Here is a 72,089-nt window from a genome sequence, read left to right as displayed (position 1 = left end):
CCGGTGAAGGCAACCCAAAAGGACCATGCTACTATCGGGTCAAGTACATACCAATTACTGTTATGGGCTTAGACACCTAATACAACAGTCTCCCACTTGGATAAGTCTAATAACTATAATTGCCAATGCAACTTTAAAATTTGATTAGCAATCACAGCTCTCAAAAGCTGTTTTCGAACTCTGACCTAGTCAGTGATGCGTCCTTTAGATAAGGGATCATATAATCCTCTGTTCTTCAAGATATCATGCGGACAAATACATGGACCATAGTCATACTTATTGTCCTGCAGTTTGTTTACCGATTTCTGATTTGCTTGACATAGAACTTAATTGAACACATCAATTAAGTCCTGACCGGGTCCGACACATAAGCCAAAACAAAATCATCGAGGGGCCCAAGATATCGCTTTTAATCCTCTTAGGATAAAAGGAATAGATAAACTTCGACTTATATGCTTGTATTATCTACTCGTTAAATCATACACAACAATATGTTTATAACATCAAGATCCTGATGCGTTTTCATACCATCAATGCACAACCAACTCGTAGTCAACAACTCATATATCTTGGTTTAGAGATTATATGATATTATTGTCTCATAATCACTCGTGATAAATTCCATAACGTGATTCATGTGAGCGTGGGTTTAATCCAATACTCAAATATTATTTCAAGAGTACTCATGAATGTTGTAGCATACTTTTGCTATGCCTAACACCTCAGAAAAACTACAAGCCAATTCATGACAGTCTAACCTCATAAACTACTCCCAAAGTATGATCAACTGTGGATAGTTTGAATAATCTTATTATTCCGGAGGTCAAAACATGCAAAAGTGAAACAATAGTAAACAATTGACTCAAGATAGTAACTTTACATATAAATAAAACTCCTTTTATTTAATCATCAAATGTCAATTACATTTTAGCTATTATAAATTTCTAAATATTTATCTAACCACTAAAACTAATATCGTCCTTCAGCCCGATACTCTTAGCATGCTGCAAGTGCTTGACCCTACTCAGTCCCTTCGTAAGGGGATCTGCTGGGTTATCCTCTGACGATACCCTCTTTACAATGAGGAGTCCTTCTTCTACTCGATGTCTTATGAAGTGGTATTTTCTTTCGATATGTCTGGATCTTCCATGATCTCTCGGTTCCTTGGTCAAGGCGACCGCTCATTCATTATCGTAGAAAATCTCCACAGGCTCCTTTATGGATGGTACAACTCCAAGGTCATCGATGAAGTTTTTTAACCATATCGCTTCCTTCGATGCTTCGCTCGCTGCTATGTACTCTGATTCGCATATTGAATCAGCTACAGTCTCCTGCCTGGAACTTTTCCATGTTACAGCTCCTCCATTTAGGGTAAACACCGAGCCCGACTGAGAGCGCAAATTAACTCTGTCGGTCTGAAAATCGGCGTCACAATACCCTGTCACTCTCAAGTCATCACTCCCACCGAGGGTAAGGACCCAGTCCTTAGTCCTCCGTAGGTACTTAAGAATGTTCTTTACTGCAGTGCAGTGAGCTCTACCAGGGTTCCCTTAATATCGAATAACCATGCTCAAAGCAAAAGCCACATCAGGACGAGTACATGTCATAGCGTACATGATTGAGCCGACAACGGAGTCATATGGCACTTGACTCATATCCGCTATCTTTTCATCAGTTCTCGGACTATGAGCCTTTCTCAGTTTGGTATTGCTCTGGATATGTAAGTCACCTTTCTTGTAATTCTCCATCTTGAAACGCTTCAACACCTTGTCCAAGTAGGTACTTTGACTAAGTCCTATTAGTCTTTTACTCCTGTTTCTCAATATCCTTATCCCTAGAATGTAAGCAGCTTCCCAAGGTCCTTCATAGCGAAACACTTCCCAAGCAGGACTTAACCTCCTACGGGTTTGGGATTTCGTTTCCTATGAGCAGTATTTCATCTACATACAATACCAGAAAGATAAATATACTCCCATTAGCTTTGACATATACACAGGACTCGTCCTCACTTCTCGAAAATCCAAACTCTTTGACTTTCTCATAAAAAAAAGATTCCATCTGCGAGATGCTTGTTTTAATCCATATATGGTTTTCTCAAGCTTACACACTCTATTAGGGTACTTTGCATTGACAAAACCCTCTGGCTAACACATGTAAACATCTTCAGCCAACTTTCCATTAAGGAAAGCGGTTTTGACATCCATTTGCCATATTTCATAATCATGAAATGCGGCTATGGATAACATAACCCTTATAGATTTAATCTTCGCTACTGGTGAGAAGGTCTCATCATAGTCAACTCCATGAGTTTGAGTTAAGCCCTTCGTAACCAGTTGCACCTTATATGTGTGTGCTTTCCCATCCATGTCGGTCTTCTTCTTGAAGATCCATTTGCACCCGACTGTCTTGCGACCTGGCATATTGTCAACCAAGTTCCACACTTTATTGTCATACATGGATTGAATCTCGTTGTCCATAACCTCTTTCCATTTTGTAGACTCAGGGCCTGCCATGGCTTCCTTGTAGTTATTACGTTCATCCAAATTTATCAATGTACTATCACTGATAAACGTATCACCTTCAGTTGTTATATGAAAACCATATAACACAGGTGGAACACTAACCCTACTGGAACGTCTTAGAGGTACAAACTCGTCAGTTGGTTCAACAAGAGTTTCTGTTGGATAAGGTGTCTAAGTCCATAACTATTTCTGGTATGTACTTGACCCGACCCGGCATGGTCCATTTGGGTTGCATGGCATCATGCAATTGGATAGACTAAATGAGAGAAATAACACTTGTGGTTTATTAATATATTATAAGTTCAAATATATTAATAATATTATTTAATTAGTATTGATCAAGAATTAATCTAGAATTAATTAAGTGATCAAAAAGGAGACTAATTAAATATATGGGTTGATTGTGTAAATCATCCATACTTGTATAGTGGGCTAGATGCTCCATGGATTATCTAGTTGGGCTAAGGTCCATAGGATGCTCCATGGATGCTTCATGGGAGTTACAAACCCATGGGTCATGGAAATGAAGAGCCATGTTACATTAGGGTTTACATGGTGTAACCCAAATGCAACACACTATATAAAGAACATGTTATCTACCAAAATCGGTTACACTGGTGAGACAAGAGGGCTAGGCCGATTTCAAGTGTTAGCAAATTCTCTCAAGTTTATTCCAAGAGCATTTGGTGTTGTGTGAAACATTTGAGGCATCACACTTGGGGTGCTAGGCTCTCAAGATTTTTCAAGGAATCAAAACAACAACAAGGTATGTAATTCTAGCCATCTTTATGTTTAAAGTTCCCCATGTATGCTAGATAGGATTATGAACCTTGGAAAAAAGTATTTTGCATGTATTTTAGACAAACATAGATCCAAGGTTTTCTAGGGTTGCATGTACACTTAGGAGTGTTAGAATGCTCAAAACCCATCAGTGGTATCAGAGCCTAGGCTTGTTTGTTTGATACTTGATGCAAAATTGTGAAAAAAAACTCGTTTTTATGCATTTTGAAGCATGAACTCGCCGAGTCCATGGGGGGACTCGACGAGTCCATGAGTAAACTCATCCTACTCGTCGAGTAGGTTGGCGCACTCGACGAGTCGGAGCCCCTGAGTGTAGTTTTTCGAGTTTTGCTGCTGGAAATGGACTAGAAACATTACCCTAAACTGTTTTGGTGTTTTAAAACCGGTTTTAGATGGCGTAATGGTTGTTCTAATCCATTTACAATGGCTAATATCAAAATTACATGATTATATGCGTTCATATGTTCTTGAAATTTTGATATGATTATTCATGTTCTTATGAGTTCTTGTTAGATCATAGGAATTACTAGTTTAATGCTGAATTCATGATCTCTATGTGTTTTAATGGAGTCCATAACTTGTCCTCAAGTTATGGATTACCAAAAGTCTCTTTGTTTTAATTCCATTAAAAGAGCACACAAGTTACAAAATGAAGAGTCTTCATTTTAATAACTCATAAGTTATGAATTGAAAGGTTTTGTAAAGTTACAAAACTTGCCCTCAAGTTTTGGAACATGTAAAGTCATCTTAATAAACTTTAGTTCCAACCCCTAGAATTTTAAAAGTTAAAATTCAACCCTTATACTTTATAATATTATAAGTCTAATAACATATATATATATATATATATATATATATATATATATATATATATATATATATATATATATATATAAGATCAAGTCGTTTTACCGTTAGTAGGCCTCATTCACGAAGCCGGTCTATAAGGGGGTATAAGGTTGTTGCCTATAAAATGGCAGCTTAATGGATGTCCACTCTCACCCACCGCTTCCTTGACTGGTGGAGGGTCGTTAGCCGAACGGGTAGGACAATGACTTAAAATTCTCATTAAAAGTATAATGATTATTATAAAGTAACCAAATCTTTTATAAATTTCCAATCTTAGTTACTTTAGGAAAATGTGAATAAGGTGCTAACCCATGAAATTACACTTTACACTTTGATTAAGTCGTTAGTGGAGCGTGTGTGGTTAACCGGCACACTAACTTGGACTTATCAAGGTAGGCAAAGGGTTACTTAAGGTTTTTCATAGGTCGGTGGAGCGCGTGTAGTTAACCGGCACATCGATTAAGTGAAAAACATTAAGGGTACCAAGTAATTCGCATGGTTACTTCACACCTTGTTTTGTGATCCTCGGTATCCCAGTTACAAAACATGAAGGGCACACTCGAGATTGAAACATGCCATTGAAAAGTTCAATGAATCTCAAAAAGAAACTAGGAGTTTCTAAAAGCCAAATAAAACATAATAATTTATATTTCGTTTTCATGGTGGAAATTGGTGAATCGTCATTCACCTACCTTTCAAATATGTTTAGCTTAGATTACGACATCCCTCTTCTAAGTTATAATATATTGTGATTGGATCCTAGCCTTAATATTACATTTGGGTGTTTTATTAAGGACTATCTTTATATCTAAACTAAACTTGTCTTTTCTTCAGATGTCTACTAACAATGTTGCTCCTGGCTCAAACCTTACTGGCTCCTTCTCTCTCATGAACCTTTGTGGGAGAGTCATCTTTGATGGATCCAACTTTACAGATTGGATCAGGAACATCAGGATGGTCACTCGGTATGAGAACAAAGAATATGTTCTCGACAAGGAGCTTAAGGTACCTGAGCCGACTGCTACTCCTGAGGAGTTTGCTGAATATGAGGCACATAAGAGATGCTACCAAAGTGGCATGCATCATGATGGCCACTATGACAACCGAGCTCCAAAAGTCCTATGAGGACTACTATCCTTTTGAGATGCACCAGGATTTGATGGAGCGCTACCATCAGAGTGCTCATCAAGAGCGATATGAAATCATCTCCTCCATGATAACAACCCGAATGAAAGATGGTGAACCCATCACGGGCCACATGCAGAAAATGTAGAGGTATGTGGACCGTTTGATGAAGCTGAATGTGAACTTCCCAGAGGAGTTAGCAATAGATATCATTTTGCACTCCTTACCATCGTGTTATGATCAATTCCGCATGACATACCACATGAACAAGGAAGAAGTCACCCTCAGAAAACTTCATGGACTCCTAAAGACCGCAGAATCAGGTCTTAAAGGTAAGTCGGTTGTTACCACTCCTACTCCTACTCCAAACTCCACACCTGTCCTGGTAATTGGGAAAGGTAGAGGGAAGAATAGGAAGAACCCTTCGAAGGTTACCAAGGGTAAGACCCTTGATGGCTCCTCTTCAAGAGGAACCAAGAAAGGTTTCATCACTCCTTCTGCTGACCCAAAAGAGGTTGAATGATTCTATTGCGATGAAAAGGCACACTGGAAGCGAAACTGCCCGAAGTACCAGCAAGATTTGAAGGATGGGAAAGTGAAACCCAACCATGCAGGTATTTACACCATCTTATCTAATAACTCACCTTATTCTAACTCTTGAGTCCTTGATACCGGTTGTGGTATTCATATTTGTTCTGATTTGCAGGGACTAAGAAGAAGTGAGAATGTGGAGCATGGAAAGTTAAAGTTGATCATGGGGAATAGGAAAGTTTCACCTGTCACCAAGATTGGAGTTTATACTTTGTTGCTAAGTAGTGGGTTTACTTTAGATTTGAATAAATGATGTTATTCGCCTGAAATGGCAAGAAATGTTATTTCCTTTCATGCTTTGCACAAACAAGGTTTTACCTTTTCTTTTGATAATGAAGTTGGTGGAATAAATGCTTTCTTTAATAATGTGTTTTATTTTAAAGCATTACCTTGTGATGGTGTGTATGAAGTTGTGTCTGTTGTAGATAATTTAGGAAATAATGTGTTGTGTATTGATTCTACTAATGATAATAACATTGATAAAGCATCATTATGGCATTGTCGTCTTGGACATGTAAGCAAGAAACGCATAGGCCAACTCCAAAAGGATGGAGTCTTGAATTCATTTGACCTAAAGTCAGATGATAGTTGTGAATCATGTTTACTTGGAAAAATAACAAAGTCACCCTTCACAGGTTCGTGTGCTAGGGGTGAAGGTTTGTTGGATCTAGTGCACACGGATGTGTGTGGACCCTTCAAAACTGCCACAAGGGATGCTAATCGTTATTATGTGACTTTTACAGATGATTATAGTAAATATGGATATGTCTACTTAATCAAGCATAATTCAGAGACTTTCGATAGGTTTAAAGAGTTTAAACAAGAAGTAGATAATCAATTGGGCAGGAACATTAAGATGCTTCGATCCGATCATGGTGGTGAGTATCTTAGTACAGAGTTCCTCGACTATCTTAGGGAATGTGGGGTTGTCTCACAATTGACACCTCCCAGGACACCACAGTTGAATGGTGTAGCTGAGAGGCGTAATCGAACCTTGTTGGACATGGTTCGTTCCATGATGAGTCGAGCTACGCTACCAATCTCATTCTGGGGGTATGCGTTAGAGACTGCCGCCCATATCCTTAATCTGGTCCCTACAAAGAAGGTTGCCAAAACACCTCACGAAATGTGGACTAGAAAAGTTCCTAGTCTATCCCACGTCAAGATTTGGGGTTGCGAAGCTTTCGTGAGACGCGAGACTCACGATAAGCTCGAACCTCGCAATGAGAGGTGTATTTTCATAGGCTACCCACAAAAATCCTTTGGTTACGTCTTCTACAGACCTAGTGAGAATGTGGTCTTTGTAGCAAGGAGGGGTGTCTTTCGAGAGAGAGAGTTTATAAGCCAAGGAAACAGTGGGAGGCAAATTGACCTTGACGAAATTCAAGAGTCAAGTGGTGAACGAACCTCAAACCCTAGCAGCAACTTGAGGAGGAAACTCATGTTGATCCAATTGACGAGTCTGTACCTCTAAGGCGTTCCACAAGGGTTAGGAATGCACCTGATCACTACTATGGTTTCCATATTACTGCAGAAGGTGAGACACTTATCAGTGATGAGACACTGGTAAGTCTAGATGAACCTAACAGCTATGCGGAAGCCATGGCAGGCCCCGAGTCTGCTAAATGGAAAGAGGCAATGGACAGCGAGATACAGTCCATGTATGACAATCAGGTTTGGGACTTGGTTGAAAATGTACCAGGTCGTAAGACAGTTGGGTGCAAATGGATCTTCAAGAAGAAGACCGTCATGGATGGTAATGTACACACTTATAAGGCGTGACTGGTTGCAAAGGGCTTTTCTCAAACTCCAGGAGTTGATTATGATCAAACTTTTTCACCAATAGCCAAGATTAAGTCTATTAGGGTATTGTTAGCCATAGCTGCATTTCATGACTATGAAATATGGCAAATGGATGTCAAAACCGCTTTCCTCAATGGAAAGTTGGCTGAGTATGTTTACATGAATCAGCCAGAGGGTTTTGTCAGCACAGAGTACCCTAATAAAGTGTGTAAGCTTGAGAAATCCATTTATGGATTAAAGCAAGCACCTCGCAGATGGAATCTTTGTTTCGATGAGAGAGTCAAAGAGTTTGGCTTTTCGAGGAGTGAAGATGAATCTTGTGTATATGTCAAGGCTAGTGGGAGTATAGTTAGCTTTTTGGTATTGTATGTGGATGACATACTACTCATAGGAAATGGCATCCCAACCTTGCAGGAAGTGAAGTCCTGGCTTGGGAAGTGTTTCGCTATGAAGGACCTAGGAGAAGCTGCCTATATTCTAGGGATAAGGATTCTGAGAGACCGGAGTAAAAGAGTAATTGGACTTAGTCAAAGTACATACTTGGAGAAGGTGCTAAAAAGGTTCAACATGCAAGATTCCAAGAAAGGAGAGTTACCCATCCAGAGTAACGCTAGATTGAGTAAGACTCAGAGCCTGAGTACCGAGGTTGAGATAGCAGAAATGAGTCGAATACCTTATGCTTCTGCAGTAGGCTCGATCATGTATGCTATGAGCTGCACTCGTCCTGATGTAGCCTTCGCTTTGAGCATGGTTAGCAGGTATCAGGGGAACCCTCGTAAGGCTCACTGGACGGCGGTAAAGAACATTCTCAAGTACATGCGGAGGACTAAGGACTGGGTCCTTACCCTTGGTGGGAGTGATGACTTGAGAGTTGTAAGGTATAGTGATGCTAGCTTCCAGACTGATAGGGATAATTTCCACTCTCAGTCAGGCTAGGTCTTTACCTTAAACGGAGGAGCAATTTCTTGGAAAAGTTCCAAGCAGGAGACAGTGGCTGATTCAACTTGTGAATCAGAGTATGTAGCAGCAAGCGAGGCAGCAAAGGAGGCGATATGGCTAAAGAACTTCATTGGAGACCTTGGAGTTGTACCAGCTATAAAGGAGCCATACTGATTTTCTGTGATAGTGAAAGTGTTATTGCCTTAGCAAAGGAACCAAGGGATCACGGGAGATCCAGACACATTGACATAAAATATCATTTCATTAGACATCGAATAGAAGAAGGACTCCTCGTGGAAAATAGGGTATCATCGGATGAGAACCCGGCAGATCCCCTTATGAAGGGACTGGGTAGGATTAAGTATCTTCAGCACGCAAGGAGTATAGGGCTGAAGGATGATATTAGTTTTAGTAGTTAGATAATTTTTTTTTGAAATTTGTAAAGTGTAATTGACATTTGATGATGAATAAAAGTTGTGTTTATTTATGAGTAAAGTGTTGTTATCTTTTGTCAATCGTTTACTATTATTTCTTTTGCATGTTTTGACTTCCATAATATTTATGTTGTGTTTTACATATTATTCAAATTATCCAGTCAGTCATATGTTGGAAGTAGATATGAATTAAGACTGTCATGAGTTGGTTGTAGAGGTCTAAGATGTTGGACATGGCCTCAACACTCATGAGTGCTCATAAGTTATGAGTATTGGATTCAACCCACGCTCGCTAGTATCACTTCATGGAATTTATCTCGAGTGATCGCGAGACGGTAATATCATATAAGTCTTTAAACCTAGAGATATGACTTGTTGACTATGAGTTGGTTATGCATTGATCGTGCGAAAACGCATTGGTAACTCGATGTTATAAAACGTGCCATTGTGTGTGATTTAAAAAGTAGTAGAACAAGCATATGAGTCGAAGTTTATTTGTTCCTTCTTGGATTAGAAGCGATATCTAGGCCCCTCGATGATTTTGTTTTGACCTATGTACCGGGCCCGGTCAGAACTAAGTTGATGTGTTCAATTAAGTTCTATGACAAACAAATCGGAAATCGAGAAACAAACTGCTAGACAAAAGTAAGACATTGTTCCATGTATTTATCCGGCTGATATCTAGAACAGAGGATTATATGATCACTTATCTGAAATGGCGTATCATCATCTTCTCAGTTCCGAGAGACCTTGAAAAGAGCTACGATTGCTGATCGGTTCCTGAAGTCATACTAGCAGTTATAGTTATTAGACTTATCCAAGTGGGATACTATTGGATAAGGTGTCTAAGTCCATAACTATTTCTAGTATGTACTTGACCCGACCCGGCATGGTCCATTTGGGTTGCATGGCATCATGCAATTGGATAGACTAAATGAGAGAAATAACACTTGTGGTTTATTAATATATTATAAGTTCTAATATATTAATAATATTATTTAATTAGTATTGATCAAGAATTAATCTAGAATTAATTAAGTGATCAAAAAGGAGACTAATTAAATATATGGGTTGATTGTGTAAATCATCCATACTTGTATAGTGGGCTAGATGCTCCATGGATTATCTAGTTGGGCTAAGGTCCATAGGATGCTCCATGGATGCTTCATGGGAGTTACAAACCCATGGTTCATGGAAATAAAGAGCCATGTTACATTATGGTTTACATGGTGTAACCCTAATGCAACACACTATATAAAGAACATGTTATCTACCAAAATCGGTTACACTAGTGAGATAAGAGGGCTAGGCCGATTTCAAGTGTTAGCAAATTCTCTCAAGTTTATTCCAAGAGCATTTGGTGTTGTGTGAAATATTTGAGGCATCACACTTGGGGTGCTAGACTCTCAAGGTTTTTCAAGGAATCAAAACAACAACAAGGTATGTAATTCTAGCCATCTTTATGTTTAAAGTTCCCCATGTATGTTAGATAGGATTATGAACCTTGGAAAAAAGTATTTTGCATGTATTTTAGACAAACATAGATCCAAGGTTTTCTAGGGTTGCATGTACACTTAGAAGTGTTAGAATGCTCAAAACCCATCAGTTTCCTCCTCGGGTTGAGTGCTAGTGTTTGAGGTTTCTTCATCACTTAACTCTTGAAGCTCTTCAAGGACATTTTGCCTCCCACTGTCCTCTTGGCATATGAGTTCTCTCTCTCTCTCTCTCTCTCGAAAAACCCCTCTTCTCGCAACGAAGACAAAATTGTCACTCGGTATATAGAAGAGATATCCAAAGGACTTCTGCGGGTAGCCAATGAAACTACATCGCTCACTACGAGGTTAATGCTTGTCGTGAGTCTCTCGTCTTACGAAAGCCTTGCAACCCCAAGCCTTTATATGTGCTAACGAGGGAACCTTCCCTGTCCACATCTCGTGAGGCGTTTTGGCAACCTTCTTGGTTGGGAATAGATTAAGGATATGGGCGGCAGTCTCTAAGCCATACCCCCATAATGACATAGGTAACAAAGCTCGACTCATCATGGAACGAACCATGTCCAATAAGGTTCGATTGCGCCTCTCAGCCACACCCTTCAACTGTAGTGTCCTAGGTGGCGTCAACTGTGAAACAATTCCACATTCCTTAAGATAGTCGTGAAACTCGATACTAAGATACTCACCACCTCGATCGGATCAGAGCATCATTATCTTCCTGCCCAATTGATTCTCCACTTCTTGCTTAAACTCTTTGAACTTTTCAAAGGTTTATGACTTATGCTTGATTAAGTAGATATAGCCATATCTGTTGTAATCATCAGTAAAAGTCACATAGAAGCGGTTAGCATCCTTTGTGGCGGATCTGAAGGGTCCACACTGTAACATCCCAAAATTCAAGACCAAAAATTTCGTTTTGATTAACTAATTATATAAAACCATCAGTATAAAAACATTCATATTAATATCTCATGTCAAAACCAAAGTGTCAATAATCATAACATATTATCATAAAACCATATCAGAGTGCAATCCCAAAGATCTCATGCGCGGAAAACATAGTGTGATGCGCTGCGATCAAGCCGACTCCTTTCCTTTGAAAATGAGTACCTGAAACCAAAAATGTAAACCGTAAGCACAAAGCTTAGTGAGTTTCCCCCATCATACCACACCCCATACAATCACGTAGCATACATACTGCCGGGCAATTCTGGGGTGCCGACCTACCCATGTCAAGCCATTCTGGGGTGCTGACCTACCCATGTCAAGCCATTCTGGGGTGCTGACCTACCCTTCGGTCCTAACAACCGAACTCCGGGGACTATTTCATCCCCTACTACTACCACTCATATCATAACGTAATCATACTGTCAGGCATATCTGGGGTGCCCGACCTACCCTTCGGTCCCTACGACCGAGATAAGAGGACTATTTCACCTCCTACTACTACCACATAATAACATAGCACAAACATACTGTCAGGCATATTTGGGGTGCCCGAACTGCCCTTCGGTCCTAACAACCGAACTTGGGGACTATTCCCCTCATACTACCATTATCACATATAACATATCATGTGAGCACATAAACATATCAGGTAGTAACAAACCTAGATGAATATCACAAAGACAATCATCTAACATACAAATCCTACTGGTGGGCCGACATTGTGGCCATAGACCCACCGCTACTGGAAGGTAACTCACCTCACACTGCTGAAGTCCAGTAGACACAATCCCACTCTGCTGAAGTCCCGCAGACTCAACCCCAGCTGTTGGATGACACATTCCCGAACTGTCAACACCAAAATAACACCCAATTAATAATTGGGTCCCACTACATAACCATAAGTACATTCTTTGGGTAATTACTACATTACCCCTAGCTTGGCTTATTCAAGCCCAAGGCCCAATCTATAGGCCCAAAGTCAATTAGGAATCAAAGCCCAACACATGGCCCAATTTTCCAAATTGGGCCTAGGCCTATACATGGTCTCATTCTAAGGCCCAACATCATATAATAACTAAGGCCCAAACTATGGCCCATCTATGGCCCAATTTTCCAAATTGGGCCCAAACCCCTTACATGGGCCTTACCCTAGGCCCATTAAATTATTCTAGACCATTTGCTTGATCTTGGATAGCCTATTTAATAACCCAATCATCAAGGCCCAATATAAAGGCCCAACAATAAACCCAAGTGAAATTAGGGTTTCACATAAAATGATGATTAGGGTTAAGTTTCCTACTTAACCCATTAAGGACTTAATCCATTAACGACTTAATCCATTAAGGACTTAATCCATTAAATCCAATGTTGACTTAGGTTGATTGCAAATGATTATTAATTAATATTCTGAGTTCATTAATTAATCCCGATGCGATCCCGATAAACCCCAAATTAGGGTTTCATGGCATTAGGGTTTTCCAAACCCTAATTAGGGTTTCCAACCCATCTTAGCCCAATAGGCCCATTCGCTAAGTCCTTAGGTCCATTAGGGTCCATTAAGCCCATTAGACACATGCTTGGGCTTTAATGTCAATTAGGGCTTCATTGGGCCCATTAGGGTTTATTAGGACCATTAGGGTTCATGTGCCTTGTCCAAACACCACAAACGAGTCACCATACAACGAGGCACACAGCCACCTGACACGACAGGCGGTGGCGGCAGGAGGTGGCAGCCACCACCCTAAGGTGGTGGTTTTGGGTTCCATTTCATTATTCTAGCCACTATTACAATTTTACAATGCTTATCTCAAAATAACATATCAAAAATAAAATGCACAAACAGCCTCCTTGCGGTGGCCGGCGGTGGCGAGTGGCGGCGGCCACCATGGCGGTTTCTCCTTTAGCTTCTCCGATCAGCAACCAAACACACACGCTCCAGGAACACAACACCAAACACATACTCCTACACGGTTCTGATTTGCACAAATGATCCAACAATAGATCAAGCGGCATCCGGCGGCGGTAGCGTACTCACGAGTGGCGGCAGCAGCCACCATGGCCGGTTGCCATGGTGGTTCTTCACAGTTACACGCGAGCGGCAGCAACGGCACACTTCATGGTGGTTCGGAACAGCAGCCGCGACTAACAGCAATGACTCAGTGGTTCATTCGGCGGCCGAACATGCCCGGCATCGACAGCGCGATGACGTCCGACAACTAGACCGCCGGTGGCCGGGAGATGCACGCAATGGGTGGTGGCGGCTGGAGGATACCCGGCGGCTGCAAGAGGGGTGATGCTTTTAGGGTTAGGGTTCCCTTACCCTTATATACCAGCTCTTATACGAGTTTTCCATAATGACCAAAATGGTCCCTCCAGCTCCTTTTTATTTCGAAATAGATTGTATATTTACTATATAAACCCTCGGCATTAAATCCTTTACATTTTAAATCCCGATTTTACTAAAACAACCTCTATCTTCTAAAATCTTTACAAAACTAATGCAGAATTTACAAAACCACCCCTTGTTTGACAAATTCTTTTCAATTAAGGTCCAATGCTCAAACTTCATCCATGTTAACATTTTTAGTCCCTGCCTTCATAGATATTTACAAATCTAATCTGAAACTTTACACTTTAACCCCCGACTTCTAACATTGTAGCCTTTGGCTCCCGGAAACCAACACCTTGCTATATAATTATTTATTTTAGGATTACTATTCGTTCATTAATTTATTTATTTATCTAATAAATAAACGGGGTGTTACACACACACATTGGTGTGTATAAGATCCAACAGACCTTCACCCCTTTTACAAGTACCAGTGAAGGGTGACTTGGTCATCTTTCCAAGCAAACAAGTTTCGCAAGTGTCATCCGACTTCAAGTCGAATGACTCTAAGACTCCATCCTTTTGGAGTTGGGCTATGCACTTCTTGTTGACATGTCCAAGACGACAATGTCAATCAATATTCAACACATTATTTCCTAAGTTATCTACAACCATCACAGTTTCATATATACCATTACAAGGCAATGCTTTAAAATAAAATACACCATTATAGAAAGCATTAATAGAACCAATTTCATTATCAAATGAAAATATAAAACCTTGTTTATACAAACCAAGAAAGAAAATAATATTTCTCGCCATATCTGACAAGTAACAACAATTATTCAACTCTAAATATAACCTACTACTAAGCAATAAAGAATAAACTCCAATCTTGATGACAGGCGACACATTCCTATTCCCCATGATTTAGTTTATCTTCTCATGCTCCACATCCCTACTTCCTTTTAGTCCATGCAAATCAGAACAAATGTGAAATCCACAACATGTATCAAGGACCCAAGAATTAGCATGTGATGAGTTATTAGAATAGTGTAAATACCTGTGAAGGTGGGTTTTATCTTCCCATCCTTAATATCCTGCAAGTATTTGGGGCAGCTTTGTTTCCAGTGCCCTTTTCATGACAATGGAAACACTCTGCTTCCTTTGGATTGGTAGAGGGTTGAGCAGGACCACCTTTGGTTCCACTAGAAGAAGATCCATCTTGGGAATTTCCCATGTGGCTCTTAGAAGGAGCCTTCCTATTCTTTCCCTTCCCATGTCTAATGGCCAAGACAGGGGTAACAGCAGTAGGAGCGGGTACAACAGCCTTGCCTTTCAAATTACTTTCTGCAGTTCTTAGTAGGCCTTGAAGCTTGCTCATAGTGACCTTCTCCTTGTTCATATGATAAGTCATACGAAACTGATCATAACAGGGAGGCAAAGAATGTAGGATAATATCAATGGCCAACTCTTCATCGAAGTTCACATTCAACTTCAGCAAGCGGTCCACAAACCTCTTCACCTTTTGCAAGTGGGCCGTGATGGACTCTCCATCCTTCATTTTGGTTGTAATCATGGAGGCAATGATCTCATACAATTCCTGCCGAGCACTTTGATGGTACCTTTCCATCAAATCATGGTGCATCTCGAAGGACCAAAAGTCCTCATAGGACTTTTGAAGCTCAGCAGTCATGGTAGCAATCATAATGCACGACACCTTTGTCGCGTCCCTCTCATGAACCCTGTATTCCTTGATTTGCTCGGGAGTAGCAGTTTGTTCATCAATCTCCTTCAACTCTTTATCGAGGACATATTCTTTGTCCTCGTAGCGAAGGGCTATACGAATGTTTCGAATCCAGTCGTTAAAGTTTGACCTATCGAAGATAGTTCTCCCAACCAAGTTCATGAGGGAGAATGAGCTTGAAGGGTTGGAGATTGAAGCATTATTTGGGATAGACATCTGGAAAAAGAAAAGGAACAAGTTTAGATTAGATAAGAATACTTAATATAACACCCAAATGAAATATTAAGGCTAGGACCCCATACAATACTCTACAATTCGGAAGAGGGATGCCGTAATCCAATTTTAAAATATTTGAAGGTAGGTAAATGACGATTTACCAATTTCCACCATGAAAAACGAAATTGATTATTAAGCTTTAAATGAATTGAAATTCCTAGATTCTTTGACATTCATTGAACTTTTCAATGGCATGTTTAAATCTCAATTATGCCGTTCAAGTTTGTGACTGGGATACTGAGGATCACAAACAAGGTGTGAATAACCATGCAAAGTTCTTGGTACTCTTGATGTCACTTATCACCTAATCAATGTGCCGGTTAACCACACACACTCCATTGATCTATGACAAACATCAAGCTACCCTTTTCCACCCTTGTCAGTCCCAAATTAGTGTGTCGGTTAACCACACACGCTCCACTAATGACTTGGCAAGGTACAAAGTGCAATTTCATGGAATAGCACCATTTTCACATTTTTCCTAAAGTAACTAAGATTGAGAATTTACAAAAGTTTAGTTACTTTACAATTTCATTATACTTATTAATGAAGATTAATGTCCTATCCTACCCGTTCGGCTAGCGACCCTCCACCGGTCAAGGAAGCAGTGGGTGAGAGTGGACACCCATTAAACCACCATTTTATAGGCAGTATCCTTATACCCCCTTATAGATCGGCTTCGTGAATGAGACCTACTAACGGTAAGACTGACTTGTCTTATATATATATATATATATATATATATATATATATATATATATATATATATATATATATAAGTATTAACCTTTAATATTATAATAGTATAGGGTTGGATTTTAAACTTTTAAAATTCTAGGGTTTGGAATTAAAGTTTCATAAATGTGACTCTTTAAATTTCAAAACTTGAGGACAAGTTTGCAAACTCTTCAGAACCTCTTGAGCTTTGGAATTTATGTTACATAAATGAGACTTTCCAAGTTCCATAACTTGAGGACAAGTTATGAACTCTTTAATACCTTTGCAATTCCATAACTTAAAGAGTTTAAAGTTTCATGAATGAGACTTTTCATATTTCATAACTTGAGGACAAGTTATGAATCTCTTCATGAACCACTTAGATCAAAATATAAAATAATACAATTATCATATAACTTATCATTTACCAATTTGACCTAATTTAACTTTTATTGCAAGACCATTCTAATCAAATAATACAAATAGTCATATTATCATATAATCACAACATTATATTAAAATTTGATAATTGTCTTTTTAATTTTGGATGATGGAAATCATTACCTTATCACAAAAACAATTTTTAATAGTCAAAACAGTTTGTGGTAATGATTCTAATCCAAAACAGGGCCAAAAAACTGAAAAAATCGTCTACTAAACAGTCACCACGTCGTGATAACATTGACCACGTCGTGGTCACCAGTCAGATTCCAAAAAAACGATTTTTCTTGCTTTGAAAAATTACCAATGCATCAATATAATAGAAAACAATCCTAGGCTCTGATACCACTGTTGGGTTTTGAGCACTATAACATTCCTATGGTGCACATGCAACCCTAGATGCTTTGGATATAAGTTTTCTCTAATTATACATGCTATTTCATTTTTCCAAAGCACACACCCTAACTAGAATACAATTGAAGATATACAACATAAAACCAAGTTAGATGAATACCTCTTAGTGTAGCTTGAAGTTCTTGGCCTTCAAAAGCTTTAGCACCTCAAATGTGATGCCTATAATGTGTCACAAACACCAAATGCAAAAGGAGGCTTATGAGAAGTGGTTAGATAGCACAAAATTGGTTATGGCTCTTCACAAGAATGCATGGGGGCCGATTTTAGTGACTAAGGAGCTGCTTTTATAGTGTGGAAAAGCGTAGGGTTACATGCATGCAAACCCTAATTCACTATAACCCTTCATATTTCTTAGGCCCTTTGGGTTTAAACATTCATGGACTATCATATAGGTTTAGCCCATCCTAATCAACCATGGATCATTAGCTCATACTGTAAGTATTACTAATTTACTCAATCAGTCCCCGTAAATTTAATCAGTCTCTTTTGATCACTAAATTAATTCCAGATTAATTCTTGATCAATACTAATTAAATAATATGATTTCTCAATTAATATATTATACTTATAATATATTAATAAATCACAAACAACCTCTTCTCAAAAGTCCATCCTGTCAAATTGCTCCGATGCAGGCAACCCAAAAGGACCATGCTACTATCAGGTCAAGTACATACCAATTATAGTTATGGGCTTAGACACCTAATCCAACAGATACGTGGATCACCTTGTTAGGCTTAATGTGCATTTTGATGAGGAGTTGTCTATTGACATAGTCTTGAACTCCTTACCTAGTTGTTATGATCAGTTCATCTTGACCTATCATCTAAACAACAATAAGACCACTTTGGCTTAATTGCACAACCTCCTACAAACAGCTGAAGCAGGGATGAAGGGAGAAAGTATTGTCTCCATTCATGGTAGTGCTCCCGTTCTGGCCATTGGTCAGGGGAAGGGGAAGAAGAGGAAAGGACCTCCAAAACAAAACTGGAATGGAAAGTCTCAAGCTGGGTCGTCAAGAAATGGAACCAAAGGTAAGTCCAGTTCTGATGCTCCTCCTGCCTCTGACACGAAAGAGACCACTTGATTTTATTTCAAACGACAAAGGGAATTGGAAAAGAAGCTGCCCAAAGTATCAGCAAGATATTAAAGATGGCAAGGTGAAGCCGACTTCTGCAGGTATATACACTATCTTATCTAATAACTCATCATCTTCTCGTTCTTGGGTCCTTGATACAAGATGTGGATTTCATATTTGTTCTGATTTGCAGGGGTAAGAAGAAGTGAGGAGGTGGAGCATGGTAGAATAAACTTGATCATGGGGAGTAGGCAATCTTCACCTGTCACCAAGATTGGAGTTTATAGTCTAGTGCTTAGTGATGGTGTTACTTTAGATTTGTTGAATTGTTGCTACTCATCAGAAATGACACGAAGCATTATTTCTTTTCATGCATTGTTCAAACAAGGTTTTAGATATTCTTTTAATGATGAGAATGGTTCTATTTCTGCTTATAAAAATGGTATTTTTTTTATTTTGAAGCCTTACCTTGTGATGGTGTGTATGAAACTGTGATGTGTGTAGACAATTTAGGCAATAGTGTATTTCAAATTGATTCGTCTAATGGTATAGACAAAGCATGCTTGTGGCATTGTCGTTTTGGACACGTTAACAAGAAACGTATCGCCTAACTTCAAAAGGATGGAGTACTGGAATCATTTCACCTAAATTCGGATGATGCATGCGAATCTTGTCTATTGGGTAAGATGACAAAATCACCTTTCACTGGATTTTGTGAAAGATGTGAAGGTTTGTTGGACCTCATACACACAGATGTGTGTGGGACCTTCAGATCCACCACAAGGGATGCTAATCGATTCTATGTGACTTTTAGTGATAATTATAGCACATATGGTTATATCTACTTAATCAAACACAAGTCAAAAACCTTTGAAAAGTTCAAAGAGTTTAAACATGAAGTCAATAATCAATTGGGTAGGAAGACAAAGGTGCTTTGTTCAGATAGAGGCGGAGAGTATCTTAGTATTGAGTTCCACGACTACCTCAAGGAATGTGGAATAGTTTCACAATTTACACCTCCTAAGACACCACAAATTAATGGTGTGGCTGAGAGGCGCAATCAAACCTTGTTAGACATGGTTCGTTCCAAAATGAGTCGAGCTTCTCTTCCAATTTCTTTCTGGGGTATGCCTTAGAGACTGCCGCCCACATTCTTAATATTGTCCCAACAAAGAAGGTTTCCAAAAAAACTCACGAGATATGGATAGGGAAGGTTCCCTCATTAGCACATATCAATATTTAGGTTTGTGAAGCTTTCGTTAGACGAGAGACTCACGACAAGCTTGAACCTCGAAGTGAGAGATGTATTTTCATCGACTACCCACATAAGTCCTTTGGATATTTGTTCTACAAATCTAGTGACAATGTGGTCTTTGTAGCACGAATATGAGTCTTTCACGAGAGAGAACTCATATGCAAAGAGGACAGTGGGAGTGCCATTGATCTTGAAGAGATTCAGGAATCAAATAATGAAGGAACCTCTGAAGACGCTAGGGTTCAACTATAGGAAGAGATTCCAGTTGAACCAGTTGACGAGTCATTACCTATTAGGCGTTCTAGTAGAGTTAGAATACCAACTGAGTTTTATGGTTTCCATAGTACTACAAACGGTGATACGCTTATCAGTGATAGTACACTGGTAAATTTGGATGACCCTGCTAACTACAAGGAATCAATGGTAGGCCTTGAGGCAGCCAAATGGCAAGAGGCACTGGACAACAAGATCAAGTCCATGAATGTCAACCAAGTTTGGAATTTGCTTGATAATGTACCAGGTCGTAATGAAGTTGGGTGAAAATGGATCTTCAAGAAGAAGACCAACATGGATGGAAAAGTAAACACTTTCAAGGCTCGACTGGTTGCGAAGGGATTTACTCAAACCCCAGGGGTTGACTATGATGAGACCTTCTCACTAGTAGCGAAGAAAAATTCTATTAGGATAATGCTTTCCATAGCTGCATTTCATGACTATGAAATTTGGCAGATGGATGTCAAAACCGCTTTCCTTAATGGGAAGTTGGCTGAGGATGTTTACATGAGTCAGCCAGAGGGTTTTCTTGATGCAAAGTTTCCCAATAGAGTGTGCAAGATTGAGAAATCCATCTATGAATTGAAACAAGCATCTCGCATATGGAATCTTTGCTTCGACAAGAAAGTCAAGGAGTTTGGTTTCTATAGAATTGAAGATGAGTCCTATGTATATATAAAACCTAGTGGAAGTATAGGGAAGAGGGTATCATCTGAAGAGAATCCTATAGATCCACTCACAAAGGGTCTAAGTAGGGTTAAACACATTCAACATGCTAGGAGCATTGGTATGAGAGATGATATTAGTTTTAGTTATTAGATAGTTAGTTGAAACTTGTAACAAAGTAAATGTAATCGACTTTTGGTGATTAAATAACAGAGAATTATTTATGAGTTTGTTTACTACCCTTTTTCAATTTTTTATTATTGTGTTTCATTTTACATGTTTTACTTCCCGAATAATTCGATTATTCAAATTCAACATCCTTTCATACTTTTGGAAGTAAGTAGTGAATTAAAACTGTCATGAACTAGATTGTAGATTGTTGAAAGCGTTTTGGACATAACAATAATGTTGCTACAATGTTCATGAGTACTTAGAAATGGAGATTTAAGTATTGGATTAACCCACGCTCAGAGAATTACTTCATGGAATTTATTACGAGTAATTATGAGACGATAATATCTTTTATAAACTTGAAACGAAGATATATGAGTTGTGGTTCACAAGTCAGTTACGCATTGATGATACGTAAACACATCAGTAACTTGATGTTATAAAACGTATTGTTGTGCATGATCTAAAGAGTATATGGTGCAAGCATATAATTCAAAGTTTATTCGTTCCTTTTGCCCTAATGAGAAAAGCGATATCTTTGGGCCCCTTGCTGATTTGGTGTGGACTTATAATGTCGGGCCCGGCGAGGACTAAATTGATGTGTTCAATTAGAAGTTCTATGTCATTACAAATCAGAAATCGGGAAATAAAGTGTTGGACAATGAGATTGATTATGTTCCATGTCTCATGTCCGAATGATATCTTCCAGAATGAAGGATTATATGATCACTTATCTCAGGACATGTAACTAGTTGGGTCAGAGTTAGACAGCGGCTTTTGGAAGCTACAATTTGTTGATCAGTTTAGAAGTTATATTGGCAATTATAGTTACAGACTTATCCAAGTGGGAGACTGTTGGATTAGGTGTCTAAAGCCAATAACTATAATAGGTATAAACTTTAATTGATAGTAGCACAGTCCTTTTAGGTTGCCCTCAAACCTAGCAATCTCCAAAAAAGTCCTAAAATTTTAGTCTAATTTATGAAAAAGTCCCGAACTAATTTTTGTCTACAGAAAAGCACAGAATACTGGCTAAAACTTCGAAAAAACCCTTTTTGGCCGGTTTCGTAGATTTAGCCGATATTCTGTCATTTTTCGTTAGTTTGCTCAAAATATCAGGACTTTTCTGAAAATTACCCGATAACCAAAATATTGGGACTTTTTTAAAAATTACTATGAAACTAATGGATATTATTATTAACAAATCATTTATAAACAAAAAAAATATTTTTTATTATAAACAAAGGAAATACATTTGTTGCTAATTTTTAGGAATATAATGGTCGACTATGTACTTCTCTATTGTTTGTTGACCACTTCAAAGTCTCTTTGTTCTTCCTATGTATCGTTGTGGGTGTGATAGTGACAAGTATTCTGTTAGGCGTGACCAATACAAGAGTTGATAATATTTATTAATACATAATCAATAAGTGTCTACTTGCTATTAGGCATGATTCTATATGATCACATGTTATTAGAAAATACCATTACACGAACATATAGATCTTTCATTATGTTCTTTAACCTAACTACCACCTAACCTCCAAACATTACCCGGTAACAACGATAAAATTACAAACATCTATCGAGAGTGAAAAGTAAACTTTGAACGACAATTTAAATATATAATCACCCTTCACTTGTTTCCATATAAATTATCATTCACGGTTCACTTTTCACATTTTATAGATGTGTGTTAGCCGATGGTTGTTAACATGTGAGGTATGAATGTTGGTTGGTAGTTAGGTTAAACAACATTAGAGGAATGCTAACTAAGTACATCTCACCATCATACCCACAATAATGCATAGGAAGAACGTAGAGAGTTTGAGTGGTCAGGAAGCAATAGAGAAGTACTTAGACCACCAATTTATTCCTAGAAATTAGCAACAAATGTATTTCCTTTTTTATAATAAAAATATTTTTTATATTTATAAATGATTTGTTAATAATAATATCCTTTAATTTCATGGTAATTTTCAAAAAAGTTCCAATATTTTGGTTATTATGTAATTTTTGGAAAAGTCCCAAAATTTTGAGCAAACTCAAAAAAAGGACAGAATACCGGCAAAATCTGTGAAACCGGCCGAAAAGGGTTTTTTCGAAGTTTTAACCAGTATTCTGTGCTTTTCTGTAAACAAAATTTAGTTCATGACTTTTTCATAAATTGGACTAAAATTTTAGGACTTTTCTGGAGATTTCCCAAAATAATTTATTAATATATTATGATATTAATTATAAATAGTAATATTTAATAAATATTTAATCATGAATTACTTGGTATTAATTTTGGGATTAAAAGAATTAATTAAAAGTGTAGGGTCTAAAGTGCAATTGTTCAATAGTTAAACAAAAGGCTCCAGAACCTTCCTGGTAAAGGCATGAACGATTTCTAGGGGATATTCTAGGGTTTTTAGAATATCCCTTGTGGATAATAAGGAAGTAGATAATTAGCAAATTTAAATTAGTATTATTTAATTCAAATTAGGGTTATCTAGGGTTTCCTTGTTGCACTATATAAAGACTCGTAGGCCTTTGATTTTAGGCCATCTCTTCTTCCTCTTGCGTTGGCCAAAATTCGCACATCCTCCCTCCTTCCTCCTCCCTCCTCAATATCCTTCTTGCTAGCTTGGGTGTGAACCATTAGAGGCAAAACGCTTGTGGTGCTTGCTTCCAAAGCTTCCACAACACAAGGATCATTGTTATTTGCTATAATAACAATAAGGTATGTAATCCTAAACCTTTTTCTGTGATTTTCTAAAATAACCTAAGGTTTATAGGGTTTTTATTTTGATGTTCATAGTTATAGGTTCAATAGTGAAAACATAGATCTTGTTTTACGTTTCATGCACACTTAAGTTTTAAGTTTGTTTTGTAATGTCTAAAACCCATCAGGGTTGTGGAGTGGTAGGTATTTCCTAGGGAAGTTGGTGTTGATGTGGAACTGATGTGGCATAACCTTTTGTGCTAGGCCATGGGGAAACTCACCGCTTGACCACTTGAAAATTATTGGCACATCGTGACTACCTCGTTATGACATGAACACCACATCATGAAAATAATTTGTTTTTCAGTTTTTTAATTAACTAAATAATATTTAATTTTCATAATTTACACATAAACCTAAAATTAAATTCCAATAATCTGAAAACATAAATAAAAATAAAAGTTACAAAAAATACATAATTCAAACATAAAATTACTACTTGTCATCAGTCGCCTTTGTTTTTATATAAATGTTCCATTAAGTATTGTCGAAGAAATTGGCACATTTCAGTAGATTAAATTTCGATAACTTTTTCCATGTATTTTCTCATACTGGGAATGAACTTTATGGCAGATTAATTTTATCAGCCTCATGATACATGCAAATCGCACGTCTTGTTGACTCAACTACCCTATTATGTAATATTATACAAGCATATACTACTTATCTTGTTGTCATCCCATAGTTGTACAACATGTTTCACTACATGTCATTTCTACTTAAGTACATCAAATGACCTTTCACATCCTTCTTAGAAGATCCTGATGGGTTTAGTGAAGCCAAAAACAATCTTTTTTATAAAACAACTTTAAGAACGACAAACGGAAGACTATAAATAACTAGTTTATTTTAGACCATTTAAGCAAAACCACCAAGAGGATCCAAATACATGAACTATAAAGATTATGACAACCGTAGGATGTTAAGAACAAGAAGCTTGATTTTATCTATAATGTACCCATCATCAAGAGTAAGGCACTCTGAATGCTAGTTCCTATCTTGGATGCAATACTTCTTAAGCCTTAAGTGCTTAACACAATGCATCACTAAAGGAGAAGCACATGTGACCATCAATACCTGCAACTAGCTTTAAAAGGGAGCAAGAGGGAGCGAGGAGAAATAATCTCGACCATGAAGAATAAGGAAGGGAAAACTAGCACAAAACCATAACAAAGACACTATTATATACTTACATGTAAGAGGTGAGACACATGCCTCTAATTAATACAAAATTAAGGTTTTTGTAAGAGGTAATGTGAATATGAGGGAGGTTGGCAAGCAACCTCCCATTCCCTTTGACTTCTACGGTTTTAGAATGAGAAACAAAATAGAGAAACAACTAGTTAAACTAACTAGATCTACTTATGTAACTAGTTTAGTTAAGTGGTAACCAAAGTGACCAAAAACTTGTACATGTCTTATTAAATCATACCTTATGATACAATAACTAGTTTATACTCTTTTGAATTATTATTTCACTAAACAATAATTATTCTCTAATTAAATACAAGAGTTGATTATATTTATTAATAATCATACTAATAATTAATATTCAATATGTTCCAACTTGATAAAGGTGTGACCCTATATGATCATATGTTATTAGCAATATCATTCAGTAATGAATCTTGAGCATATAGATCCAACAATCTCCCACCTGCACAAGATTCATTATAGATTGACATAGACAATACTTAGCGTCTAGAAATGGGCTACTATCCCTAACAACACACGAAGGTGTCATCTCATCAACAACCAATTCCATGAATTCAAAGCTACAATTGTTGTTTTAGGTATGGTATCAGTTATTTCTTTGTCTCAGACATCACGTTGAACATGAGATATGGAACGTGATCAATCTCATGCGATGTTAAACTTTTTTCAAGGCCTTATATGTCTAACTCTTAATAAATAAGTGGAACAAATCCCATATTGACTACATACACCCATCATGTAGTTCATGTTATACCGAACGATGGTCCTTACAACCGCCTTTTACGAATTAGCATTAAATAATTTCAAAGCACAACAATTACTATACTCAAGTCACAAATATGTATCTTAGGTTGAAGAATACAAAGATACTACCTTTTATCAAAACATCACTCATGACTACGATCCATAAAGTTATTTTGAGGCGGGTCATGTCCAATACTTATTCTCCTAATCAAGTACCTATGAACTTGGTCATAGCTCTTTGCATTTTCATCTCCTTGACAATATACCAATCGATTCATATTAATATTACCTAATAGGTGTTCCCACAACTATGAACGACTATGAACATTTAGAATAACCATGTTATTAAAGGATTAAACATACTAATATAGAACATGACAATTATTTAATGGAACGACTATATCCAATATATCGAGTCATTACAATATATGTTTCTTGTACTTGTTCCAACATCCAAATACTAAATTTCAATCAAATCCACTCACCTAGAACAGCAAGGTCCTATAACTACAATGTGAGTTTCATGCTTTAGCTAATGAAGGCACTTTGTTAACTAGATTCAACAAACTTGATTTGTATAAACTTTGTGAATACTAACATTTTCGGCTTTATTTGTATTTAATATATAGAGAAAACTCATTGAGAATGTTTTAGATTCTTAAATATGACTTAATGTTTTAGATTCTTAAATATGACTAAGATTCCAATACTTGCATATAGGGATTACCCATAGTCATAAATGAACTAAACATTAAGCATCTTCATATTTTATTCCCCGAACGACAATGTATTCTGATTCTGTAGTGTAACGGTAATCAAAATCTACACCAAAATCCTATCCATGTAACTTTCTCTTCATTCATAAGAAGGACACTCCCGATTGTGATTGGAGGATCATCTCAATCTATTTGAAGTTTAGTATATGTGTAACATTTTATATATAGATTTCTTTCAAATATTCCACAGATTAGGAATATTTCTACAAATCTTCGTAAGTATTTTAGAATGTTCCTATCAGTCATACCATGACCTTTTCTTGGATTATCTTGGTATTTATTCTGAGACATGCTCAAAATGATGTCATGTGGTATTAACAAGATAAACTCTCTTAGAGTTTTATATCTTGAACTCTTTAAGATCTTGATAATTAATGGGATTCTACTTAATCTTTTTAAGTTTCCATTTTCTATCTGTATAGATCTTAATTCCAAGAATTAGGATCTCAACTACATATAAGACTAGGGAGGTTAATGTAATCCTAGTAGCTTTGTAAAAAACATAAGAGTCATCTTGATTTATAAAGAAATTACACTATGTAATTTTCGTATAAAAAAGAAGATTCTTACTTATAAGATACTAGCTTAAATTTGAAAAGATTTTCATCCATGTATGTTTTCTCCTTTGAAAAATCACTTACTTTTTATAGTCATACTATATCGAGGAAGATTAATCAAGCCAATACTTGATTATAATACGTGAATGCATCTCTATGTGTTCTATTAGTTTTTTATCAACTATTAAATAGTCCAACAATTGTTGAAAATTTTGTGTAATGCCCCAAAAATCATGCATAAATTTTTTTTTTTGGATTGAGAAATCGTTAATAAATATTTTTCTCATAAAATCAGAGTGATTAAGTCTCAACTAAACATCATTAAATCAGAGTAATTCACGAGTGCGGAACATGTGGTATGTGCTCTGAAATCATTTCGAGCCCTTCCGTTTGAAAACCAGAGTACCTGAAACATAAACTAAAAACTGTATGCACAAAGCTTAGTGAGTTCCCCAAAATACCATATAACATACAACCAACAAATATCATGTAATTTCCATGGGCTCCCCCACATGGTCTTTATCCGGAATGCCATGGGCTCCCCCCATGGTCTTTGCCTCCAATGCCATGGACACCCCCCATGGTCTGATATCCAACTGTCTCAGGCACCCCCCGGGGTCTTCCATGTAAGTATCACAAGGATAACTAGCATACCACATAACACATAATGGGCCGGCATTGGTGCCTTCGACCCATGGATATAGTGAGGAGACTCACCTCACACTGCTGAATCATACAACATCACCCTTGACTGCTGGCCGGCAGATCCTTGAATTGTCAATAACAAAACAACACCCAATTAACAATTGGGTCGCAACTCATAACTACAACTCTCTGCCTGGGGTAAAAGAACCATTTTACCCCTAACCTAGCCTTGTCCATATTTATGACCCAACTACAATCCGAAAGGCCTAAAGGCCCACAAATCAACATTGGCCCAATTGTCCAAATTGGGCCCAAACCCCTTACATGGCCTTTCCTTAAGGCCCAACCCTTCTCACTAGTCCAACACTTTATATTCTGATGGCTCATTAATGACTCAAACTCTCAAGCCCAAAACCAAAGGATCCACAAAGGCCAATTAATGGCCTAATTTTCAAAATTGGGCCCAATCCCATTTGGGTCTTATCCTAAGCCTATAATTTTCTTAATTACACTTATGATTACCTCAAGTACCTCCTTAGAACAACTTGGTCTAAGGCAGAGTCAAAAGTCAAAGTCAACGGTCCAAGTTGACCCAACTCGCCAAGTTGTCCTTCAACTCGTCGAGTTTCTCCACCAATCAGCACAGATCGGGAAAAACCAAGTCAACTCACCGAGTTGACCCAGCAACTCGCCGAGTCCCTCTATCAATCTAAAAATGTCGGGGAAAGTCGAGCCAACTCGCCGATTTTATCCAACAAACTCGTCGAGTTCGCCAGTAACCCACCTCCTAACACATTAAGCACTTAATCCATGAGGACATGACTCCAAAACATAGATCTGACTTCCTTGAGCTGGAAAACCACGTAAAGTTGCCAACTTTACGTTCATGCATGTCTAAATGAAGCTCTTAAGCTTGGAATGGACTTAATAATTGACTTAATGCATGCATGACACCAAAATCCTCATCAAGTTTGCACCTTTAAGCTCAAGGGTACCAAAACCAACTCAGGTCTAAAAGAACAACCCCTAAAATGACTTTACTCCATCATTATCCCCCAAAAGAGTCCAAAACACATCAAAACCCAAAATAAGGAGATCTAATCATCTATAAGTCAAGGTATGAACTTGATACCTTAAAATGACTGCAAGAAATGGAGTCATTCTGGATCCAAGACTTCCTTCTCTAAGCTAGAAACTTCAAGATTTTCTAATTCCTTCACAATGCACAAAATGAACACCAAATTTCCTTCCAAGGCTCCAAAAACTTGACAATGGAGGCTACAACTCGATTTAGGGTTTGGAAAACAATGGAGGCTGATAAGGATGCCATGAAAAGGACTTAAGGACTTTAAATAGGGTGCAAGGACCTAAAAATTAGGGTTTCCTTCCCAACTACCAACTCGTCGAGTTGAGGCTTCCCAACCTGTCGAGTTGGTTCATTAAACCCTCGCAATCTATACATCTTCAACACGACGAGTTGGTCCTTCCAACTCGTCGAGTTGACCTAGAAATAGAGTTATTCTCAACAATTTCTCTTCAAGATTTTAGATGTTACAGCTTGCTAGTTCCAAACTATGATGCATTTAGTTTATGGTTCTTTAGCTCTTAAAGTTCCATATTGCTCCCGATTAGAAAAATAACTTTCTAATTATATGTCTTATGGAATGACGATCAGTGGGATCATAGAAACTTCATCGTAAACAATCATTTAGGATAGTCTACATAAATGCAATTAGAAGATGTCAGGTTGAGTTAAGCTTCTTGTCTAACACAAGCTTCATAACTCTGTACCTTTTAGATAAGGATAAGAACATTTCATCCTCAGTCTAATGAAAATATTTAATTTACTTGTTTGGTTGGAAATATATATTTAATATATATTTGTTGCAGTGAGCATAACTCCAAAAATATATAAAAGAAGGAGTTCTTTAAAACATCATATAACAGACTGTAAGGTCTGATCTATCCTCTTCAAAAACTTATAATATCAACATTCAACCAGTAGCTAGGTGATCCTATTCCACTAAAGATTTCGAAAGCTACATCCAACATCATAAGACAAAATCTAAGCGACCAGGTGATCCTGTGCCACAAGAACTATACAAATGACGAGTGAGTGTTCTTTGACGGAATGAGTTATGAACGATTCCACAACTCCTAAGATGTTCCAACAAGACTTGGTTTCAAAACTCATTTTCTTTATCATAATGGGAGGTTAATGATGGTCTCATTAAGTTGTATTTCAATCTTCACTAAGAAACAATTTGATCAAATCAAACGTTTCGACAATAATGAATAAAAAGTCGCCAGTGAAATTGATTAAGTATCTATTACCAAATATATTCATGGATTGAAAATATTACATACATCACTTTGTATAAATCTTCATCAAACCTTTTTGTTCTTTCACTATTAATAGATAATGACTCTTGCGAATCATCTTCCTATATAAATAGGATTCACATATATCAAATGAATCAGACTCATTTTCCTTCAAATATTCCATCTTTTGAAGTTGGTATATGTATTTCATGTTTATATAGTTAGGATGATAATGACATAAATAAGATTAAATCAAATATCCTTTGATTATATAGGTGTTATCATGAGAGCTATTAAGTTAATGAAAAACACATAGATGTACTTCATAAATAACATTATGAAAATTATTCTTTACATAGAATAATTTGTTTCAAAATATGCATGTGAACATTCATTAAACGATAAGCAAATCTGGATTTATTCAAAATTTACAAATGTTACATGGTCATAAAAAATATGTACAAAACATCTATTGTTTAAATATATACTATTTGGTAATCAAAAGCTCCAACAGCTTCAATAACAGATCTTGTTATATCTCTAGCATGGATTACTAATCATCAACAATTAGTTGCTTATTTCTTCCAATCATTTGCACATAATATCAAATATTAGTGTAACACCCGATTCAAGGTATTTTATATTTTGACCCTTGGTATAATTATTATTTGCAAAGTTGGTCCACAATGGTGTTAAATGAAAATTGGGGAGGACGTGCGTATGCTGGGCGTACATCTTTATATGTTAGGCGTACGCGGTTAGGGGACAACCCTTAATTTTTTGGATTTGGACCATATTTAAGCAACCTTATGTTCCAAGTTTCTCTCATTTCCCAGCATCCATTTCCCTTTTGAGCCTCATTTCGAAACCCTAACTCATCTAGAGAGATTTGACCCCCTTTATGTGTGTTTTAGTGGGTGTTTGGTGAACCTTGAAGAAGAAAAAACTTGGAGAAGGAGCATTCATCGTGGAGGAGCTTGAGATCCAGATTCCACTCACCATTTTCAGCTTCATAAAGGTATAAAGTTTTCAACTTGCTCATACTATGCTTAGATATAGTTGTTGTGGAGTTTTGACACTTTTTCGTCCCATGAATGAGGTCTAGTGGGATTTTACCACTTCAAAAGTTATGAGTTGCTCCTCTGGATGTTTCTGAGATCCCTAGTCCATAAAGTTAGCAACTTGATGGTTGAGGATCAAAAATACATAAGTATATGTCCATTTTGTGAAAGTAGGATGTTAAATTTAAGGTTTGAGTTCATTTGAGCCATGTAAAGGCTTCAAGTTAGTGACTTTATGGGTTAAGACGTTCCCCAGGGTTTGGATCTGAAATATGGACGTTTGGTCTTAAACATTAAGTGCTTAATGGGAAAAATGACTTAATGGGGCGTATGCAAGCATACACATTTTAATATCCGGTCCGAAGTAGCAACCTAGTACGTCGGGCGTACTGCTGGTACGCTTAGCGTACTCAAGCTGGACTTGGTCATTTTGAGTTTTGGGCCGACATTGGACTTTAGGGTTTTGGGCCTTTGTTGGGCCACTGATCTTTCTGAATTTAAGACGATGTTAGGCTTTGGGACTTTATGGATTTAGGCCATATTGGGCTTTGGGTGTCTTTTGGGCATCGGTCATTATTAGGTTTTTAGTGCCATCGAGTTTGGGCTACGACTTTTGGGCCAATTAAGGGAAGTGTAAAATGGTATTTTACCCTTGGAGTCTGGATTAGGTTATTAAAGTCTCGATTATCGTTTATGACCTAATTATTAATTAGGGTTTTATTTGAAATGTTAGTACAGAGTGAGGTGAGTTTCCTCACTATATTGTAGGACACTACGGATTGTATGTGCTTGTAGACTTTGTGACTCCTGTGGTGTGTGTTATATGCATGTGTGCATGTTTGCTTTATGTATGTGGGGTGAAATAGACCTGGGGGTTAATAGAACCAGTACAGCTTTGTGCTGACATATGAGTTGAAATAGACTCGGGGTGAAATAGACTCGTGGATGAAATAGACCCGGAACAGCCTTGTGCTAATATATGAGTTGAAATAGACTCGGGGAGTAAAATAGACCCGGGGGTGAAATAGACCCGACACAGCCTTGAGCTGGCATATATGTATGCTATGTTTTATTTTGGAAAACTTACTAAGGTTTGTGCTTACAGTTTTTAGTTTATGTTTCAGAAACCCCTGGTTCGAAAGGGAAGGGCTTGAGATGATGGCATTGCACACACCATGATTTAGCTTATTTAACTTTGATGTACCTTTGGGATGTTTTGTGAATACTTTATGATTTTGTCAAACATGTTTGGTTGATGGTTTATTTAATATAAAAACAAAAAATTTTGGTTTTGAGTGTTGGGACGTTACAATTAGTGTCACATGAAATACAAAATACTCAAGTGAATGATGGAAAAATAAATAGTTCTATCATATAGATACTTGAAGTGTTGGTCATGCCATACTTCCTCAACTCGGTGGGATAAGAGGAGTAGATCCTCTTCCAGTGTCCCCTTTCTTCACAATAGAAACAACACTAATCATGGCCATTTCTTGATTTCTTGGGTTTATGTTGTATTTCCCTTAACAGAATTATAGGTCTCTTAGAGTACACAATCTCATAGACCTTCCTTTTATTCAATGATTTGAACATGTTTGTAGAGGTTCTACTATTCATAATGAATATCTGCTTTACTTGATTAAACATATGGTATGCTTCATAGTTATCCAAGACCGTCTGCAGGTCAAGGGTTATGATGTGAGACACATCAAACAACATCACAATAATACTTCCACCAAGCATTATGATTAGCCTGATGGGTTGGCAGAGGTTGTTCAGGAATGAGACTTTTCAATATATATATAATTTATGTTTATCCTTGACGAAAATCTCAAGGTATCATACCAGTTATAGGAATTATAACCATCGAAAGTTATTATCTCTTGAAACTCAGAATAGAGAGGTTTTACATGGGCCTAAGAGTATTAGCAGTTATTTACAAAATTTAACAAAATTTCATTTGGTATTTTCAGTATTAAATCTTTAAAAATTAATACATTTTAATTGTTTCTAAAACATTAATGTATTAAAGTCTAGGATCCAAGTAACGAAACAAGTGAATGGTTAGGTGACCTTTATCTCATCCACTTAATCCAACTTGGTAGGTAGGGATTACCAATTGCATAAAATATATAATTCCAAGATAATGAGATCCTACACAACTATTGTTTAACTTGACATGTTTGATCCCATCTATGTCTCGGACCTCTCATGCTTAAGTGACCTTTATCACAAGATTACTGATCCAATCTACCTACTTGAAAAGACTTGTAGCATTGTAACTAACCATTGACTAGGTGACCCATATGACACTAGAAAGTACAAAACCACCTCGAACATCATAAGACAAAATCTTAATGACCCGGTGACACCAAGATAATACAAATGATGTGTGAGTGTTCTTCAAAAAGACAACACTGACTTACATATTAAGAAACGTTTTATATATGTTTTACAAATATAGTTACAAAAAAAACATGGTCTCATTAATATTGCGAGCATCCAACAATTCATGTACCTTTTGTAAAAATCATATCTCTTGTATAAGGTTCTTCAGGTTCCAAATAAAACTTCAGTTTATTATCAGTTAGTAACGATTAATTATAAACTAATATCTTATATTTAGAGTTTAGTCATAGAGCACTTTAAGAACCGGTTATAGTCTTTTAATAAACCTTCATTTTATAGTTAAGACTTTGGGTTTGGATGAGTTCTAAAATCACAATTTTAAATCTCCTTTTATTAATCAAAATCTTATGACTTACTAAAATTTGTAGAATAAAGATTCATTTTATTTTATAAACTCATTTTATATATCTTATGATAAAAAGTCATGTTTTGATAAACCAAAACCATGGTGATGATAATAATGTCTTAAATCTCATTTAGTATTAATAAAACATAATACATGTTGCATTATGTTTAAAAAATTAATATCATATATTAAATTTTGACGTATACATAATAAGTAGTATTATAGTTTGACGTTATAACGCTATAAACCGATTTTAATATTTTTTTAATAAAACTCTTATTTGTTATAAAAGAAATGGGGTTTAGATGAAATTCAAAACAAATTTTAAAGCATTTAAATATTTTAATGTTGGCTATTATGAGTTTTACATTAAAAAATATTTTTAATAAAAACTCAATTTTAAACGTTTTAAACTGCTTTAATAAAAACTCATTAATAAACATCTTATGTTATCTTTTAAATATTTATTTCTCAAACTCCAAGTGATGCTATTTTATGATAAACTGTTATTTGACATGTAAAAACAATTTTCATGCATAAAACATAACATATAACAACATAAAATAAACAACACAAACATGCATCAAAATGTGTATAAACCAAACCATAAACTAGTAATAACTTTTGTGAGTCAACAAAGGAATTATTAAGTCATTCCTAAGGACATTAGGGATTCTTCAAAAAGTTTTCAAACTCCCACTTGCCTAGATAATGTTTTCTTGCAAAAGGACTTCAAGGCTCCATGTGTTGTGATGACACTTAAATCAATAAGACTACAATTAAACCCAAAACCAAAAGTAAAAGTTTAAGGTTGGGATTATAGTCTTAAGTGGTTAAATCATCTTCAAAGTAGTTATTTCTTCAACTTGTTATATTTGGGAAAAAAATACAAGTATTCCAAATAATTTATTACATACAAAATAAATTAAAAAAATACATATTTATCTATTACATATTATTAATAAATAAATATAAACCAAATGCATGAAAATTTGGTTGCATAAAAATAACAATTATAAACACAAGTTTTCATAGAAAATATGTTTGGTGATTTCTTTGCTAAAAGAAATACGAAACACATTTTCCAAAACCAAAGGTTATCAAACACTTAAATAAATCTTTCTAAACATGTATAAGAGGCACTGATACCATTGATGGGTTTTGTGAAGCTAAAAACGATCTTTTTTAAAAAACAATTTTAAGAATAGAAAACAAAAGACTATAAATAATGAGTTTATTTTAGACAATTCTTAACAAAACCACCAAGAGGATCCAAATACATGAACTAGAAAGATTATGAAAACCGTAGGATGTTAAGAACTGCAATCATTGAATACTTTGATATCCATTGGAATTGGGGAGTTGATGAAGATATCAAAAGAACAAAAATCTTGATCTTCTCTATAATGTATCCACCATAATAAGTAAGGCACTTTGAATGCTAGTTCCAGTCTTGCGTGAAGTAATTCTTAAGCCTTGAGTGCTTAACGCAATTAATCACTAAAGGAGAAGCAAATTTGACCATCAATACTTGCATCTAGCTTCAAAAGGAAGCAAGAGGGAGAGAGGAGAAATTCTCACGGCCATGGAGAAGAAGGAAGGGAAAAACTAGCGCAAAACCATAACAAACACTCTTATATACTTAGATGTAAGAGGTAAGACCCATTCCTTCAATTAATAATAAAATAAGGTGTTTGTAAGAGGTAAGGTGTGTAAGATGGAGGTTAGAAAGCAACCTCCCATGCCCTTTGACTTCTACGGTTTTAAAGTGAGAAAAAAAAAGAGAGAGAAACAACTAGTTAAACTAACTAGATGTACTTATGTAACTAGTTTAGTTAGGTGGAAACCAAAGTGACCAAAAACTTGTACATGACTTATTAAATCATAACTTATGATATAATAACTAGTTTCTACACTTTTAAATTATTATTTCACTAAACAATAATTATTTTCTAATTAAATACAAGATTTGATTATATTTATTAATAATCATATTATAATAAATATTTAATATGTGTCACCTTGATAAATGTGTGACCTTATTGGATCATAAGTTATTAGCAATATCATTCAATAATGATTCTTGAGCATATAGATCCAACAAATTCTTGCCTTTTTGTGAATTTATTTGTTTTATCATCTCTCGGTAACAAGTACACCCTCTAGTATCAAAGACGATGAACCTATATCACCTCAGGTTTATTAACCTCGCCATGCATTTGGAAAATTTTCTTACCCCCGATGTGTATAATCAAGATTAACTATATTTTGTAGTAGACCTTGTTTTGCTTCATGAGTCGCATACAATCTCTCATATAACGTCTAGTAGGTTTAAGCAAGTATACTTTGTCGAAAACTTCTACAACATATGCACAAAAATAAATACTCCACATACTCTCATGCGATTCTCATAGATATTTTAAAACACTCGTCCATTGTGTCATAAGTAATACTGTAACCTAGATATCTAAGTGTAGCTGTACATTTCTGAATACAACTAAAGCCTATCTACCTCTAGTGTCTGCTTTTTGCTGAAAAAAATCATAGCGCACCTCTAATGCATTACTAAAATGGGTAGACTCTTCACCGAAAACATTTGTAATAACATTAAGGAATATTGTGACAAACTACCCATCATTCGAATCATATTATTTGAAAATTTTCATGTTTATAGTGTTAATAAGGTTAAAAGATAGTGAAGACTGTATGTGAAATTATATATATATATATATATATATATATATATATATATATAGGAAATGATTCGTACACAATAATGATTTCCATATACAATAATTTTTGTTTTATAGAGTTTTACAATACAATATTTTATAGACAGACAGAAAGACAGACATATAGATAGATAGATAAATGAGATGAGTATATATAACAAATTTGAAGTTTTTTTCTATAAGAAAAAAAACTAAGCAATATGCCCCTACCTTCTTGAAAATTAGGCTAATCCTCTCATTGGTCAGTGACCTATCGTCAGGGCCAGTCCAGAAGATTCAAATGCCCTGGACGAGCCAGAAAAAAAGGTCCTTAGGCCTTAACTTGTAACAAATTAAATTACATAAACTATTTTTTTTAAATGATAATAAACTTTATAGCAATAAACATAGCAAAATCATTGTATTTTAATGAGTAATGACACATCATAACAGCTAACCGACGACCTATGAAGCTCTCCTATCATTTTTTTTATAGAAAATTGGTTGATCGACTCTTCGTATTCTATACTCTCTAAGAGTTCGTTCTCGATAGATATCATCGTGAAACCACTAAGTCTTTCTTGGGTAATTGAGTGTAAGTAAGATTTCAAAAACTTCAATTTTGAAAAACTCCTTTCTGCAGATGCCACTGTTACTGGAATAGTCAACAAATTCTATGTGAAATGCTTGCATTTGGGAAATGATCAAGTTCTTTCAAAAACTTCAAAACATCTATAGGGTTGCTAAATTCATTGCTTTCAAATGTCTCAAATAATTTCAACTCCCTATAAAGTTCTTCGGCATCAATATCCGATCTTTCTTCAAACTTGAGTGCTTTTTCAAGAAGATGACAAGAAGACTTAATATCTTTATCTTCAATTCCACTCAAATTATGTGGAAATAAAAAACCAAATAACTTTTCATACTCTTTGAATTGTTCAAATCTTGTCTCAAGAGAAGAAATAGCTTGATCCACAATGTATAAGAAATAATTGACTCTGAAATTCTCTTCAGTTGTAAATGACACTTCTTCGCTACTTGAAATCCCATCAAACCTCTTTTTCCTTTGTATCAAACGCTTTTTTGGAAATATTGGATCAATACCCATTTCAATATCAATCTCCTTGGCTTCATCAACCACTTTTGAAAAACATGTTTCTCTATAATCCTTGAACTACTCAATCAATTTGTTTATTTCTGTAATAACATTATCAAGATGCATATCCTTTGATTGAAACTTTTTACTCACAATATTCACCTGGTTTAATACTTGATACCAAATAATAGTTGATACTAAACATTCAAAGTCACCAAGTGCTTTATCTGCTAGTGAAGTTGCTTCACTTGCAATTTGTGACAACCGTCAAATTCTGGTCAAGTCAAAGTCAACAAGTCAAACCGATCAACTAAATTAACCCTTGTATATTAGGGTTCACGTTATGTAATTACTATTCAATGCGCTATTTTAATGAGAAAACATCATTTGGAAAATTCGTGTGTTTGAATTTTCGTAGCCTTAATAATGCTAAACATTGAACCAAAGCGATAACACACCATTGCACACTCATCGGGAGTGTGTACGACACTAAAACATGGCTTAACGGGGTTTACGGACCTTGCGTTGCGAAGCCGGATGCTCAAAAAGGTCATAAATGGAACCTCTCTAAATCTCCTTCACTCTATCTCTCTCTATTCGAAATCTCTCCCAAATCTCTCTTAAAAGTTCCCGTAACTTTTTGTAATCATTTGGGCCATCCCGGCCCTTAACCGGGTCAAAAACCGCTTAAAACGGGATAAAAACGGGTAAAATACCCTTAAGGACCCGAAACCTACCTTATAGGGCCGAAGCCTCTTAGGGCCGAAAGTCCCCTTAAGGGACCGAACTGTTGAGAAGCGAACCCCAAGAACCGAACCTGCCCTTAGGACCGAACCTCGCCTGACCCGAACCCGAAGCCTCTCGGACCGAACTCTACCTTCGCCTTCGCTCCTAAGCCTTTCGGTCCATTTCGCTTCTTACTCCTTTCGCCTCGTTTCGCCTTCGGGCCCAACAGCCTTGGGACCGAACCTCGGCCTAGCACCGAGAGGTCTCGCAGGTTGCCATTTTCTTCCCGGTTTTCGACTAGTTTTGCGTTCTAAGCCCGATTTTAATTATTTTAACGCGGGATTTTCACCCAAAACTTTATTTTAACATATAAGGCCCCATATTTATTAATTAATCACGTTTTTGGGGATAAATCTTATCCAAGATTTAGTGGGTAAAGTACAAGAGGTGGAGTGTTGACTTTTCCTTAGTTTATGACACAAGCAACCACCCACACCCACTCTATGACCAGTCACACCTACCTACCATCCCTAGTCACTTCCTTGTACTTTTCCATCAATCATCAGCCCCTCCCATGTTCTAAGAGCTGGAGCAAATCAACCTCTCTCCTCATTCTCACTCATTTGCTCTCATTCCACCAAAGATCAAACTCAACTTTTCTCTCTAACTTTCTCTCTCAATTTAGGGATTCCAAGGCTGATCATCAAGCTTTCTTACACTCTTGGTAAGTATAATTCATCCTCCTTGTGATAATTACACTTCATTCTACTCCAATCATAGATTGCTTACACAAATTCCATCCCTTTGGTGTTAGACTCTCGAAAATCTTCTAGGCATCTTCAAGTGTTCTTGAGTTGAACACTTCTCATCTCCAACACCCATCTACTGAAACATTTAAGGTGAGTTCATACCCCTAAATTTTCATGTTTTCTTAAGTTTTAAGGGGGGGAATACAAGTTAAATCATCAAGAACACAACTAAACTTTTCCAACAGCTTTCATCAGAAAAGTTGGACATCAATCACGGACTGTTTTGGACAACCTAAACATTTTAGTTTTAAAAACTGTACAAGGTGCAAGTAGTTCAAGTCCTTAGCTTTAAAATGGTTACTTGCACATCTCCATACGATTTTTATACAATGTATGGTGATTTTTACAAACCTGCCTATCATTTCCAACATCAATCCGGACCAGTCTGTGGTTATGGACTTTTTCACACAAGTTGGAGGTCATTAAAAATCATAATAAAATTTATGAGCAAACTAGACTCATTTCCCAAACTCTGAGAATTTACGGATTCTGATTTGGATTTTTGATAATTTTTCTACAAATTTTCTAAGAACAGTACTAAAAATTGTTAACAACTAAAAATGCTATCAACTTCATTACACCTTGTAACATGTTGAGCAAGGTGTATATCTTTATGTGATTATACATTATTGCATTATATGACATTTTGTCTTAATATAAGGACATACAACTGTTAACAAATGGATTTTGCTAGATAAAGCATAGAAATAACAAATTGTTATAATCAAAGTACATCCATTACATATAAACATTTGGATAAACTATGTTAAGTATAGTTTACATACATTACTACTACTACCCTTGTTTTGATGAACTATAATAGTTATAGTTAGGTTGCATATACATTACAAACATTATGATAAACTATAATATGTATAGTTTATGTTTCATTTACATTACGAACTTATTACAAAAGGTTATCATATAAATGGGGTACAAATACAAAGTACCGGTTTTCATACGAAAAGGGGTACAAATACAAAGTACCGGTTTCGTACAAAAAGGGGTACATTACAAAGTACCGGGTCTTCATATAAATGGGGTACGAATACAAAGTACTGGGTTTATACAAAAAGGGGTACATTACAAAGTACCGGGTCTTCATATAAATGGGGTACGAATACAAAGTACCGGGTTTATACAAAAAGGGGTACATTACAAAGTACCGGGTCTTCATATAAATGGGGTACGAATACAAAGTACCGGGTTTATACAAAAAGGGGTACATTACAAAGTACCGGGTCTTCATATAAAAGGGGTACGAATACAAAGTACCGGGTTTATACAAAAAGGGGTACATTACAAAGTACCGGTTAATCTTAGTATAGTTATAGTGACTCACATAGGGAGTTAACAAAACTTAAAGTATAAGGGATTTTATAAAGGGGGTTTTATGTTGATTTAAAACCACCTTTAATAACAATAAATATAGATTTTACTTGTACACTTTCGGTCTCGGTACTTGAGATCACATAACACAAAACTCACACGCACATCCAGTCTTGGGTTTTAAGACTACATATCGTTTTTATAAGGAAAATGTTGGATTTTTTTGGTAACATACAACTCATTACAAAGAACGGCTTTTAAACTCTTACTTTCAAAAGCTTATGAACTCACCAACCTTTGTGTTGACACTTTTTCAAAACTACTTGTATTCTCAGGAATTCAGTGAAACAGGAAATCAACAGCGTTTTGAGGATGGGACGATAAATCGTCAAACAGTTCTTTTTGTCATCATAATGTAATTGATTTGAATCATGTAAACATATGCTTTGGTGTAACTTTTCAATTATATTTATGATTGGTTGTATTTACTTTGAGCACTATTATACTCGTTGTTGTGATACTATACATAAAGTCCTCCACCCCCAGACGTTTCCGCCATCCTTGGTTTGGGGGTGTGACACAATTGCAACATCATTATCTTTTTTTCCAACTTGAAGTAAAGCGTTCATGTACATCAACAAGTTGTAGTTTAATAGCCTTTACATTCTCAATCCAACTTTCCCAACGAGTTTGACACAGTGACATTAGACTCTAAGCTTTAACATTATCTTTCAAAATTTTCCACCTCTTAGTAGAATTTGCAAAGACAATATAAATGCGTTGGATGAGTCCAAAAAAGTTATTTCCTTTAACACACTTCTTAGCCATATCACATAATGTTAGATTAAGAGAATGGCAACCACAAGGAGTGTAAAATGCTCTATGGTTTAGATCTAAAAATATCTTTTGCACTCCTTGGTGTTTTCCTTTCATATTTTGCTCCATTATCTTAGCCTTGACCACGCATATCATCAATTTCAAGACCAAGAGACTTTAACTCCTCAAGTGTAATATCAAATAGTCCTTTTCTAGAGGTATCATCAACATTCAGAAAACCTAAAAAGGACTCCTCGATAATAATAAAATTATATGATAACTTCAAATACCTCATTAATATAGTCATCTGTTCTTGGTGACATGAATCGAAAGTACAATCAAGTATGATTGAGTAGTAATTTGCTTCATTTATCTTCTTGATAAGTTATTTTTTAATTTATTAAGCTATCAAAAGTATTAGTTCCTTTTGGATCATGTGGCCAAGATAATGCACATGAAGCCCGTCACTTGTAATCCACCGCACATGATCTTTGATAATCGGGTCAAACTCTTCCAACATTTCAATGACACCCAAAAAATTTCCATTACCTGTTAAATACAATTAACAAATAAGAAGTGAAATCAATCATAATAATTAACAAAAAGGTATTTGGTGGAACTGGAACAAAAAAAATACAATTTATAGTTATCTTTTTTATATAAATTTTCATTGGATCCACGAAATGCTAAATTATGTTTAGCAAGAAACTTCACTACTGTAATGATTCTCAAAAGAATTTGTTTCCAGTAATCTCTTTCTTTCTTGAATTGCTCTTATTGAACTTTATCAATTGTTTCGTTCAAGTTCAATCTTTTATGCATATCAAACCACTTATTCCTAGTTGTAAGATGATCCAAGGAAATTTTGTGTTCTTTAAACCTAGTGGTAACATGGCGCCAATCTACATAACCTTCACCATCCAATTTACCTTTCGAAATCCCTTCTTCTAAACACTTTACAACATAAAAAAATACCATGTCTAGCTCTTTCGAATATACTAGCCATTCTCTATCACACTTCTCTAATTTTGATAAAGCTCTTGTATATAAAGTTGTAGAAAATCGTCTACCAAATTTATCGTAGGGACCATACATAATACTATTATCTATTTTAGGACCTTTCTCGTCCAAAAGTTTAATCTCCTCATAATTATTCTTCTCCTACCTTCTTGGATCACATATATTAACAAGCTCTTTAACGAACTCTTGCTCTTCTGCCTCTTCTACTTCTACATGCTCATGCTCTTCAACATGCCCTTCAAAGTGCTCTTCAACATACTCTTCAACAAGTTGTCTATGGATAAACTTATCTAGATTACCAATGTCACTCTTTCTCTTTTCTTAATCTTGTTTTCTATTTTTACGTTTTGACTACCGGATGGTTGTTTAGACTTCATCACTACAAGTTCATTAGTTTCAAATTTCAACATTCAAGTAGTTACAATAAACATAATTTGAAAATCTGATAATGAGATAACCTAATTTTCTAATAAACAATTATACAAATAACATAATCTAATAATCTGATTTTAGTTTTTGATAATCTATTATAATTTGATGCAACATTCAATCAGATTTTAGAATTTCAACATTAATGATAATCTGATAAAGTGGTATTGATTCTTTAAACACTCTGATTTTTGAATTCTGATAAATAATTATACAATAAACATAATCTAATTATTTAATTTCATTTTCTAATAATGATTCATTCAACATTCTATAATCTAATTGAATAAGATTTCAAATAACATTAAGATTTTAGTTATTAACTATTAATTATAATACTAATATGATATAGTGATAAACTATTAAATGATATAATATTAATATGATATAGTGATAAACTATTAAACTAATTTCTATGAATATGATAAATTGATAATCTATTATTCTATTCATTCAAGTATTCAGTTGACAATTATAAACTGATAATCCTCATAATCTATTACCTGATTAGCAGGAGTGCATTGCATTCAATCGAGTAAACGAGTAATCGACCCTTGTTGAGTCGTTGTCGTTGTCGCTGATCGCTCCTTCTTCTTTTTTGAATGTGATCGCTTCTTCTTCTTTTTTGAATGTGATCGCTTCTTCTGCGATGTGATGCTGCCTTGTGCTTTCTCCCTTACATGGTCGATTCTGGACTGTAGATTGGATTGAAACTGAACACAGTATTAAAAAAATGGGCCATGTTCTGATGTCCACTTTGCCCTTGCTCTAAACCGGGTCTACCTATCGTGTCACTCTCCACAAAACGCCACGGTTGTCGCACCAGGGGTTATGTGTACGACCATGACCAACCAGCCACCTAGTCACGAGCCTGGTTCGTGCTGTGTATACCTAAAACCTTATGGGTGTGAGAGATACATCTCATAGCCTAAGTGTTGCAAGATCTTTAAGAAAGGACACTTTGGCCATGGTAAAAAATTATAAGATTAGTAACAAGTTTTAGAAAACATCCACATTGGGATCTCCTATAGATTTGTGTGCGGATATTTTGAATAGAAAATTGTATTATTTTGTTACTCCAAAATGAAAGTTTATTATGTATTCATTACCAAATAATTAAAAATGAGAATGGTTGTTATATAGGTATACGTGTTTTTTATGTGCATACGAATTTAGTTTAAATCCCTCTGGTTCCCCATGTGCTTGGGTCACTAGCAGAGAAACGTTATTGAATTATTCTGCTCTGGTTAATCTTACATTTTTTTAGACGGATGGGTATGGGCAACACCCTTATGGTGTTATCCGATGTGGCATCGTCATAACGGTGCCATAATGGGCAAACAACGCTCCATCCTCCCGTTATTAGGCGTTATGTTATCATTCGTTATTATGGTAACAGGTCGTAACGTGTATAATCCGAACGTTGTAAACTTTTTACCGTTTAAAAATGGTACAATATTCAGATTCCATATTCCGCCAACTTTTTCAATCCCGCCTCACCCCCACTACACTTCTCTACCTCGCCTTTTATGCGACAAACAACCACACAACCCCACCCACGCAAGAAACGGTTATCGAGACACAAGTCGGGGTTAGTCAGAAAGCATCGGGAAAAATATGGAGATCAAAAAAGAAAGGGAAAGAGGACGTGGTCGGGACGGAGCAAACGGAAGAACCTCCAACATGGTGGACATTGGAGGAAGAGCATGTGTTGGCGGTGGCTTGGTGCGGGACTTCAAAACAACCAACTTTGGGGAACGATATGAGGACAGTTGCTTTTTGGGAAGTCGTGATTGTCAAATTCAACACAATTTTGAACAAGAATGACACATATCGCAATCACGATATGCTTAGTGGCAAATGGACTCAAATTAGCCGGAAGTGCACCAAATTCAATTCCATCTACAACAAACTTTCTTCGCAACAACAAAGTGTTGCGAATGAGTTCGATGTGTTTAGAACTGCGAGGAAGGAATATAACGTGCAAATAGGTCACGTATTTGAGCACGAAAAAATTTGGGAGATCGTGAGGAAAGATCCAAAATGGATAAAAACACCAACATCATCAGAACAACAATCAAAGAGGTCTCATGGTTCAGGTTCGGTTGACGTCTCCGACAGACGCACGAACATCGACCTCAACGCGGACACCGATGAGCTCCCAGACGACTTTGATGACATAGAGGAAATCTCTCTGCCATGATGACCGATGGGGCGCGACAAAGCGAAGCGCGCTTAGCGACATGCAGAGGAGAATGAAAGTCGGCTTCGAGAGCACGCGGAAATGAAACAAAAATTCGATACTCACACGGAAATCGCAAATAAAATATATGAATTGCAACGTCAGCATTTGGAGTTCCTTCGTCACGAAGTCGAGCAAGATCGCATATTGAAGGATTTGACAATTCTTACGACAAACAAAGAAAATATGCCACCAAGACGAGCTGAAGTGATACGGAGGATGAAAGCAAAGATCGAGAGAAAATATTTGGATGACGAATAGTTTATCGGTGTTTTTTTTAAATTACTGTGTGTTTTTTAGGACTATCGTGTGTTTTTTGGTCAATGTTTTTTTTTTGCTTTGTAATGTTTTTTTTTTAAGTTTGTATGGTATTTTTAATTTACTATTTAATGAAATTATGTTTTATTAATTTATATGTTTTTTTTATAGATATATGACATAATAAAAAAATAAAACAACTTAGAAATATATGAAGTAAATAAAAAAAATAAAACAAATTAGAATAATAGAAATTAAAAACATCCAAAAAAAAAAATAGAAAATAGTAAGTATTATCCTATGTTATATGGTGTTGTCCATTTTCACATTGAGTGTTATAACATCAAATTGTGACTAGGATGATGAGGTGGACACTTTGGGTCTGGTAACATGTAGGGCGTGTTTGACACATAGCTTTTGGAAGCGTTTGAGAACTTCTAGCTTTTAGCTTTTGACAAAACCCTCTGGTTTAAACAAAAAGCTTTGTTTGGCAGTATGAGAGTTTAGCTTTTAGTTTTAACAAAACGCTCCGATTCTAAAAGCTACTTAATGTAGCGTTTAACAAAACGCTACTGAGCTTTTGAAATCAATTTCCATAATTACCCTTAAAAATATATTTATATATTTATTTATTTTTAATCAATTGCCCTTTTATGTAATTTTATATATTTCAAAAGCTTTCAGCTACTTTTGCCAAACATTCATATAACAAATAAAAGTTACAGCTTCCCGCTACCAGCTACTCCCTACACGCTACCAGCTAACCGCTACCCGCCTCCAGCTAACAGATACTTTTGTCAGTAGTCTTATGGTTATTTTAAATGGGTTAGGTTCATCCGTTTTATCTCTCCTAAAATAACTTATTTTAACAATATATGTTTAATCCCATACGCTAAATACGTCGGCCAAAACCATTTAAATAATAAAATGCATTGTTATATAATAATATAAGTATGAAAAACTAGCTACAGTTATATGAGGTGTATAGGATTTGGATTTTTAACCTTGTTTATTAAATGATTTGATAAATCTAGAATCGGCGATTATTACGTTAAACTATTTTTAGACATCACAATAAAACTTAAATAATTGATAGTTCCAAACATTCAAGTTAACTGATAATGACATTGATAATCTTAAAGTATTGTCTTTTCATATCATATCAATTAGGCCAAATGGCGTTGTCATCACGTTTTCCACAGTATTGGTATACTGTTTTTAATAAACTGGTATTTAATGATAACAATATTAACCAAAGCACTTCCTAATTTGAAATCAATAGCATCTACGTCATTAAACGGTACTACGTTGGCCGACTAGCTACCAGAGATTAGTTGGTTTAGTTGGGGATTAATCAACGACCAATCGGAGACCTTAAGTTGTAAATCCATTAAATATTTAAAAATTAAATGACTAGTTAATAAAATTGGTAAATAGCAATCATATCATACACAAAATAGGTTAATATGATTAATACAATAATCATTTTTTCAAATAGTTTTCATCTACATACAACTTTTTCAAAGAGTTAACAGTTCATCGTCTTCTATAGCTTTACTCATTGTTTAGGCAGGATACTAATTGCTACTTTAAGTTGACCGAGTACCGTTTAGGGAATAATCAGATATTAATAGGAACTAGTTGAGATTTTTACAACACTGATATTATCAGTATGATACGATGAATGGGATGGATCTATAAGGTTTTGAATACACTAACACATAATTTATGGCAACGGAAGCATATGATAATCCTAGTCAAATGTTCATACAGTAACATACAAGAATCTTATGTTCATACTATTATTACAACCACAAGAAAGTTAAAATTACATACCTCTTTATCGGACAAAAAACTCTATGCTTATAATCTTATTCTTGCCATTTTGATCGGATGCCAAAGATCGAAAGGAAAATCTCTCTAATGAAATCACATCTAAGAATACCAACTAAGCAAAAAAAAAACAGCCTTTTTAGAAAGAGAGGAAAATTGCAAAACCACAAACCTAAAAGAGTTTGTTGTCGTCGAATTTAGGGAGAGGGGAGGGGAAGGCCGAATTTTTCAGGCATCCGGTTGTGCTTAATGTCAAAACAACTACCTTTTTGCTGAAATCGCCCATGAGTTGTTCCATTTAATCAAAACCTTTAATTAATTAACAACCAATCCCTACAATGAATTAATTCTAAATAATCCAAATCTGATTCTAATTAATTTATCATAAAATAACAAATTAATAAACTAATTTCTTTCAAAATTCCTGTCTTTTAATTGTTCAGGTGGGTCATAAGGGTAACTCAGACTGAACATATTATTATTAAAAATATTATCAATAATTATGACATTGGATTCTATTTCTATCGGTGTTCGTATCAAATAAAAATAATAGCATATTTATTTTAACAAAAATGGCATCAAATATACATATATTAATTACAAATATACCATTGACAACCTCGTTTGTGTTCCAAAAATGATTCGCGGATAAGTTTTATATAATTTTACTCATAAAATAGCGCAACGCTTACATGAAATAAAAACCATGGAAGAACAAAATATGTTTTCTTGAAATATAAAAGACTGTTACACACAATATCACATATAATAGATAATTCATTATAAAAAAAATATACAAATATCAAAACAAAACCTATCCACTATAAAATACGACAAAAAAAAGAACTAAAAGACAACAAAATAACCAATAGACCCGACACTATTTTTTTCCCTTTTCATCATTTTTCTACAAATAAATAAACATTAAACATGGCTCTAAACATATGCACCAATACTTATATTTGCTTGTATATTTAAAAGTCTTTTTGGTTAACTTTTAAAATTTTAAAATACTCTCCGACCAATCACATGATGGCACATGCAGCCGGATTCTCATCACTGAAAGCAGTAGTGTACCGAACTTCAGTGGAGCTGGCTCGTGCCAGCTGATTGTGTGGATCTTCAACGTACCGCACATACCCAGCTGGCGCCTTTTTGTCATACACACCTTGTGCGTATGGATGTGCCACAATATCATATGGCACATAAGGCCAGAGTTCAACCTTTTTGCCAGTACGATGAGCAACACGAGATAAAACTTTGTGTGGCTCGACGTATCCAACAACTGTAAGCTTGTGTTGCTTTCGTTCAAGGGTTACAGATGTCACGCCTTTCATTCCTTCTACTGATTTCCTCACTTTCCTTTCGCAACCGTCACAGTCGATTTTCACTTTGATCTCCACCGTCTATTACATGACACAAAAACTCAAATTAGAAAAAAAAAATAAATAAATACTGTAAATTTTTTACGTAAAAGAAATAGCAATATATTTTAAATTTATTTATTATAGCATCTTATTTTCATATATTTTGTATTATTTAAATACTAAAAGTGTTTGTCGTCCAACTACAAACCAACTTTTAATAGAAAAATAAAGACACAATATTATAATTAAATAGATTTTACAAAGCAAATAATTTTTAACTAGAAAAATATAAAACTACAAAATTATAATATATAAATAAATAAATAAATATATATTTTTTTATTTTCTATAATATAAAATAGAGTTTTGAATATTCGGTACTTGACTTTATGAATTTTGTGACATGTTCATACTTGATATGAGAAAGGTGGCAAGAATTTATTTGGTGAATGGGAATGGTTAGCGGCGGATAAGGGGGAGTGACAAATAAATTGTGACATTTAGTGCCATGCCAAAACAAAACGGCATAATGTCTATGTGGGCCAATCAGGACCACTTTTTGGTCAACTCAAACATGCCTCGTGGGACTTCTATTCAGATTGATATCTAACCATTTGGTTGATTATGTTTATTAAATTTATAAATATTTTAGAAAAAAAATTAGGAAACAATTTTGTTACACAGAATAAAAGCAAAACAATCTTAATCTTATACTGTATTTGATACTCTATTTACTAAACTGAAATGGATTGAAATGAATATCAACAATCTTATCCAAAAAAGGCAAATACTCGTATATTCAAATGACGTAAATGTCCCTAGGCATGACCCACTACTAGAGAACATGTATGAATTGTTTTTCTTATTTAATAAGTAGTATGAAGTATGAACTAACATAAAATAAGACTATAAAGCATCACAATTAAAATTAAAATTATTGATGATCATTCATGGCACATGATTACTAGAATATAAAAATATATTAATGTTGTTATGATTAATATCAAAGCACTTTATATAGAATGAGTACAAAAGTTAATCATTAAAGATTTCAATAATACCATATAAATTGAATAGCCAGGTTCTGATATGTTACCAATTATAACCAAAAAAATAATAATATATTTCTATAGTAATTTGAAATAAAAGTTATTACACTTATTTAAAGATTCAAAAAGCATATAACTTTATTTTTTAATTAGATTAAATATGTGAAAAGCCACCAAAAAGCTATCTAGCGGTATAATATTCTTTTGTTTAGAAAATTTTGTGCTGTGTTGTCTTAGACATGAGAAAAAGCCAAAACAAGGCTGTAAGCATCATTCCTTTCACTTTCATTAGCTAGGCTTTCTCTATCATCTTCCTAAAGGCAGACAAGTATCATCAAATAACCGAAGCATTACACAAAGTATATCTTTGTACAACTTTTAATGCACAATGTACAAACCCACACCAGAATATACTACTATTTTCCTGATTGTTTTAAAAAAACATTTTTTTTTTTGCTAGAAATTGATATGAACAACGGAAATAACTTGAGATCAAGAATTCCGATCCTAAAATCAGTGTTCGTGAATCGTTATTTGTGTTCATTTTTTCAAAATCTTCTTTCGAATTTTTAGCTGGAAATAAAAAATCACAAGTGAATTTGAGTTATAAACTCGAGAATCGAAAAATATGATCCTAATTTTACGTTCGTGTATATGTGATCTTATTTCATAATCGATTTACCAATTTTAAATATCTTGAGAACACGAACGCCGATCAAACAGCGGACATATTTTCAGAAGAAATCTGAATATGTCAAATTCAAACTCTACCGGATCTGAGTACCACTCGAATCAATTATATTTGGCTACAGAATTTTACTTCTATATATGTGATCGAGTGTATGTGTTCATGGAGTCATTAGAAGAAAATCTGTAGACATTAAAGCAAAAATCGAATGCAATTAAGCTGTATTTTACCTGCAACTGCTTGCGCTTTTTGTACTTTCTGTTGCTTCCACCTCTGCAATCGAATATGTTGGAAAGATGATCAAGAGCTCCCATGGCTGCTTTCTCTCTGTTGGTTTAGATATTTCTACTCTGACAACGGTAATATCTCACTTGATAACTAGTTTTCTTTTCTAGTTTACTTAGTCAATACGGTTTTGAAAACAGGCGTTAGCTAGCTTCGTATATTTATAGTGGAAATGGAGTGTCTTATTGGCCCTTGTGATTTGTTTGTTAGTTATTCAAGGCCTTGAAGTTTTGAGAAGTTGCTATACAGTCCTCTAAGTTAAGTCAAAGTGAGTTGTTAGGGAGGAAGAGTGTGGCAAACATAATTGTATATTTGTATCATTTAAGTTTCAAACATGTGAAAAAAATAAACAAGATAGCAAACATAAGTGAAACTGAAATATAATAAGTCATGATAACAAATAATATTGGTTATGATTTATGAACATTTAGCAAGTGTTAGTTGTAGGTCGTGTCAATGGGTGATGCATTTCGAACGATGGCTCAAGGCTTTTAAATTGTTAGGGCCTTATTTTTATATATTTTATTATGTTAGTATAAAAACCCTAATATATCGTATATAGCGGTTGAACGGAAAAAAAATGAAGTAAAAAAATCAACAAATAATGTCATAATACTAAACATAAAATTATAATGACTTGTTTAAAATCAACAAAAATAAAAAGCACCCTCTTTTACTAATTTTTCTTATTGTAAGGGCCTAATTTTTTATTGTGTTTGGGCCCTCAAATCACATTATTTAATACATTCACTCGTTTTCAATTTTGATGGGTGTTTACACATGACTTTCGAAAGTTAGGGTATTTATAATGTATTGAACTATAAAGTTTATTGAATTGTCGCATCATGATTTTACTTTTAACTGAACTTAATCATTTGTGGGACAACCATGAAGAAAGTTGCCAATGTTGTTGTTTTAATGCGTATTTTCCACAGTTATGTGACCTCAGAGTGATCTCTTTTTGCTTCGATCTTGCATGAGCCTTATCAAACTGTTCCTTTCCCTAAGGACGTGCCAACCCGTTCACATGAAGATGTGGCTTTGCTATTTGATAAAGGGCTATGTGGGTCGATTGATGACATGGTGGGTTGTGAAGGTCCTTTTTTTGGGGCATCCAATGACGACTTGCTTCGTTACCCATTATGTTTGATACTTTAGGATTATATTCGGTGGTAGAGGCTTCCTCCTATGCTTTTGTGGCTTTACGGGCTAAATTGTGGTGTTACACGACCACATCTTACGAGATAGTAACATATGTGATACGAATTATGATTATCTTTGTGTTTTTGCTTGTCTTTGTGGTACGATTCCAGAATTTGGCTTTAGAGCTTTCACTAATAAGGAAAATTCCTTCCTATAGCCCAATATGCATTGGTGAGTGTCCTTTTTAGTAAAATCATCCAAAACATGGAAGTATACTTCGACATAACTGTTAGGCAGTAAGTAGTTTTTGAGTGTCTGCGTGCACCATATGCTTAGGATTTTCTTATAGCTATTCTTATTGATGGTCTTGACTAACATATATCATTCGTGGAGTATCGTGTTATCCTCAAGTATCACCTTATGACCACTTTATTTTTGATTGACAAGATATGCCCTGTTTGTCACAAGGCATGCTTGGACTCTTTTGGGGAGCATACAATACATTGTAAAGAGCTCCCGAGTTTCAAGTACCGAAACAATCTGGTTAGGGATATCTTTTTGACATATTTAGGCTTGTCGAGGTTTCTTACAATAAAGAGGCACATGAAAACTTCTTGACCGACCTATTAGAAAGAATAACAACACTTAGACTAGCCAATGTTTTAGTTTTTGGATGGGTATGAGGGAAACATAACTGTATAGATCGAACAAGGGTTTCCACTCTCGTGGGCATGGGAAGTGGGGTTTTCACTGTATGCAGACCGCTTTAAAATTTGTCTCATACAAAGTGATATAACATGATAAAACGTGCACAGAAAATCAACACATATTTATATTATTTGCGTTTTATACATTTGGTTTTATTGCACCAGATGTTGTGCAACTCCTCAATAAAGTCCAACATGTCATTCATAATAATATTATGACCCCTAGATCTATAGATATGATTTTTAAAAGAATTAATTTTGTCATCCAAAAAAGATTAACAACATATATTGTTGCTTGTTTACCCTTTATGCATATGTAGAACTATTAATATTATGATTAAAAATGACTTGACTATAAAAAGTTCAATGAAACATATTTGTAAAAAATATCAGAAAACCTAATTTATGATATTTATGTAAGTGTTAATTTTTATTTTCCAATTGTTGACTAAGAAAACTAAAGGTCAACCAAGTCCGTTGCCAAGTCTATTACTTATATTCGAAATGATGGGACATTTAACAATGATACCGTCATTTAAAATATAAAAAAATATCTAAGTAAAATTGACGAGTAATTAAGCTCAAATAATTTATTATCAAGTTACGTATAAGATTAGTAAACAATGAAGTTACAAAGATATTAAGGATCAACTGAAACAGTTAAACCTTAAACCTATAGAATACAACGCGCATTCTGAAATCGGATATTTTTATGACAAATTTTTACTAAACAAAAATGAAAGTAAAAATACATTGTCATTTATTATTTATTACAATTAGAATGACAATTACATATATCTCATATATATATGACAATAAAATTTCCTCGTAGCCTATAAAAATGTCAATGTCTCATTGTCGACGTTAACCCGGACAGATTCTTTGTTAAACCTCCTTCAAATAAATCGGCCTAATTAGGTTTTTAAAAACATTGGATAGGTTGTGTTTTATGGGGTTATTTGAAAGAAGTGTTTGCGAGAAGGATAATTAATGTACACTTAGCAAAAGTAGAAGAGAGAAAAATGTAGATACAGTAGGCAAAGTCGGCAGTTGTGGGACCACACGTTCTTCTACGTGTCAAGTGATGATTCGAAAGCTATTAATAGCGTAGATATGGGATTATGCATGGGAAAATCTGCAAATTGCACCGACCATCAAGACTGCATCTCGTCACACTACAAGGTGGTTTCAAAGAAGCTGCATCTTGGCCTTTTATTTATTTATTTATTTATTTATTTTACTTTTATTAATATTGGAAAGAAATAAATGCTACTAAGACTCGAAGTATGTAACAGGTCTTTGAAAATCATTATAATATTAGGAAAAAAAAAACATTTAACAATCATATCATACTCATAAAAGTTATCTTGAAAAGAACCTATTCTGTTTTTCAAATTTATCGGTTTCATATTTTGGGTGGGGTTTAAGCCGGGACCAGTCCGATCCTAATTAAGTAATTAGGCTCCCATCCAATTTTGATTGTTAGACGGAGATTTATTTAAGATTAGCCTATAAATGTCAATGAAGTTTTGAACATTTTTAGATTGACAAAACTGCAAAAATGTCCTTGTGGTATGCATTTTTTTTGGGTTTTAGTCTAAACCCTGATTTTTTTGGATTCGTGGTCATTTTGAGCTAGTTTTGTTGTGTTTTTGGTCCATCTGAATAGCGAAATGACTGTAATACCCTTGGGGTATTTATTTTTCCATTTTTCTTTCATTTCTTCTTAAATCTAATACTAATTTATTTATTTTAATAATTAAAAAAAATAAGAAGGGGCCCACCTTTCTATGCTTTCTCTCACTAACCCTTCTCCGACTGATCCATTCTCAGTTTGTTCTTAAACATAAACATACGCCCAGTTTTACATAAAAACACACGCCATATGAACCAAAATGAAGATGAACACAAGAGATCTGAAATACATGAACCTAAATGTTCAAGAACTCGGATTCGGGATGTTTGTTCTTCAAGGATTTTGCAGATTTCGACTTTGATCATAAACAAAAAACACATACATATAACCCTTTACAGACATCGATCGAGCTTTATCCCCCAACAACCATTTACAGACATCGATCGTCGAAGTTTCACTTGGGTTTGGTTTTCAGACAGTCGTGTTTAACTGCGAGTTTGAGTTTGGTTTTCAGACGGAGTGTATGAAGGGGGGGGGGGGGGGGAGAGTCTGAGTCGTGATCTTATTGGTCATCGAAAACTGGGTCTGTTTGTGTTGATGGGTTGATGTCATTGCAGAGGGAGGTGTTAAGGCGTTTCTTGGTGGTGGTGTTGGTTATGTTTGTGTTGGGGATGGATGCCACCACAGGAGATGTGGGGTAATCAAAATTGGGGTTTATCCTCATTGCCTCCCTCGTCTTCATCATCTACAACTCTGATTTTCCTCTCCAACCTTTGACTTTTCTCCCGTGTGATTAGCTAGCTTAACCTCTCCAACCTCCGATTTCCTCTTCAATCCTTGACGCCTCCATCACCTTCATTATCTTCAACTATGCCACTTCCTGCTTCATCATACTCTAAAAATCACATATGCTCACCAAGCTCTTCATCTAAGAACGATGATCCATATGGTAGTGACAAGATCTGGTATAACTTGTGTGTTGAAATTCTTGAAAGAGATAAGAGATGATTGATGTTGTTGAGGCTAGATCTGATCGATTTTTGTGTTTGTTTAGGTAAATGTTCTAAAGATTATTGTAACACCCGTGTTTCTAGGCTAGACATTAATGATGGTGTAACAGTCTAGGTTAACCTTTGTAACTCATTTTGAAATAATAGAAATGTATTATTTGAGTATTATGTGTTTTATGCTTAATTGTGTGGCTTAAATGAATTAAGAATAAAAATAAGCGTAAAAATAAAATGTTAGATAGAACCGATATCGATACATGAAGTTGTAGTGGTCGTGGCAAGGTTTCCGAAAATATAAAGAATGCTGAAATCCGAGTTATAACGAAGAAGTTATGACCTGTCGAAGTTTCGCGACAAAACCGACACGATGCTGTATGACGTAAAATATGAATTTAAGATAGAGCGATATCTAGCCTTAGTGATCTAAACGAAAGTCGTAGAATAAGTTAAACCGAGAGTGTGCATAAGAAGAACGTCTAAATCTGACTTTGTATGAGGAAGTTATGATTTTTCGAAGTTTCGACTTAGCGATATGCAACCCAAAGTTCGAATATGAGATCGAGTGATTTCTAGTCGAAAGAATCTAAACGAGAAATGAAGATCTCGTCGATAGTAGCCCAACGGTGAAAAGACAGACGAAAACGGACGTTGGATGAAGGAGTTATGAATTCCTAACGGAGTTTTCCTGTCCCGGCCTACTAAAAATAATATAATAAAAATATAATAAAAGTTAAAGTCAAAATTAGCCGACGAAGTATAAACGAGAGTTGTAGAGCATAATCTCACCTACGCGTGGATATAAAGAACGTCGAAAACGGAGCTCGTATGCGAAAATTATGAATTTCTGAAGTTCGGGGCGCGAACCCCAACCATGTGTCAGGGTTCACGACGTGAACTCAGTGATTTGACCTTTCAGAGCCTGGCAGACCCAACTTGCGACTATGCACCTGTTGACGTCCAAGGCCACGACGTGAATAAGTGGTTCACGGCGTGAAAATCGAAAAATCAGGCCTATAAATAGAATCGAAGGGCAGGCCGGCCATGGTTGCTAATTCTTTCACTCTCTCACTCCCGATACCCTCTCTAGCCCTCTTAAAGCACCCCCGAAGCCCCAGTATCATCCCGACACCCGAAGCGAGTCCCGAAGCTCTGAAGATCCCGAGAAGAAAAGAGTTTCCGAGCCGAAGCTCTGCCCGCGAGAAGCCCGGTATGTGAAGATATCCCGGATTCATCGAAGAGTTACTGCTTTTAGAGCCGTAGTGCTGTCCGATAATCATCTTATCAAGTGAGTGCATAGTCCCTTTCATATACACGATTTTAATACAAGTATTGATGAACGTTAGGGATGAGAGTGGGTCCAAACCCGGACCGGTAGACCCGGACTCGGAAAACCCGGGAACCGGTTAACGAGATTTTTTTGGACCGGAAACCGGACCGGTATATAGGAACCGGTTTCGGTTCGATTCCGGCTAAGGTACCGGGTAAAGTGGGTCTAGAACCGGAAAACCCGGAAATATCAAAGTGGGTCGAATGGAACCGGGTAATGTGGGTATGGAACTGAAAAACCCGGGGAACCGGGTAAAGTGGGTCGAATGCATGTTTTAAAATTTCACAAAATACAAAAATAAAGCTGAGAAAAAAAAATCGCAGCTTTGGTATCTCAACATTGGGAGACTATAAATCAATGAATATGAAACCAAAAATGACAAAATTATAGTCTAAAATCATGTACAAACTCTATACTATACTTTGGAAAATACCGCATGCTATTCTGACTTCAAACAAATTAAATATGCATGTTTTAAATCTATCACGAAATACAAAGAAAGCTGAAAAACATAAAATTTTCAGCTTTGATATCCCGAATTTGAGAGACAATAAGTCAATGAATAAACACCCAAAAATAACAAAATTATAGTCTAAAATCATGTACAAACTATAAACTACACTCTGGAAAAAACCTCATACCAATCCGATTTCAAACGAATGAGATATGCATGTTTTAAAACTATAAAAAATATAAAAAACGTCGAAAAACATAAAATTTCCAGCTTTGATATCCCAACTTTGAGAGACTATAAGTCAATGAATATAAACCCAAAAATGACAAAATTATAGTCTAAAATCATGTACAAACTATAAAATATACAATGGAAAAAACCTCATGCCAATCCGACTTTAAACGAATGAGATATGCATGTTTTAAAACTATCACAAAATACAAAAAAAAAGTTGAAAAACATAAAATTTCCAGCTTTGATATCCCGACTTTGAGAGACTATAAGTCAATGAATATAAACCCAAAAATGACAAAATTATAGTCTAAAATCATGTAAAAACTATAAGCTATACTATGAAAAAAACCTCATGCCAATCCGACTTCAAACGAATGAGATATGCATGTTTTAAACTTTCCATAGAAACCGGTTCCGGCCCCTAAAACTGGTTCCGGTTCTTAAACCCGGTTTACCCGGACCCGAAGGACCCGAAACCCGGATTACCTGGAACCCGGATAGAGCCATTCTTTAAACCCGGGACCCGGACCGGTTTTACATATTCCGGTTCTAACGGTTCCGGTTCAGGTCCGATTCCGGTTCCGGTCCGGTTTTCCGGTTCTAAATCTCATCCCTAATGAATTTATTAGATATATGATATGAGTAAGTGTGTAGTTGCTTTCTATAATACACGTATATGGATTATACTCTATGAAATACGTGCTATGTGATTATATACTATTTGTTATGTGGTATGAGTACCGAATGAATATGTTATACAGGTTTTAAGCTGTATATAAACAAGTATATTTTATCTACAAATATGTTAAGTAGAACATGGGTAGATAGTGATGTGTGATGAAATAAAAATGATGAGAGGCCTCATTGTGATTGTGATCAAGTCATTCAGCAGAATATGGATGACGACCACAGACTTTTCTAGACAGTTCTGTGGAATGCTGGCAGGCTCATAACCTGTAGGTGTTGGTGAACTTGGGTGTTCATTCGCTGTATTCTATCCCCCTCATGGTTGCCTTAGGACATTCATTGCTGAGGAAACCCCTTTGCAGTAGTGTCCGTCCCGATGAAAATCCTAGATTAGGTCCCTTGTAATAGTTGTTGTCATAGGGACGTAAAGTGAGGATAACGGGAATGGGTAATCAGGTTATTTATTGGTTGTTGAAATTAAATATAATTATTTATTGTGGGTTGAAAACCTTATATGCTCACCAGGCTCCCAAGCCTGACCCACTCAGTTTCTTTGTATTACAGGTAGTGGCGCGAGAGCATAAGTTGGAGAACTTGTGAAGACGTTTTTGTTTATAGACCAGTAGTTGTATATACTGTGTAAGGTCTATGTTTTATTGTTTATGCTTTTGTGTCTGTATCGGAACATGACATCCCGAGTTTTGATATATAATGAAAATACATTTCTTTAAGAAATGCTTTGATAAACCTTATTTTATCTTGTATTGTTTTGGGGACAAATTCCGCAACTCTTTTAAATCAATGGAGTTACTCTGAAATTATTTTAAAAGCATAAATGAAACCGGTCTTTTATGGTCGTGAATTTGGGGATGTCACAATTATAACGGAAAACTCTTGAAGGTTTGAACAATTTTAATGATTCTGGAATGGAATATGTATAGGAAAACATTTTGATGAAGATGATGTTGATACCCAAGAGAGAGAGAGAGAGAGAGAGAGAGAGAGAGAGAGATGTGGGCCCAAATTAATTAACTATTTTCTTTTTTCCTTTAAGTTAAAAGGAAAAAATATAAAAAGTATATCAGAAAGGGCATTTTAGTCTTTTCAGTTTTTCGAGGGACCAAAATCACAAGCAAAAATGGTCAAAAGGACCACGAAGCCAAAAAAGTTAGGGTTTGGACTAAAACTCCAAAAAAATGCATACCACAGGGACCATTTTTGCAATTTTGTCTTTTAGATTTTGTATTATATTTGTTTAAAAAATTCTAAAATATAAATTACGCAAAATTCCATAAAAATCATGATAGTTTATAATTTTTTTCTTTTAACTATGTAAAAATACTTTTCAACTTCAACAATGGATCTTTTATTAGTATTTAAGAAAACAAATAAATTCTAGTTTCAATTTCACAAAAACCATTATAATTTGAAGGGTTTTTTTTTAAATACATGTAAACATAACAATATTCTTTCAGGGTTTTCAAGTTAGTATTGAAAAATATTTAAGGCGTGTTTGACAAAACTAGCTGGTATATGGTAGCTGAAAGCTGGAAGTTGTAGATTTTATTTATGTAGAAGTGTTAGACAAATATATGTTAGTGTTGGAAATAATGCCTATTTCATTACAATCTTAATCACCTAACAAGTATGGATACTACTAACTTAATCTGTGGTTAGTATAGTTTTGTTGGGGACTAAAGTTGAACTTCTTGGAATTTGATGGTTTAGTTTTGGAGTTATAGTGTAGCTTGTGTAGAGCTTAAAGTTGGATGTACAACATGACATTTCACAAAGGAGTTTGGAAGCTACTAATTTAAAGGGTTGATGACTATTTGTCACTACATATGTATTTTTCCCACATGAGGTTCAAATACACTCCATGTTTTGTATTGAGTGAAAAATGATATCGGCTCATTTTGTGTATGGTTCATTCACAAATTACTCTCTCTCTCTCTCTCTCTTTCTCTCTCTCTCTCTCTCGTTTTCTCTATCGAGTCTCAAGGAATTTAGGGTTAGCGCAGGGTCGACTCTACCCTTTGCAAAACTAAGCAAGGGCTTAGGGCCCCCAATTTTAAAGCTTATTATGTTAATTATATATGTATCTATATGTATTTATTGGATTACCAAGACAAGTTGGAGCTTGGCCTGATGGTAAAAACGTTGGTGTAATAAACTAAGGGTTTGAGGTTTGAATCTATTTGCTTACCTTTCATTTAAGTTATAAAATCGAAGGGCCCCAATTTTTTGTTTGCTTAAAGCCCCCAAATTGGTTGACCCGTCGCTGAGTTAGCGTTTGTTAGCTCATTAATGTTTAGGCTATAATGTTTTTCTTGTCTAATTTCTTCTTTAGAGTACTTGTATGAGTAACAGAGATTGTGTGATGAGTTTCGTGTTGTAAGTTTGATGTAAACCAATTGGATCTTAATATTAATAAAATAGATATGTTGATGTTGGAATCGTTTGAGTTTTTCCACGTGGTATCATAGCTATGGGTAGCTTATTATGTAACACCCGGTTCCTGGTACGTATTTAATTCCAAGTATTATTGTATTTTACCCTGGGACTCGACGAGTTGAAGGCCTAACTCGTCGAGTCGACTCGACTTTGCGCGCGGATTTTAAGTGACCTACTCGACGAGTCGGGAGACCGACTCGGTGAGTAGGAGCTGTCTGAGTGAAACCCTAAATTTGAGGGTTTGCACCCTATTTAAACAACTTATCTCCTCCCATATCAGCCTCCATTGTCTCTCACACTTCCAAAAGACCTTAAACTGAAACCCTAGCCTTGTTTGAGTGCTCTTAAGCCATTTTTGTGCATTCTTTGGTGATTGTGAAGCTTGAGAAGAAGAAAGGAGCTTGGTAGTTCCAGTTGAAGCTAGAAGATCCAGAGATTGTGTTTCATCTCCAACTCATTTAAGGTAAAAAGCTTCAATCTTGACTTTCCATGTGTTTAATCATCTTTAGGGCTTGGGTTTTGGTATCTTTAGGGCATTTCTAAGCCATTTTCGGGTTGGGGGTGTAATGTGAAGTTATGGCTTCAGATCTTGGACTTTGGAAGGGTCTCATGGCATAAAAGTGCCAACTCTATGGCCATGAGAGCCCCATGCATCTTGTAGGTCTGATTTTTGGTCCTTTTGAGCTTAAAGACCCATGCATGGACGTAAAGTTCGTGACTTTACGTGTTATATCGACCCTAAGAGGTCAGATCTACCCTTTGGATGAGAAGGGCTCAACAGAAATCGAGTTTATGGACATGGACTTAGTGGACTCGGCGAGTTGTTCTTGGGACTCGATGAGTCGGGAAATGGTTCCCCGACCTTTTCTATTTTGAGGAGTCTGGTTGAGTTTAGAAGAGGACTCAACAAAGATGGACATGATTATAAGACCTGGAAATCATGGGACTCAACGAGTGTATGAACAAACTCGGCGAGTCCAAGGCAATCTCCTAACCCATGAAGATGGACTCGACGAATTGTTCATACAACTCGGCGAGTCATAGACTTAACAAATTAATATGAGGGAGATGAACTCAACGAGTTCAAAGGGAACTCGGCGAGTCGGTCGAAGATGGTCCCAATATTATGGTTGAAGAAGGACCCGTCGAGTTGTTGCTAGACTCGACGAGTAGAGTCGGGGAGTTGGATCATTTTGGAGGAATAAGGACTCGACGAGTTGGTAGACCAACTCGGTGAGTCAAGTCAACTGGAGGTTGACTTTGACCAAAGTTGACTTTGACCAGGATCTGGGTTGACCCTTATGGGGGTTGTGAGTACGAATTAATAACTTAGTAGAGTTGTCGTGTAGGGGTTGAGGAGTCGAGGAAAGTCGATTTTCATGCCGGGGACAGTTCAGACACTACGCGACATTGAGGTGAGTTACCTTCTAGTAGAAGTGGGTCTAAGGCACCAAGGCCGACCCACTAGTAGTTGATTACAGTTGAGATGATTGTCTTTGTGATAATTGTCTGGTTTCTATTACTTGATATGTTCTATGTGCCAGTATGCTAAGTTCTATGTGATAGTGGTAGTGCGAGGGGAATAGTCCCCCGATCGGTTGTTAGGACCGAAGGGTAGGTCGGACACGCCAGATATGTCTGACAACATGTTTATGATAGTTTATTATGTGATAGTAGTAGGGGTGAAATAGTCCCCGTGACCGGGTGAGATAGACCGGAGGGTAGGCAGGCACCCCAGAATGGCCTGACACGGGTTGTCAGCACCCCAGAATGGCTTGACACGGGTAGTCAGCACCCCATAATGGCTTGACATGGGTAGGTCGGGCACCCCAGAATTGCCCGACAACTTGTATGATTGTATAGTGTGGTATGATGGAGGAACTCACTAAGCTTTGTGCTTACAGTTTCAGTTTTGATTTCAGGTACCTCTTCATCCAAGGGGAAGGAGTCGGCGGCGTAGCAGCGCATCACACCCACATGGTTTCCGCAAATTTATATTACTGTTCGATGTTTTGATTTTGAGACATGCTCATGATGGTTTATGGATTGATATGATATTGACAATGTTTTCAGTAAACGATTTTATAAATTACTTAATTACAAAAGAAATTTCTGGACTCGAAATTTGGGATGTTACATATTATGTTGGTTTTCGTCATTGTTTTGTCACTAGATCTTTGTAGATCTTGTTTTTTGTTCGATTTAGTGTTTTCTTTGTACAGATCTCTCCTAACTTGTGGTCGATTCTAGCTTCATCTATTGCGCTCTCGGTCGTTGGTGAAATCTTCCATCTAGGACTATCAATGTATTAATTATCTTTTGTGTCAGACGGGCTAGGGTGTTATATGTAGATGTACGACATTCTCCAATCTTTGTTTTTGGTCTCCTCATTATTTAGGGTTTTATGGCACAATGACACCAATCATTGTTCATTCGGGGTTTTCTTGAATTCTTGAGCCTTGGTATATCTAATATTAGATCTTATGGAAAATTATGACTAATACATTGATTACATGTTTATGTGAGGCTAGTGAAGGACTAATGGATCTAGTACATCTTGATATGGACTCTTCAGATCCACTACAAATGATGATAACTCTATTTTTCATGAATTTATGATGTTTCAGTATATATGGTTGTGTTTATAAGATTAAGCATAATTCTGATACTTTGAAAAGATTCAAAGAGTAGCAGAACGAAAAAGAAGAATCTATTAGGCAGTAAGATAAAAGTTTCTCCAATATGAAAGGAAAGGAGAGTGCTTTAGTATCACGTTTTATGATCATCTTAGTGATTACAGATTTATATCACAATTGATTCTCGAAGACCGTCTTAGTGCAATTGTATGATTAAGAAGAGGAATAAGATATTGATGGAAATAGTTTCGATCAAGAGATGAGTCATACTTCATTCCAAATAGAGTCGTGCTCTAGTAACTATGAATCCTATCTTAAAACTCATTTCAAACTAAGAATGTTGAAAACACCTCGAAATATGTGAAGTAAAAAATGTTTTCTTACTTTAGCATATATAGAATTGGAGTTGTGATGTTTTCGTTAATCGAGGAACAAAAGATAAATTGAGGCCTATTCTATGAAGTGTTTTCGTGTCGAGAATCCACATGAATTTTTGTACAACACCTCAAAATCATGGATAAAATTTTTATTTTTAATTTAATCGAAAACCATCAAATATTCACAACAATCCCAAAAAAAGTATGTCAAATGAGAATAATCAACAGAGTACACATACAAATCATAAAGAAAATGCGAAACATGGGTGGATTCGTTGCGATCATGTCGGGCCCTTCCCTTTTGTACCGAAAGTACCTGAAACCATAAACATACCTGTAAGCACAAAGCATAGTGAGCTTCCCCAAAATACCATATATAATAAACATATACATATAATAACACGTGGCCGTGTCAGGTCCACATCAACCCCGTATGACAGCATGTAGCTGTGTCGGGTTCATATTAACCCCATATGACAGGTGTTGGGTTTTTATTCAAAAATTGTTTCAAAAACATAAATAATGCAATGGAAGATTTAAGATTTGAAAAAAAATAAAACTAGTTTTATTCCCACGAAGGATCATTTTGCAAGACTTAGAAATATTAAAACAACCATAGAAGAGAAAGCATAACAACCTTTATGGACTTTGATCCTCATGGGAGGTTAGAAGTTGATGAAGATGACATTAAGCTCTAAATTAAGAGATCTCTAGAAGTATCCACCAATCAAGAGTAGAACCATCAAAACATGCTAGTATACACTTGTATTAGTTGTTCATTAACCTTAGAAATATATACCAAATATATGTTCTAAGGTGAAGAAACTAAGATACATAAATCTAGCACCAATTTGCAAGAGAATGGAGGAGAAAGAGAGCTTGTAAAGCTCAAAATTTGGTAGCCTCATAAGGCCTTCATGCTCTCGGTTTTTCATTCATGCTCTCAGTTTTTCATCTTCAAAAAGAGAGGTAGGAAGATTCCAAGAACTAGTCCCATTTACTTACAAGACCACCCTTTTATAATCCATCCAACGTAGACAAAGGATGTAGACATAAAGCAAAAGCATGGAACACATTTCTAACAAGTATGGGATGCAAATTAAACAAAGAAAACGCAACCAAAGCCCATGCTTTGTGATTTTCGTCCACCATGGTCAAAGGGACAAGTGATGGTGTGATTATTTCTTTATTCATGACTAGATGTTGTATATATTTATATACCAACTTTATATAAAAGCCTATCATTTAAATAAAGTGATTCTAACACATATATATAACATATAACTAGTCACACACACACACACACACACACATATATATATATATATATATATATATATATATATATATATATATATATATATATATCTTTTATATAAAACTACATTTTATATAAATAAACTCTAACTAGTTTATTAAGATATAAATATAACTTATAAATAATCATACTTTATGATATATTTCATAAGTTAGTATTCCTCCAATAAATATTATTTCCATAAATAATAAATTCCCAATTAGCTAAATATTATTTCCATGACATAATAATTTTCCAATTAAATACAAGTGTTGATATATTTATTAATAATGAAATTATACTAATAAATAATCAATTGATGGTAACTTTCTATAAGGTGTGACCCTATAGGATCATCTATTATTAGCAACATCATTCTATAACGACTCTTATGCATACAAGATCTTTCAATCTCCTACTTGCACAAGACTCATCATAGATTGATATAGGCAATGGTAAAACGTCTAGCAATATTTCACTGCCCCCAATAACATATGACAAAGAATGTCGTTCATCAACATTCAATCCCCAAAATCTCAAAGCCTCAATTGATGTATTAAGGTAAGTTTATCAATTATCCCTTTGTTATAGACATCCTGTTGACCATGAGATTTGGATCGCAATCAATCTCATCCGTAATTCAACTTTGGGTAACACACATTATATGCCTAACTCTCAACACATAAGAGGAACAAATCCCATCTTGACTACATAAGCCTCGTGCATAGTTCATACCATACCTGAAAATGGTTTTTATAACTGTCCGGTTAAGGATCAGCGTTTGACCATATCAAAGCACAATACTCCATATACTTAAGTCCCACTATGTATCTCAGGTGTGAAGGATACAAAGATAGTACCTTTTAATCAAGTGTCACTCATGACTGCGATCTTTGAGTTGATCTTGATGCGGGTCCGTTCAATACTATTTCTCTAACAACTACCTATGAAACTTGGTTACAACCACGTGCCTACTTTCATCTAGTGCGAGTCAACCAATCCAATTCATATTAGTCTTACTTCATAATTGCTCCCATAGTTCCAACCGACTATGAACTTTTAGAATAATAAGATTATTCATGGATTAAACATGTTAATATAGAACACAACAAGTATTAATGTGATGATAATATCCAAATATATCAAAACATTATGTAATAGTTGCTGTTACAATGTTCCAATATCCAAATACTAAATCCAAACCAAAATCCCATTGCTAGAATAATAAAGTCCTATGGTTGAAGTGTGACCACTCATATTTAGCTTAAAAGGAAAGACTTTATTAATGGGTTCGACTAAATTTAATTTGTGTGAATTTCGCAAATACTATCGTCTCCATATTTGAATTTTACTCTAGGTATAGTTAAATATCATGGAGAATATTTCATGACATAGAGTTTCTTAGCTTGATTAGGTGAACTCTCGAAGTCACAAAGATTTCTATGTGGTCCTTGTATGGCAGAAATCAACATAACTTTTCAATGAACTAATTCACCCAATCATATTTGGCATCAACTTTAGAAGTTATGTATTCTTATTTTGTAGTAGATTGTGTCATTATGTTTTGTTTGGACCTCTTTCCAACTAAACTTATTCTTCATTCCAAAATAAAGTCATAATCCAATTATAATTCATAATTATCTATATCTGTTTAGAAATCAAAATCATATGTATCTCTTTACATTAAGATTTTATTCTAAACTAATTATCTCATATACATTCTCTTAGCTCTTCTTAATTACTCTTAGAGTGTTCTCATAGTTATCCAGTGACTTGACCGTGTATTCAATTTGTATCTCATGATATGACATAAATGATAGACTCATTTGCCAAGCAAACAGAAAGTAAATCCTTTCATCTAGCTCAAACCTATGTGCTAGGTCCTTTTGACACATAGTCAAAAAGGTGTCATGCAAAAGAACTTAAAACTTTTAACATTCATATTTATCTATCTCTATAGATTTTACATTCCAAGAATGTATATTGTCTTTCCTACGTCTTTCATTTTAGAAATACTTTATGAGTCAAGGAGAAAACGACCTTGCATAGTCGGAATATTATTTCAAATGATTAAGTATATCTTATTCATACAAGATTAGAAATATCACTATCCTCCTACTAGTTCTTATTAAACACACATGTCCTTTTCATTTTGATACAAAAGCATACCTTATATATTTATATTAAAATGATTATTCCAACCTTGAGTTGTTTGCTTTATATCCACAAGTGGATCTTAATCCTTACACATTTGGTTAGGATAACATGGATTAAGAAAACCTCTAGGCTATGCTATATAAATACCTTCTAGTAGATGTCTATTAAGAAAAGCGGTCTTTCTTGAAATCTATTTGCGATATCTCATATTAAGAATATGAAGTTATAGGAAATAATATCCTTGTTGATCTAATCATAGCTACTTGTGAAAAGGTTTGATCATAATCAACATCATGATTATGTTAAGGATCATAGTCAATGACTCGAGTATAATAAAATCCTTTTATGACAAGCCTTGCTAAATGTGCATGATATGTATGTATATATTCTTTCTAAAGGAATCTCTTACTCCTTCTAGCCTTTCTATAGAGAGGAAGACTAATCAAGCCCATAATTGATTATTATACATGAATTAAATCTCAACGTTCATGACTCTAAGTCATTCATCAAATTCACGATTTGATATGGCATCATGGTAGTTGATAGATTTGCTCGAAACCTTTAAGAAGAACTCATCAATGAGAGTGTAATGCCTGGTTCCTGGTACACATTTCATTTATAATTTATTCATATTTGCAGAGCAACTCGACGATTTGGAAGCTCCAAACTCGTTGAGTATAGATTTTCAGAACTGCGTGATTTAAGTGACCTACTTGACGAGTTGAGAGGCCTCAACTCGACGAGTAGATCGGCTGGGATGTAACTGTAATTTCCAGGGTTTTGCACCTTATTTAAAGGACTTAATCATTTCCCTCAGCCTCCCTGAAACCCTAAATTGCATTGTGAGCTCCTTGGTGAGAAACTTGAAGTTTTGAGTGGATTTTTGTGTGTTTTTGTGCTTGCTAAAGGAGTTGGAAGAACTAGAAGTCATCGAGCTTGAGGAGAAGCATTAGATCTGGGATCTCATCCATCTTTGGCAACTTTATGAGGTAAAAAGTCCCAAACTTGATGATTCATATCTTAGATCTCTCTTAGTCTTGTTTTATGGGTATTTTGACCCCATTATTGGAAGCTTGATAACCTCTATAGTTCTGATGCTACAAACTCCCATTCTTAGTGTTATTTGGTCCTTAGATTCATAAAAAGGGACTTAAACCTGTTCTTGTCCAAGAAGAGACCATATCCATAGAAGTAGGTTGCTATGTCTCGAGATTGGGTCTAGTTGAGGCATGCAAAGCCATCAAGTTGTCAACTTTACAAGAATATGCCATGGAAACAATATAGATCCGTATTGTGGAACCTTAGATCTGAGGAAAGGGCTGAATAAACTAGAAATGCGAGAAATCAGCGAGTTCATAGAGGAACTCGACGAGTTGGGTCGAACATTCCTGATTCTTTTAATGGAACTCGGCGAGTCCACAAGGGCACTCGACGAGTTGTACTACGAAAGTCATGTTTCTATTGAGAAGGAGGAACTCGACGATTTGGAGGAAAACTCGACGAGTTAGATCGCGATTTCATGATTCTGTGATTCATGGGAACTCGATGAGTTGAAGGGTAAACTCGACGAGTTGAGTCAACTCGGAGTGTTGACTTTGACTTTGACTTGACCAGAGTAGACCTTAAGGTTTATGAGTATGGAATGGTATCTAAGGGGTTGTTTTGGTTCAGGGAGTGAGGTGAGTTTCCTCCTGGTTTGAATTGGTTGAAGGCACCAAGGCCGAACTGTATATGTTATTTGTATTGATTACTAGTTGAGTGTGGGCGATGTCCGTATCTCATGGATAACGGAGTATGGGCAAGGTCCGTATCTCATAGCATTAGTTGAGTATGGATATAGGAATCATTGGTAGATTTGGTTATGCTTGTTGTCTGTTTGATACTTGTATGTATGCTTAGTAGCTGAGTGTGGGTGGGGCCCGTATCTCATAGTTAGCTGAGTGTGGGCGGGGCCCGTATCTCATAGTTAGCTGAGTGTGGGCGGGGCCCGTATCTCATAGATAGCCGAGTGTGGGCGGGGGCCGTATCTCATAGTCAGCGGAGTATGGGCGGGGCCCGTATCTCCTAGTTAGCGGAATGTGGGCGGGGTCCGTATCTCCTAGTTAGCCAAGTGTGGGGGGGGGGTATCTCCTTGAGTGTGGGCGGGGCCTGTATCTCGTAGTAGCATGATTATGTGTATGGTATATGGTAGTTTGGGGAGACTCACTAAGCTTCGTGCTTATAGTTTTCAGTTTTGGTTTCAGGTACTTCCGGTAGCAAGGGGAAGAGCTCGGGATGACTGCAGTGCACACACCATTTGCTTAGCCTGGGATGTTTTTACTCTGATATATTGATATGAGTTTTGATGAGATACTATGATTTTATTCTATAACTTATGTTTTTGGATGAAATGATTCTGATAACGGTGGTTATTTTAATAAATAAAAATGAAAGTTTTGGTCATGATTTTTGGGATGTTACAAGTTGGTATCAGAGCCTTGGTTTAAGGGATTCGGGCACACTCTCGGGTGTGTCTGAACTCAAAATGAGGACTTGTATTGAAAATTTTCAAAAGAAAATCATTTTTATAAAAAGGATTTCCAAAAGAGAAAGGGTGTGGTTCATGCAATCAGCCGAGATCAAGTAAGTTCTCCCAAATTACTCGTATGTGTTTGTTATGATATGATATGCTTATGAGAACTGCATGCAAGATTAGGGGCTAAGGATCTAGGACGGATGCCTTGTATGCCTGTTGTATGTGTATATGAACTGCATGCTAGATTAGGGCTAAGGATCTAGGAAGGATGCCTTGTATGCCCACATTATGAGCTTTATGAACTGCATGCTAGTACTGATTAGTCAGTGATATGATGACTTGATTAGGATATGTTTGATTATGGTTACTCAACGCTCGACTGCTGCTTGTTTTGTGCTTTTAGGAGTTGTAGTTATCTTTAACTAACTAGTAAACGAATATGTTAAGTTACATATTACAATGACTAAATAATTTTAGAAGGTTAGGTTTAGCTCTATATCGCAGCTCTTGTCTGAGTCTAACCGTTGCAGGGTAGGACCTCTCATTCGAAGAATTATCTGGTCTTAGTGATATGTAATGGTATTCACGAGCTAGTTAAGGGGAGATAGAAGGGACTTCTTATGCAGATGATGGAGGAGAGTGGGTTGGAGGTTACCCTAGGGCAAGCCTAGGATGTGATTAGCACGTGAAGCAGTAGTAGTGAAAAGGGACTTGGTGAAGTCGAGGCAATTCTTGAGGAAAGTATGGATAGATGCAGAAGGTAGTAAGGGCTGGTACTACTAAAAGCATAGGATCCGTAATCGAATCCAGGAAGGCTGAGATGAACCTAGAGAACTTGTAGTATGTGCGATCCCTCGAGTTATGATGAGTATTCTGATGTTTGTTATGGTGTATTTTCAGTATGGTGACACTACACACGAGACCAGTTGGCAGCTCTGGCACCAGTGAGGGATCGGGCTCGGGCTCTGGAGCCAGGAAACTCGATGATCAGATGAGGGATTTCGTTTCATCTGAGATCACGCGCAGTATATTGGACCAGACTCTTGTGATATTTGGTACGGTCAAGGAGGGCATTCTGGAGATTCTTGATGAGAGGTTGAGTGATTTCCATACCGAGATGGCGGCCATGATGGGGGTGCACACGATGACCTTCAGGGAGTTCCGAGCTTGTTGAGCTCCAGACTATCATGGGGCTCGGGACCCCATTTCTAGCAACATGTGGTTGGCTGATGTCACTAACGCCTTTCGCACCAGCAGGTGTCCCGAGGGGACAAGGTCCGACTTGCTTCCTGTCTTCTGAAGGACAGGGAACACGACTGGTGGGAGGAGGTTGGGCATGCGGTTGGTGATGATGCCCTTGAAAGCATGACTTGGAGTAACTTATCGACCTTGTTTAGGGCCGAGTTCGCACCTGTGATTGAGGTGTAGCAGCTTGCGCGGGAGTTCCAGGATCTCCGGCACACGACTGAGACGGTGACGGAGATCACCGCTATGTTCAGGGAGAGGGCCCTTCTTGTTCCACAATATATGGCGGACGAGGAGATGAAAAAGGCCCAATACCATGAGATGTTGAGGAGCGATATTCGACAGTTTGTGAGCCGATCCAGCTACAAGACGCTGGAGGATATGATTGCCAGGGCAAGAGAGAGAGATTGATTTAGAGATGGGGAGGAAAAGGAAACCAGATGTAGCATATGGTGTGGAGGGTTTGGGCAAGAAGCCCAAGGTAGATTCGCAATGGAAGGGCCAGCAGGGCTAAGGCCGCTGCGACATGTGTGGTAGGTCGCACGAGGGGACGTGTAGGTCGGGTAGTTCGGGCTGCTTCAAGTGCGGCCGAACTGGTCATGTCAGCAGGGATTGTACTGCTACTGCCACCACCACAACAGTAGCTGATCTGATTTGCTTTCAGTGTAATCAAAGGGGCCACAAGAGGTCCCAGTGTCCGAGTTTAGCAGCAGCAGGACAGGTGGCAACACCCGCTCCTGCTACATTGAGGATTACTAATGGCCGTCAGATCCGGGCAGAGGCGCTAGTGGCGAAGAGCAGAGCCTTCCAGTTGACCGCAAAGGAGGCATGTGCAGCACCCGACATCGTGATGGGTATGTATCTTCTCCTTATCACTTTATTTATACTGATTATTGCTCATGTTTACGTGTTTTATTATAGGATCGTTCCTTGTGAACAGTATATCTACAATAGTATTGTTTGACTCGGGGGCTACCCGATCTTTTGTATCGCTCGCACTTAGCAAGCAATTGTTTGGAGCTCCGGGGGAGGTGTGCTGCCCTCTTGATGTAGAGATAGCGGATGATAGGACAGTACGAGTTGAGAGGGTTCATTAGGGATGTACATTGCAGTTGTTCGATGAGCAGTTTTCTGTGGATTTAGTCCCTATTCCCTTGCGACGGAATAAGGTTATAGTGGGTATTGATTGGTTGAGCCCCAATGGGGTAGTGATCGACTGCGAGCAGCAACTTGTACGAGTTTGGACCCCAAGTGGGGGAGGGTTGGTGATTCAGGGTGAGAGGCCGCAGGGTGGACCTACTTTGTGTTTAGCAGCTAGGGCGAGACGCTACCTACAACATGATTGCACAGGATATGTCGCATATGTTATGGATACCCGGGACAAGGGTAAGGCGACAGTGCATGATGTACCGATCGTACGGGAGTACCCAGACGTGTTCCCAGAGGATTTGCCTGGGGTACCTCCGGAGAGGCAGATAGAGTTCAAGATTGACCTAGTCCCTGGTGCGGCTCTGATAGCCAAGGCACCATATTGGTTGGCTCCTCTCGAGATGCAGGAGTTGTCTACACAACTGCATGAGCTGTTAGACAAGGGATATATCAGGCCGAGCAGTTCGCCATGGGGAGCCCCGATCCTGTTTGTGAAGAAGAAGGACGAGTCACATCGGATGTGTATAGATTACCAGGAGCTGAATAAGGTAACGGTGAAGAACCGTTATCCCCTCCCGAGGATTGGTGATTTATTTTACCAGCTTTAGGGTGCATCTTGGTTCTCCAAGATTGATCTGCGATCGAGTTATCACCAGATGCGAGTCAGGGATGAAGACATGCCGAAGACA

General features: G+C 36.2%; 2 protein-coding genes across 2 annotated transcripts; both read right to left on the bottom strand.

The window, feature by feature from the left end:
* Positions 1–37,089: 37,089 nt before the first annotated feature.
* On the bottom strand, positions 37,090–42,179 carry LOC145131395 (uncharacterized). Its single transcript, XM_079066084.1, has 3 exons — positions 42,131–42,179; positions 41,656–41,750; positions 37,090–37,599 (listed from the first exon to the last, which is right to left on the bottom strand). Exons 1-3 carry the CDS (start codon positions 42,177–42,179, stop codon positions 37,090–37,092), a joined length of 654 nt encoding a protein of 217 aa, XP_078922210.1.
* Positions 42,180–47,742: 5,563 nt separating this feature from the next.
* Positions 47,743–50,491, bottom strand: LOC145133609 (heavy metal-associated isoprenylated plant protein 26-like). Its single transcript, XM_079068536.1, has 2 exons — positions 50,318–50,491; positions 47,743–48,389 (listed from the first exon to the last, which is right to left on the bottom strand). The coding sequence occupies exons 1-2, from the start codon at positions 50,399–50,401 to the stop codon at positions 48,009–48,011; spliced, it is 465 nt and encodes a 154-aa protein (XP_078924662.1). The 5' UTR covers positions 50,402–50,491; the 3' UTR covers positions 47,743–48,008.
* Between the last annotated feature and the right edge of the window lie 21,598 nt (positions 50,492–72,089).

Source organism: Lactuca virosa, chromosome 8 (genome assembly GCF_052849685.1).
Source record: "Lactuca virosa cultivar CGN04683 chromosome 8, Lactuca_virosa_CGN04683_v6, whole genome shotgun sequence".
Classification (NCBI taxonomy): domain Eukaryota; kingdom Viridiplantae; phylum Streptophyta; class Magnoliopsida; order Asterales; family Asteraceae; genus Lactuca; species Lactuca virosa.
This window is presented reverse-complemented; position numbering and strand designations above follow the sequence as displayed.

Bases quoted from the DNA above. Each gene is read 5' to 3' on its own strand.
- LOC145131395 (XM_079066084.1), bottom strand. From the start codon at position 42,179: ATGGTATTTTTTTATGTTGTAAAGTGTTTAGAAGAAGGGATTTCGAAA. The intron at 41,751-42,130 runs GTAAATTGGATG...TGTATTTAACAG, and splicing joins AGAAGAAGGGATTTCGAAAG to GTAATGGAAATTTTTTGGGT. The intron at 37,600-41,655 runs GTGCATTATCTT...TTGATTGAGTAG, and splicing joins TTACAAGTGACGGGCTTCAT to TTCAAGGATTATAGAGAAAC.
- LOC145133609 (XM_079068536.1), bottom strand. From the start codon at position 50,401: ATGGGAGCTCTTGATCATCTTTCCAACATATTCGATTGCAGAGGTGGA. The intron at 48,390-50,317 runs GTAAAATACAGC...GTCATGTAATAG, and splicing joins AAAAGCGCAAGCAGTTGCAG to ACGGTGGAGATCAAAGTGAA.